This window comes from Scomber japonicus, chromosome 13, assembly GCF_027409825.1.
Source record: "Scomber japonicus isolate fScoJap1 chromosome 13, fScoJap1.pri, whole genome shotgun sequence".
In the NCBI taxonomy this organism is placed as follows: Eukaryota; Metazoa; Chordata; class Actinopteri; order Scombriformes; family Scombridae; genus Scomber; species Scomber japonicus.
This window is the reverse complement of record NC_070590.1, coordinates 11,469,050-11,541,138: the sequence shown is the minus strand read 5'-3', so window position 1 is coordinate 11,541,138 and position 72,089 is coordinate 11,469,050. Positions and strand designations below refer to the sequence as shown.

General features: G+C 38.7%; 4 protein-coding genes across 5 annotated transcripts; 1 reads left to right on the top strand and 3 right to left on the bottom strand.

Annotated features, from left to right (window-relative positions):
• Positions 1 to 14,065: 14,065 nt before the first annotated feature.
• On the top strand, positions 14,066 to 24,958 carry pitx1 (paired-like homeodomain 1). Of its 2 annotated transcripts, XM_053332391.1 has the most exons (4): positions 14,066 to 14,111; positions 19,318 to 19,467; positions 20,607 to 20,809; positions 24,410 to 24,958. In XM_053332391.1, the coding sequence occupies exons 1-4, from the start codon at positions 14,066 to 14,068 to the stop codon at positions 24,956 to 24,958; spliced, it is 948 nt and encodes a 315-aa protein (XP_053188366.1). The 2 variants fall into 2 exon arrangements, with proteins under 2 accessions (XP_053188366.1, XP_053188367.1); XM_053332392.1 differs by lacking the exon at positions 19,318 to 19,467.
• A 17,156-nt stretch (positions 24,959 to 42,114) lies between these two features.
• LOC128371965 (pterin-4-alpha-carbinolamine dehydratase 2-like) lies at positions 42,115 to 56,545 on the bottom strand. Its single transcript, XM_053332403.1, has 4 exons — positions 56,383 to 56,545; positions 55,486 to 55,617; positions 44,023 to 44,103; positions 42,115 to 42,396 (listed from the first exon to the last, which is right to left on the bottom strand). The coding sequence occupies exons 1-4, from the start codon at positions 56,497 to 56,499 to the stop codon at positions 42,301 to 42,303; spliced, it is 426 nt and encodes a 141-aa protein (XP_053188378.1). The 5' UTR covers positions 56,500 to 56,545; the 3' UTR covers positions 42,115 to 42,300.
• Positions 56,546 to 56,957: 412 nt separating this feature from the next.
• txndc15 (thioredoxin domain containing 15) lies at positions 56,958 to 61,261 on the bottom strand. Its single transcript, XM_053332388.1, has 6 exons — positions 61,073 to 61,261; positions 58,916 to 59,235; positions 58,426 to 58,572; positions 58,102 to 58,265; positions 57,390 to 57,520; positions 56,958 to 57,281 (listed from the first exon to the last, which is right to left on the bottom strand). The coding sequence occupies exons 1-6, from the start codon at positions 61,164 to 61,166 to the stop codon at positions 57,085 to 57,087; spliced, it is 1,053 nt and encodes a 350-aa protein (XP_053188363.1). The 5' UTR covers positions 61,167 to 61,261; the 3' UTR covers positions 56,958 to 57,084.
• An 8,235-nt stretch (positions 61,262 to 69,496) lies between these two features.
• On the bottom strand, positions 69,497 to 70,120 carry c13h5orf24 (chromosome 13 C5orf24 homolog). The gene has a single exon (XM_053332397.1). It carries the CDS (start codon positions 70,118 to 70,120, stop codon positions 69,497 to 69,499), a length of 624 nt encoding a protein of 207 aa, XP_053188372.1.
• Between the last annotated feature and the right edge of the window lie 1,969 nt (positions 70,121 to 72,089).

The window sequence follows — 72,089 nt, the reverse complement described above, 5'->3', positions numbered from 1 at the left end:
AGTTGGATATTTATATAACTCTCCCTCACACACAGCTATCTAAGTGCACAGAGACTCAGTAAATCTCTGCCAAGTTGAGACTTTCCAAACAATTCAAAACATTTGGGAATAAAGTCTTGCAACGTAAGACAAGAGTCTAACAAAAGCGACCCACACCTGCTTTATCACTGCAGTGTATTTCTAGTGTTTTCCCTCCAACTAAACACTGGGAATCAGTTTGTTCATTCTCCACAGCAGATGTCAGATGGTGGAAGATCACGGCCAGAGGGACAGAGAAGGAGGAGAAGAGAAAAACAGCCAGAAAGCAGGCAGCAAAAAATTAATGAGGAGTGCAAAGAAAAAAGACGCTTGGATAGAGACTGGTGAAAAGATGACAGATCAGGGATTTAGAGTGGAGAGTAAACATAGGCTACCTTAATTTTATTTAATCGTGTTTTATTGACAATATTGTTATATGATTTTTTTGTATAGTGACAGAGCTTCTTCCTATTTGTGCAAGACAATTTAATTCATAACACATTTTACAATGTACTTTACATTAAAAATACATGCAACAAAGCACATTTTAAAGCATATAAATCAATTAACTAATTGTACTATAGGTGTGAAAAAGTAGAAAAGTGGACACAGTTGTGACAGATCTCTGCTGATCAAGTAGCTAATGGTACCTTCATCAGCAAATCAATAATATATTAAGAAATGTAAGTGCTGTAAGCAGGATTTTGAAGTTGAGTATATAAGGGTTGAAAGGGAGACACACAAGAAGTCCTCCACTTTAAACAATGGATGTCTTTTGTGATTTGGAGCCCCTATCAGCAGGATGACACTGGTTTTCAGTGCCTTCCTAATTATTACAAATCACTGTTTTGTGAGGAAAGAAATAACAACATGATGGTGGTAGCATCAGGAAAAAATATGGATTGGGTAAAAATAAGTACCAGGTAAAGATTAGAAAAACAACTCTGTCAGAGTTTAAATCACTTATTTGTGTGCTAAACTGCTAGATTAAAAAGATAAAGAATGATCGTGATCATGTTGAAAGAGTTGCCAGAGTTTGTAGACCGAGCCATCACCCCCAGCAGTTTGTGGCTCTGTAATAAAATTACCTGCCTTCTTTATGCCTTTGCTCCCAACAGTCGTAATTCCTACAGCCTCAACAGGACTTAATCACTTGAATGTAAATATGAATATTTTTAGGCATTTGTTGAAATAACTCAGTGCTCATCATTTTATTGAAAACTACATGATCAGATAAGAGAGGAAAAGCAGTAAAGACAGAAGACTTTGAGGCTGTGTTACACGTGAAGCCATGTGAAGCTGTTGGTTGCGTGTGCTGCTGTGGGAAAACACTCTTTCCTGACTGAGGATAACCAGAGTCCCAGCAGTTCATCCTCCTCCTCTTTCTCCTCCCAAACTCCTCTTTAACCTGGCTTGCTGGGTCAGGCTACTGTGTGTATGCATTTGCATTAGTGTGTGTGTGTGTGTGTGTGTGTGTGTATACCTGTGTTAATCCATACCTGTGTCTGCGTGTCTGCCTCAATACACAGCATGGGAAAGAATGAAGTCTAGTAAGAGAAAAAGAGGAAACAAGTTGCTCCTTCCAGTATTAAGCAGCTCAAATTTGTAGAAGCTCTTCATGAAAAACATTTGTGCTTATGAGCAAATCTTAAATATTATCTTAATGTTAAAAGCACCATGTTTCTAATATTTCAATCAGTGTCCAATGTGTGAAAACAATTGCTGAAAAATAATCATGAGGAAAAACTGTCATAGATTAAACCTTTTTATGACCTCATAGTTTTTATCATTATCCAAAATCTTTATGAATCAACAGTATAATCCTCACTTTTACCTATGGATGCAGTGCAGAAATTCAAATACTTTATCTTGCTTTTTCCCCTTTTACAGAATAGAGCCTCTACATTTAAAATATTTTGATTGATGAACTTGAAAAGTTTTTATTTCTCGTCAAGTATGTTGCTGTTTTAAAGAGAAGTCCTCAGATGAAGCTCCAGGCCTCTGCACACTTTTATTGGCCTTGCTAATGACAGTGTTTGTGCGATTTTTATCAGAAACCAGAACGTGAGAAGGAGCTAAAGTGCTTCTTGCTAAAGACTCTAATGTACAGCTTTGGAACAGCAGATACTGTTTTATCTGACAATCTAGATAAAACTGCCAGGGTGAGTTCACTGCTCTGGCTTTTCCCACTCTCCATTCCCATACCTGGATCATGTGGAATTCCCAGAGAAGGGCAGTAAATTGTCCAGCGGGGTGACGTTGTCCTCTCCCTCCTGAATACCTTTCACTCTGAGAAAAAGAGACAAGAGAGGAGGCATGTTGAGTTTCACCTACAGTATGTGTCCTTTCTGAAAAACACATACATCACTGTTTTAGGGGAGGACATGAGCTTGAGGTGGAGCATGTGTGTATGCATGTAAATATGTGCTTGAATGCACTCAGTCCATGACTTTGTCAAGTCCAACAGCTTCCTAGATCAAGTGAAAAGGGAGCTCAGTGCTTTGTGAGAAATGAAATATGTGGTTGACCTTTTATTGATGGACAAACATGGCTGAGGTTCGAGAACAAATACATAGAGGAGTCTCCCTCAACCTCAGTGGTTTCTGTTGATCATTATAAGATGGTTCCTTGCTGCAGAGAAATTGAAGCCTTGCCAAGAGCATGTCACCTCCATGTAGGACGATGTTTTGATGTATCAACCTCTCAGAAAGACATGAAATCCACAGGTGATTTCATAAAGCGACACTGTGGTCAATTCTGGGTGTGTTGTCAGCTCTCTGAAAGACGAGGTGTAAGTCAGTGCACCATATGCATCTATTATTGGATCTTAGAACCACATTCAATATTTTTCATGTGTTACAGACTAATTTTATCAGTGCAAGGCTGGTCATTTGCGATTTAAAGTCTTTACTGACATAAACTGTCAAAATCAAAGTCAATTGATTTAACTTGACAGTTTTGCAGCAGTTTTCCCCCATCATAACCAAGAAATAATGGAGAAAACCTGCAAAAAGTGGGATATGTAACAAGGGGCAGATTTGCCTTTAAGTACAAATATTCTTTCTATCAATCAAAACTGTATGGAATGACACCAGGAATATCCCCCCCCCCCCCAAGTGAAGAAATAGTTTGATATTTGAGTGTATTCGAAAAAGAAATACGTGTATTCACTGTGACAGAAAGTCACTGCACCTCTCACAAGAAATACTTCTAGCACATAACCCCTCATAAAGCTATAAACTTGGGTTTTTACACTTTAATTTTTTACAGGGGAAACAAAATAAATAAATGTTTATTAGTGAGTTTAACTTTGGGCAGAGCCAGGCTAGATGTTTTACCCAATTTCTAGTGTTTGCGCAAAGCTATGCTAACCAATCCCCTTCAGGTAATGATCTCAATGGAAAAATTAGAAACAACTCTAATGGACCGTCTTGAACTAACTTCAGTGATATATTGATCTATCCCATCAACCTGTCTCTTAGACCTCATCCCATCTAGGCTGCTTAAAAAATTACCCTTAGTTAGTTCTATTTTACTAGATATGATTGATTTGTCTATGTACTACTGTACCTGTAATTAAACCTCTTCTTAAAAAGCCTCTTCTTGATCCAGGTGTTTTAGTCAACTATAGACCTACAGTATATCTAACTTTCCCGTTGTCTTTAAGATCCTTGAGAAAGTGTTTGGACTAAGATTATATGCTTCCTTTAGGTAATTGTATTAATAAACAATCCATAAACTTTCATGTTATGCAGACGATACCTTATTATATTTATCAATAACTCTAGATGACACTAATCAGTTAACTGAACTCCATGCATGCCTAAAGGACATAAAGACCTCAATGGCCTGCAATGTTCTGCTATTAGACTCAGACAAAATTGAAGTCATTGTGCTTGGCCCTAAACACCTTAGAAACACATTATCTAATGATATAGCTACTCTAGACGTCATTGCCCTGGCCTCCAGCACCACCCTAATGAACACATTTGTTACTTATAGGCTGGATTATTGCAATTCCTTAACAAGTCTTAAGACTCTCCAGCTGGTCCAGAATGCTGCTACATGTATGTTTTCATACTACATACATACTTTCCCATATTAGCTTCTCTCTTCTGGCCCCCTGGTCCACAACCTTTCAATAATGCATAAGCTTGATTTTCAACTATTAATATAGCTGGTGAGCTTCAAGTACTATCTATTTTGCAATGATAGCTGTAGGAATTTACTCCTCACTTTATGGTGTGAGGTGTGACCAATGGAGAAAGCATGGGGTACACAGGTAACCACAGACACCTGTGGAATAGCTACTTAGTAGTCATGACAAAACTTAGTCACTGAATGACTTAAAACTTAAGCTTTACATACGTGTGTGAGTGCATGTGCTCTGAGGACAAACAGCTGTATGAGTGTGTGTGTGTGTGTGTGTGTACATGTACATGGGAGTGTGTTTATAACTGTTTACACTTCCTGGGCTCCTTTACTCGGCCTGGTCCCACTGAGCAGGCAGGTACACCAATAGGCAGGGAGGCCGTGGCAGCTTCTTAATCATTTCTCCCTCCTTTTTGTTTCTCTTTTGACAGTCCTTTGCTCTTGTGTGACGGCTCGCATCGCTGCCCTGGCCTGCTTACCTTTTCAGGGCTCCTGAAGCGAGACTACTAATGCACTTGCTGCTCTCCTCGAAGCCTCGTGGGCCCTCCCTGAGCTCCAAACTCCCGTGACAGTGTAGGACGCTCACTTTGTCTCTTGTGTTTGTCCAAAAATTGTTTCAATATGTATTTTTGGGAATGGTAATGTTTGCATAATAAATCTTTGTGTCAGGGGAATACAAAGAAAGCTATAGGTCGAAACCTGGGCGGGTCAGATTGGACTCTTTCTCTCTCTCTCTCAATTCCTTGTTTACTTTCCACTCTACTTTCCATTCTCTCTCTTTCTGCCAGGTTGTTTTTCCAGCCTGCTGTCAGTAGGTTTATATAGACACGTATCAGGCCCAGTGCAGAGGCAGGAGCTGCCTTCCTCGACATAACCTTTAGTAGTTCTCATGCCCCAACTTTTGTTACCTTCACGTGAACAGTTACAGCATAGCGCCAATAAACTGCAGAGATATACAACATCCTACGGACCATCTATACACCATGAACATTTTGTTGCCATACAGATTTCTAACATAATCCAAGGACTTGAATCCAACATTAGGGGTGGTGGGCCAGGCGCCAAAAAATCCAATTATCAAGCTATGTGCTGAGTAAGCTTCAAACTGTTGGCCCTTATGCCAAAAACAACTTATCTAGGAATCACTCCTCAAGACAATTTCATTATGTTTAAACAGTTCTCTTATTATGGGAACCCTTTGAAAGGGCCAAAAGGATTTTTACAGATACTCTGGGCAGCCCTGGTGAAGTTGAGTTGAGAGAGATACAATAGAGGAGAAGTAATGCACCTCATATGATGGAAAATTGGATGTGCTCCACTTCTTAGCCCAAAAATGAGGAAGTGGAGCAGCAACAATTGTCACAGGCCAGAGAAAGAAAGATTTCAGCCAGAGAGCAAATAAAAGATCTGCACTGGTAGTGATGTTAAAGTCACTATGACCTTCAGTACCAATATAAACATAACTCAATTTTACTGAAATAAGCTTAAATAAATATATATATAATAACTTGAAAAAAATATTAAATTATGAAACTCAAACTCAATTGTAATGGAATATGAACACAAGGGGAAAGTCTGTCCAATATGGAAAACTCTGCATTCAGTGGAGTCTTTTCAAAATTAATTATAATCAAGTCCTCCAACCTAAATCATAAATAGGTTGTCATTGCCTTCCAAGATTCTCCCCTTCCCTTCTGATTAAATGTTTTCTGATCTGGTTCCCTATTTGGCAGGAAGACAAGATTTTTCTGATTCTTCCTCTCATATGGTTAAGGTTTGGTTAAGGTGGGAGACTGATTGTGATCAGGACGAATGACTTGACTATGGTTAAGAAAATATTGGGATCATGATTAGTGGAAACCCAACACTGATTGTTGGTAGGAAACAGGATCAGAACTGCAGCCTGTAGTGTCAAGTCACACAAATCACTGATGCAAAGACCCAACCTCCTCCCAAAGCGTAAATTCAAATCAAAACCAGCCCCGTTTAAAAATAATATTCAAGCTGCTGCATTGGTGTGTTGTTTCAGGTACCAGTGAGATATGAAATACAATCCAAAACGTGCAGTTGGAATAACAGATACATTTCTGGGCTTATTAGATGCCTAAATGCTGCATTGTGGTTTGAAACCAGATTTTAAAACTTGGTGACAATTACTTTGTTTTGTGGGTATACAATACAGGTATGATGATAACATTACAAAGTGATCTACCAGAAATATATACATACTTGCACATTTGCACATATTCAGTTGAAAGCTGCTGTGTTAGCCAATGTACGGTCACATTACATTTCCATTATATTAAATTAAAGTTCCCCTCATTTTGCCCGCAAAAAGGATAAGATGTCATATTTCTGATGCTGGAAATGACCAAGTATTGATCAGCATGATCTCAAACTGTGAACAGTGTATGAGAGAAATGCCACACTTTGTAGTTTAGTATTGTGATAATGTAATTGTGACGAAGCACATTTGAATAATGATTTTTCCATTTCCAAAAACTGCAGCAGTGTTGCTAGTGGCTGACCAAGGACATCTGCCCAGTCAAAGTTGAACAAATTTATTTTATGTAAATATGCGAGTGGACAATGTGAACAGCGCTTGGAATGACCCTAGCAACAACTTTAGCAACATAAGCTACACAATGGACAGCCCATTTTTGGGCATGTGATATTATCACAAAGAGGAAGAGTAGGTACCATTACGAACCAAGCCTTCAGAAGGATGAAGGCCTGACTTTTGACTTGCAGGGAGTATTCTTACACACATTTACCTCAAGTCTTGGAACTTTTACCTTGTTTAACATGGAAATATAACGTGTTTTAACAAAAGACCAAAGTCTGTCCTTTCTGCGAGAACAGTCTCAGAATAACAATAAGGTTCAAACAATAAAAACATGAAAATTATGGTTTCTATAATTATGGAATGACTTTGGAACTATTTTTGTAGGATGTATCAGGATTAGTCAAAAACATCAGCAGGTTTGGTGAAGAATCTATTTTACTATTATTGCATAAAGATCATGTGAAGAACCACGCAGCTGAGTAGAGCCCATGAAACTGAACAGTCAAAATCCTCCTGTAATCAGAGCAGCCACATGACCTTGTGGTTTTTATTGTCCCTCGCTGGTGACAGAAGCAGACAGAGAGGGGAAGAAGGGGGCAGACAGTTTCTTGATGAGCCAGAGGCTGCATTGAGAATGGTGAAGGAGGGGTGGAGGGGCGGGGTATAGTGATTTTAGTGGGACAGCACAGGGCAACGCTATCCCAAACACAGCCGAGTGCTATAAGCCTCCACCATAAATCTCCGATCTTGCCGAGCCACAGCCAAGCTTGTTCAGTGCTGTGTGCCGCTCGAGAGGCCAGAATCCAGATGTTGGAGAGAGACAATAAATAAAACAACCTATCAAAACTGTAGAACAAAAAAAAAATTTTTTCCCCTCTTTTTTAAAAACTTATTTTCATGCAACTGATATTGGAAAGAAAAAACGACTTGTTTTTATTGATTATCAATAAGGTTAGGGGGCTTTACAGCACCAACCAGACTCACATCATGTACAATACAAACTCCCTCACTGAGTGAAATCAGTACTTTAATCCCATTTGGGACAACACAGATATTATAGCACCATGCGCTCTATGTAGCTCAAGGTGTTTCTGAATACAAAACAGACCTGTTCCTCTGGATTAGTTTTTATCATTTATAGATGCAGGTGGATTGAAGGGATAAACAGATATGGAAACCTCATTGTGGAATAAATATCCATGGCTTAAAATCTTAGCATGCAGAGCATAGTGATGGTTTATTTTTTAAGACCTCTGCCTCTGGACATGAACGCCTGCTGGTCTGGGACTGACTCCGGAAGGGCCCATTTGTATTCTGCGTCCTCACTGCTGCTGTTGTGTCTTTCTCAGCTTTCAGGTTGGCGCGATAAACATACCATGACAAAAGGGGGCGGACAACTCAGATTGCCTGCAAAACATTTTGATACTTAAGGTTTCCATGCTGTACCACAAAGGAGGCAGGATATTTGAGGATTTGCAGCTACTGTAGAAAAGATTTTAATACAGAAACACACACTTGTTGTAGTCTGTCAAAAATGTTAACCCACTCCTAACAGATTCAATTAATCTGCCCAAATGAAATTATGGTGTCAGGTTTGATCACTTGAAGGCACTCCAGTGACAGGAAGTGGAAAAATGACTCTTGAAAGGGCTCATCTCTACAATGTCAGATCTAATCCCTTTGATCTGAACGGATCCCTGACTCATCGGATTGATGAACATTAGCGTGCTGTGTATGCAGTTAAAAAATGTCACTTTAATGGATTTGAGGATTTCTAGGTGTTGAGATCCACAGTGCTTTCCAACAGTTGCCTGTTGCTGCCATTTGGAGCCGCCAGTGTACAGAGTAGCCTGGTGCAGCTTTAGTTGTTCACCCACATATTTGGTGTCTTTGGGAATTTTGGGTCCTCTGCTAGAATTCCAAATACGGAGCCACAAATGGGTCTAAAGTGTTGAAGAAATGAATGGTGATGGAAACAACAAGGGTTTATCTTCATATCTACATCTTAGGGTAATTTTAACACTGTAAAAGGTTTAGAAGTGTCCATCCTTCATCAATAGGAGTAGAGATCAGATCATCATTCAGGATTTATCCAAATCTAGAATGGAAGAAGATGCCCTTATAATTATTATTTCCTGTTTTTACTTATTAAACCAAAGAAAGGGATGCTGTTTTAGACAAGCTCTGTCAAAGCGTGGTACTGACTTAAGTTTACTAGAGCATCCAGTGTTAGTGGTGGCCATTTAAATATTCTACCAAAAGGAAATATCACTTTAGCCAGTATTAAGGTTATGCTCAGATGAAAAACTGGAAGCTGGACGTCCGATTCTCATCAGCACTAAGTCAAAGAGGCCCGCTGAGTTTGGATAAAGTGGAAAAAAGGGATGATGCCTCCCTCTTGAAATGATGATCTATGCATCAGACCTGTTTACGTTGGTAATCTCTGAACCCTGCGTAATCAAAACATCACTAATTTCACTGCCGATTGGAAACTGTGACATCTGTGTTTTCAACACACTTCAAGGGGGACTTCTTTAAAGAAGAAAAAAAGTCGACTGGGAAGCATCCATTCTTCATAATAGCCCCAGTGATGAGAAAGTGACTTCATTTTCATCCGCTCACATGTTTCAAAGTAGATAGTAGATCCATAGTAGTGGAAACTTTATGCAGTAAATATCCCTGCATGACTTGCTGGCTGTCTGTCTAACAGACTGTTGTGTATCTGTCTGAGCGTCTCGGCAGGCTGGCTGGTTGGGTGTTTGGCTTGTTGACATGCAGGCGGACTCTCCAGCTCTGCTGCGAGTTAGAAAAACGGCTGCAACGTTACAAAAGGCTTTCCATCCTGTCGAGCTGCCCAGCGTCAAGCTCACAAAACCCTCCTGATTGATTCTACAGAGTCTGGATGACACACGGTTCAAAAGCACTTCTCTGCTCCTCGCTCAGCGGAAACAGGCCTTACATACTAATGCCACCGGCTCTGCTTTATTATGATTGTCCTGGATGGGGAGCACGCTGAAGGGCCACAGTGAAGAGAAAGAACAGTAAAAGAAGAGTGGCAGGTTTGTCCAAATAACAAAACACTCAATACTGCTGTGAAGCTGATTCAGAAAAAAACACACATGACTCTGCATATGTCTGTAATGCTTCTATGTGCTGTTATATGTATCATGAACACACACTTACACATCCAACCTCCTTCAAACTCAAACCCACTGATAACAACGGGGTGTGAGCTTGTTTTGCACCTTTCCAGTGTGCATCAGCCCTTATGTTATTTAGGAATAACTATTTACGCTGCGGAGGTGACCATCAGACAGGCCCTGGCCACAGACACACCTCCTCCCCCTTCACACACACACTCCAAACGGGCTAAATAATCCCTCCACCTATTTACACAGGAGAGATGAGGCCACAGCCTCACCTCCAGGGTACTACTTAACTCCTCGAGTCACTCGTTGAGTAATCACAGCATTCTCCTACCTGCCTGCCTACTGCCTAATTACAGTGTGTGTGTGTGTGTGTGTGTGTGTGTGTGTGTGTGTGTGTGTGTGTGTGTGAGTGAATAAAAGACTCATTATTTAGCAATGCAGGCCTCACAGGTAGACAATTACACAGGCTGATACTGCCTATTATTAAAAAATTCTGGATACAGCTGCATGCTAAGGAGCAAGGGTCAGTGTTGTCATATTGGGGCAGAATATGAGACTTTATGTTTGAGGCATGACATGCAAACTTTTAGTTGCAGGGGTGGACTTTACATAATTTGGTGAAATTCAACGATTAATATTAAATTCCAGATGGGCAAATGGTTTTAAATTCATTATCATGGTCCCGTAAAACAATTAATCTCTATTTTGACGGTGAGGATTTTCCTGCACGGATTCAGGCCAGAGCATTACATCACTGCATCTCACCTGTATCTGCAGGACAAATATTGACACGTCCATTTTGACGCAGAAGTAACCTGTTGGGCTTCTGAAAAAAAGAAAAAAAAAACAAGAAAAGAAAAAACAGCTGACGTGAGGAGAGGTGAGAGAGCCTTTGGTAACTCTGAGAGGCACCACTGGGAAGGAGGCCTGTCCGTGTCCTGGAGGGAGGCCCGCAGCTCCCCTTTAATCCCTCCAGGATCCCTCTCTCAGAGCCGGGCTTTGCTTCGTGCGCAGCTCTTGGCCGAGTTAAAAAGGAAAGTGTAAGGGTGGGACAAATTTCACACTTTCTCCCATGTCTCAGGCCAAAAGAAGGAGCTTGTAAACCAAGTATGTGGAGCTGGAAATACTCTTTGCCACACAGACGCAGCGGTGGTTCAAGTGATTGGACTGGCTGTGCGTGAGCAGCAGATCTTGACTCTAGACGTTTAAGCCCAACCTGAAACGTGTGTTTTTGTCTCAGCTATGAGATCATCAAGGATGCTGATAAGGACACGAATAAAAAATGTAAATTACATTAAATCCAGTCTCTCAGATACTGTAAATTTAATTTATGTTTGTATATTGTATTGTATTTATTTCATTATCACTTTCATGAATTTATTAAAAGTATTCATCAGTGATCCAGTCGCTCCACGGCTTACAGTCTAAATCTACTTTAATCTCGGTCTCGGCTACTTGTGGCCTACTACTTTACTTTGCCTTTTTAGGTCTTTTGTCCATTAATACGTTGCGTTGCCAGCTTAATACCTGAAACAAATCAGCAGTTTATTTGCTTTAGCTAAAGGCTTTATAACTGTTTTCGTCGTTTTCTTTGTGTTGTGTCCTTTTAGTCTCCGCCGCTGCGCAGCTCACAGACACACGAATGTTTCCATCTGATCCTTCCTTTATCACAGTTATTTTATGTCAACAAGGGGATGCAAAAACTATTTTAAAAGCTTTTGTAATAAATAAATAGGAGAGAAAAAAATCCAGCATTCAAGGGACAGAATAGATATGAATATAAACAATTTAAATGTTTTGATTAATTTAAAACCAACAACTGAACAAAAACGGAAGTTAAACGTGTGTAAATATTAGGATATCAGCGACTAATTGCTTAATTAACCGTCATTTAACAAAGGGCTTCAGGCCATAATTATCAGATGGTTTATTGTTTGCCGAAACCATTAATTACCGAGAAGATAAACGTTATTTAACTCCGGCACCCACACACAATGTAAAAAAGGCCTGCTGTAATTATAGATTAATATTATAGAATTGCTGCCAACTGAGTAATAGGCCTATATTGGGATATTTCGTGTAAAATAACAATAACAAATATGAGATTGAATGGTAGCTCGTGTGATCTGTTCAGTTTAAATCATAGTATGTTTTGATCTTTGTAAAACTAATAAAATCATATTTTAAACACAATTTTAAAAATAATAATAAAACATGTGCCGGGTGTCTTGGACTTTCAGCAGTCTTATAGTTTAATTCAACCTGTACCTACAGTGTGTGACTTTATAGAAACGCTCATTCAAAGGTGGATTGAGCGTGATGCTCAGTTAATGCGCATCATAAAAATACTCTTAAGCATAATCTTTTCCCGCCGAAAATGTTTTTCTTCACAGCTACTGTTACAGCTTTCACGCACACACACACACACAAATAATACAGAGGAAATTATAAGAGTATACACACGCGTATTTTTAATACCATGAAATATTTAAATTAAATCAGCATGTCACACAACAATATTAACAATTATAATAATAGCTAGAATTCTGATATTGATAATATATAATAATACATTTGAAAATAAATATGATGATCAAATTTGAGATGGACAAGTAAGGACAGGGATGAAGATGATGATGTTAAGTATAAAGGCTTGAATCAGAAGATGATGAGGATGAATTGATACAGATGAAGAAGCTGGGACAAGGAGGAGAAGGAGAAGAGTGGGGGCACAGGAGGAGGAAGATGAGTACGACGGGGGAGTTGGGGGGCGGCGCGGCGGCTAGCGACTGGGGGGGGGTACTTGCGGTCTCATGACGTCACCGCAAGGCGTGCTGCAGACCGCTGGTGAAGAAAACCAAGACAGCGCCGCGGACACTCAACCAAAGCGCTGATTACCGGGGACGCAGCGTTTACGCGCAGCCGACGCTAAAGTGGATTTATTGAACACCTGCATGGGGAAACTCTGAGGCTTTATTCCTTTTTTTTCTGTCGTCTGACTCTGCTGGGAACCAAATGGTGAGTACAGAACGCACCTTGTCTGTCAACTCATTGAATTTTGGCTTTGGGGGTCGGTCAGAAAGGTTGGCAGGCATCTCGCTCTGGGTCGTTTTACGCTTCATATGTTGCAACTGTAAATTAGACACGAGTCTGGGTTGAAGAAAATTAGATGTTTACAATTGCTGGCTGCACTGTGAGGTGCTTGTTGTCAGGTAGTTGGGGTCAGAGAGGCAATTGACCGTAGAGAGGCCGGAGAGTAAGTGGAGCTTTACGCACAGCAACGGCAACTATTTCTGGAGTAAAACAGCAGCAGCGCCTGTAAAGAGAATCATTCAGTCAGCTAAAAGAGAGTCAGCGATATTCAACGTGTCTGAGCATCGCTGTCAGCATTTAGCTTGCTATGAGCCAGTGTACTCCAGCAAAAAATCTGCAATAATCCCTGACTGACGCCTTAAATGAACCAAATGAAAATACGTGCAGGCGGGTACGCACACTGGAGCGTGTGACCTCTGAGGGACAGAAAAGAGGAGATGAGTGAAGATTTACCGTGGACATAAAAGCAGCAGAGGGATTCCTGTAGATAAGAGGGGTTGTGTGTGTGTGTGTGTGTGTGTGTGTGTGTGTGTGTGTGTGTGTGTGTGTGTGTGTGTGTGTGTGTGTGTGTGTGTGTGTGTCTCTAGTATCATGGCATGAATAAACCTTCTCCTTTTTTACCATGTTGTGTTAGAGAGGTCACTAGAGGCCAACAATAAAAAATATATATAAATATATTAAAGTAGAATAAATAGTTTTATGTGTGTGAGTGAATTTTTGCTATGTGATTTAATATTACTGCTTAGGAATGTTTTGGTTTTTATTATTATTATTATTTATAGTGGTTTCATTACCTTAGAATTTTCCTTATTAACATATTTATTTGTTTTTGTCATTTTGTAAAAAGTAGGTGTTTGAGAATTCATAAAATAGTCCAACATGAATATGACGTTTTGTTATTTTCCTGTAGTTTATTATTGCACGGTTTAATAAAAAGTTTTGAACTAACTTGCAGCATTAAAAATAATTGATTATAACACAAGTATTATTAAATTAAAGAGAGGAAAATAAATGTATTTGATTGTTTTATATGCTTGACATTTTCTCCTGATGCAGCCCTCTTGTTTTGTGTTTACAGGCAACTGGAATGGAACTGAATCTGTCGAAGAATGTGATTTCTTGCGCTGATCCAGGTATGACTATGACTACTTATCGGGTTAATAATTACATTTCCTCAGAGAAGTTGAGTTTTCCATTTAATTGACTGTGTATACTGTCCGTTGCAAAAATATTATGTATAAAGCAAAAATATGCCGTAGTCTTGGTTTGCAGTAAAGTCAGGACGTGTGCTCACAAGCATCTGGCTTTTAGAAACAATAAGGGGGCTATGTAGTGAATTAATGCGCGCACCATTTAGGACACGCTGAGATGAATCTGGGAGCGCGCGGAAATCAATGAAAGCACACCGAGACAAGTCTACAACATTTTAAACAATGTATCCCACAGCTCAGTTTTTACACAGATAACATCTATATTATATTTTTGTGTGTCTGGTTTCTTATTAGATGATTTTCTGGCGAGTTATTTTGCCTTTGAAATAATAAGAGAGAGAGAGGGAGACATGAGGTAAAATGTCAAGCCAGATGGACTGCAAGCATCAAAAAGCTCTATTCAGGAGGAACATATTTTCCCAAAGCACAATATTTTTTTATACCATCCAATGAAGTTTTTGGTCAGAATTTTTTTTTTTTTTTTAAAAAGAAGGTTTTCTGTCAGACTGGGTTTAACCACAGAGCAAAAGAAAGAGCCGTGCGGAAGATGGAGACTGTGAAAACCTTTGGAAAATATCTGGAGGGTTTTTAGACATTTAATTGCTCGACACGTGAGGAGGAAACTGTTTGTGTACAATCTGTTTAAACCTCATTTTCTCGCAGGAAATAATTTATACTACTAAGAAAGTAGCTTCAAACTAAATGCTTTGGTGTTAAATTAAAACAGGAAAACACAAAGTGGACACACAATTATTCTAACTGAGAGAGATTGTTATTAATAGTAGTAGTTAATATTTCGCCATTTATTAAAGTTATAGTGTAGCCTAAGTTGCAAAAGATTAACTTTATTGTTTTTTTTAGGAGTCAACACTCAGTTTTTCGTGTTTTACAAATGTATATGTTCACACATTGAGAACTAATTCCACTTCAACTGAAGTTGTCAACCTTTTTAAAAATATAAAACCACAGTAAACAGCTGAGCTGAGTAAAATTTCGCCTCATGAGGAGAATAATTTAAAGGACATGAAAAAAACACTTTCTGGTATTTTAATATATTTCTTTCATTGGTGTTTTCACTATGATGATCATTTGAGGCGTTGTTTTATTTACACCTGTCAGGTTGTTTGTTGGTTGTCAGGCTCCAGGTCAAACTGGCCTTGAACCAAGTTGAGAAAACCATCACCAAGGCAATAATCAGCTCTGTCCTTCTCCAGTTACCCACCGTGTCCAGTTACATCCCTACTGCTGCCCTTCCCTTGAGTCTGCTCGCCAGCTTTAATTTTCTATATGCTTTGTTTTTTGGCCCCGTGGTTAGCTTTACTTTACTTTGCTTGGTTGCCTTTCAGTGAAGAGAGGGGAAAAATACACCAGGTTTATATTTTTGTGTGTTTGGTGTGTGATTAACGGCGTTCGCCGAGTTTATTTTCACTTCTTGGAGAAAAATATGAGTGTTTGCATTGCCACTGGCCTTTAACCTGTCGTGCCGGATGGAAAGGCTTTTTAACTCATCCATCACACGCAAGTGCCCTCCAGAGCAGAGGAGGAGCAGGACGCAGGCAGGGATGCAGGCTGATGAGGCTGAGTATTTAGATTACCTCCATCTATCAGCCTGTAATATCTGCTGGAGGACAGAGGAAAGTAGAATCACTGGAACTATCAACTCCTCCATGGAAAATCTCCATGTGTTGTAAATCCCATATTCCCGTGGGTACTTAAAGGGTCATTGAGTTTATCGCGATGTGATTGTATTTTAGTTTACTGTAATACTGAGGTGATATTCTTATAGTAGAGAAAACTTTTCAACTATATGTTTGAGCTGTAAGTTCCTTATAATAAACCTGCTGGATTTTTTTAAAACAGACCTTTAGTTGATCATTTTCGATATATAGATCTTTCTTAAATGTTTTATAGATCGGCTTCAGTTCTTTTTAATGAACAGGCTACAACTGCACTACTGCCCCTAAATGACCGTATATTGGGCCACCCATAGTCGTGTGCACTTACCCAATACCGCACGCAGTGCACCCATTAACCCCATGCAAACTAACACACACCTATTCCGACGTTCAGTCCATTCAGTGTTCAGACTGCATAGTAAATAACACCTGCTGTCACAATGGGCTGACCAGGTCCTCGAGGTCACTTATTAAAAAATGCATCATCACTTCTCCTATACAGTGCTGCACGTGCTCTAGTGGTTACTCCAGTGCTTTCTGTCCCAAATATCTCCTCAGAACCATTTTATGCAATTGGCTGCAGCACAGAAAGTCAGTAGACAGGTGGGGTCAGTTAGTTCCGAACAAGGGTACTTTGGTAGGTTATGTGTGACGGTCATAATTGTTACAGGGCTGACTTTACACAGCAGGCCACCATGACGCATCATGGTGGAGCTGGATATTCTTAATTAAGGATTAATTCACTCTACTTAAAAAAACAAAACAAAAAAACATGTGGAATGGGTAATAACAATTGTACATATAGCCTACAGATATTTTAATTAAAAGGAATGCATATCGCCCCTGTAATGTGAAGAGATATAATAGAGGCCCAAATATGAGCCCCTCTCTCTTCGAAACACGCTCTGTGCATACAGAGGGTGAACAAATATAGATGGAAAAAGGCAAGTGGTTGTTGAGAGCTTGCACAATTGTCTCCTGAAAGGGCCTTCAGGGGAGTTTTCCGGTTGGACGGGGATCTCATGTCAAAAGTCACCGTCACACAATGGCCGAAAACGCTCTAGACTGGCGCCGGGGACCGTCCGAGTCAGACTGTGAGGCCTGAGCCGGTGCACATTTACCTGACATATGTAGCTACAGGCCGGGAGATAACCAGTCAGTCATCATGCAGCCAGTACTCAAAAGGACATTTGTGAAATTACGTAATTTGTGTTTTCAGTCTACATATAGCTAACTTGCGCAGAGACACAAACAAATAAAGGAAGGTTTGGATTCAAGAAAAACTTCAGTAAATTGGAAAACTGGGCGAACTGGTAATGCTTTCTCGCTCCTGTGTTTGATTTGAATAAATTAAATAGATTTTAAGACTCCAAAGGCTCTAAAAGCGGACTTAGCTCAAACCTATTGATCTTGCACATACATTGTTACATGTGTAATGGGCATATTGCGTGAGAAAGAAACTAAAGCTAAATCACAATGACAGCTCAAACTAAAGTAAAGTAAAATAAAACTCCATGTCTGACTTCCTTGGATACCATAAAGAAATGACCTGTGATGAGGCCTCACCTGGCGCCATTCTGACGTCAAACTAATTGACATCGAGACATTCATGACCAGCTTTTTAACAGAGTAAGTTTTGTTAAAAATGTCCACTGCAGGCTTGGCATTGCTGCAGTGTATTGTATCTCCAGTGCAGCACACACGGATCAGCAAGTCCACATCTGGACGAAGCTCCTCAGTTCTGCGCACCGGCTCACTGATGTTCAGAAGGTTACAGCTCACTTTAACTGCGCTGTGAGGCAATGCACGCACTGTGCATGCGTGTCAGAGATGACAGATTATAATCCAACCAGAGGACTCCCTGGAATCAACACTTAATTTGCATTTTTGACATTCACACTTATTTCTTCTCAGATCTATCTAAAATATACCATAGGATTTAATTGGCTTTGGATTCCAGATGGCTTGAATACTGTCAGCCTCCACTGGGATATAACATACATCTTAACTTCAGTGCCAACAAAACAGAGTAAAGCCTCATTATACTATTGCGTCATCACATCAGTAGCTAATTAACTGCATTTTTAGGTTAGCTGTGATCTCATTATATTAGCGGACCGTCAGTCATAATGGGATTTGTGCTGAAAGTTTGAAATCCAGCAGTTAGAGAGGGATGTGAGGAAACTGAGGGTATGTTGTTGAATTTTCAACTAAGTTTCTATTTATATTTGATTACAAACCGGCGGCTGTGCTGCGCAGACAGATCTACTGCTGTCAACAGATTATTATTCACTGACTTATTTGGTAGAAAGCAGCCTGGTGCTGGCCCTGCTACAGAGAGCACAGAGTGCAGGTACAAAACACAGCGTGTGTTTAGTAATGAAAGAGAGCTCTGATCTGCCTGGCTTTTATTAGTCCTGATTGTTTATTTGTCCGAATCAAGGAAGGGAGAAGCAAGGAGCTGATACAGCGACACTTGTCAGTTTACAGTGTCTCATTTAAACACAAAATAATCTTCATGTCATCGTGCACTTCTCCTTCTGAGGACACAGTAACTGGGCAGGCCAGTGAGGATAGCAAATGTTTATTCAGCTCAGTACATATCCGAGATATAGCCGACATCGTGTAGGAGTGTGTGTATAAGCGCACCCGCCTGCGTTACACCGGACACATTTCAAAACATACCTGTACGAATAAAAAAGACCTATTTTAATCTGAGAGAGTAAAGAATTACCCTGCGCGCTCCCGATAGGTGACCCCGCTGGAGAAAAGTAAGAGCGAACGCTGCAAAACATAGACATCCACTTTAATGCTCTGCCTTAAAAAAAGTATGTTCAGGTAACAAAGCTGCCAGCAGGGTACATACATGCACTAGGTATGAATTGGCTGTTTTGCTCAGATGGGTTGCTTTTGATTTTTTCCTCCATTCAAACTTCATTAAATATATTTGCATGCGACTAAAAAACAAACAAACCACCAATTAATTAATCACACGTTTTTTCATTGGGTTTTTTTACCTTGACGTCAGACTAAATATCTTGTCTGGGTGGATGTGTTTTCTTGCAGCGGGCAGTGGGTGGGACTCGTTCGTTTTGGGGAGGTTGAACGCAGCAGATGGGTGGGTCTCATGTGTGGATTGGAGAGACGGAGCTTCCTCTCAGTCACAGCGGGCAGAAGCTTCTCTCTGCAGCGGATAGAAGGAGTGCGTGCATTGGGTCGTCACTGCTACATTGGAGGGAAAGGGGAGGCTGGCTGTGTGATTTTTTTTTCTTCTTTCTTTCTTGGAAGGACAAAAACTCTCGTGGAAATTCTCCCTGCATGCTTAATTCTCTCATGTCGCCGTGTGTGTCTGGGAGCGGGTGGATTTTTTGTAGAGTAGCTATTGAGGAAAGCTTTGTGCACAGCCCAGGATTCACCCCCGTTTCCTTTTTGTACGCATCCTTCTCTTCAAGGTGGGATGAATTTGGACAGAATCGCTGAGGCAGTGAGAGCACCGCCGCCCCGCGACGTGGCGCCCGCGTTTCATTTACCCAGAACTTCAAACAGCAGTCGGGAAACTTTAGAGAACTCAAGCAGCGAGTCTTCAGACACAGAGTTGGCAGGTACACAGTCAGAGTGCTTTTTAGCAACTCGATTTTTTTTCCTTCTAAGTGCAATAACAGTTTATTTAACGTCTCCATACGCACGTTTACGATGAGCTGTCACAGGTTAACTTGTAGTTCCAGTGTTGTTTATTCTTACTGCAATGACGGGTTATTTCCGTATGTTACGATGCAACATCCACATGGATAAATTATATGGACATATTTTCACTAAATCTTAACATGATCTATTTTTGTTCTCCACTTTAATGTGTACAAAAACAACAGAATAAGGAATAACTAAGATTTGTTACATCCCATTTTTCTGTTTATTGCGCTGGCTGAACCAAATACTTGGCAGGATCCTGAGGTCTGTCAGGGAAAAATGTGCAGAACAGCCTGGCCTGCTGTCAGTAAATGCATTAAAACAAACTATAAATATTGGGCCCGTCCACCAATCTAAATGGAAAGCCAGAAGGACTGAATTAACAATTTTTTTTCAAGAAGCTTCTCGTTCTTCAGCTTTGACTCATTTTAAGAAAAACAAGTTTTTCTGTCTCAGTCGTCCAAGTATACAAGGCAAAGAAATATGGGTGACTGTCAATAATTCCTCCTGACATTATTTATAGGGTTTAAATGATAAATTGCTTTTTTTGGCTTCAGGTTTTAATTAGTTTTTATTTTTATTTTTGGTGATTATTCAAGACGGTATTCTCGTTTTGTGATTTAACCTTTGCACGTGTTGACCCTTCAGATTAACGAGGCAATCTTGTAAGGACACGCACACAAGATAGCGTTGGGAGATAAGAGAGGGCAGACCTCATAAAGAAAAGTAATATTGATCTATTAATGTAAACCGAGGCAAACCTAAGTGTTAGTTTGAAAGAATCGACACAAAACTCAGATATACTTGTAAAATATTTGGCTTTAGTCAGTCACTTCTCTCTATTTTAAAGAACTTTGTAAAGTAGTCATAGGCTGACAGGCCTTTTCAGTTGACCCAGAGTTTTAGAAGCTACTTTTGCACATCCCTGCATTTCCATTCTGAAATGCATAAATCCAAATACTAACATCTTAAATGCAAAAATATAATCTATTAGCATGCCATGTAAGTACCATACAGCTGTATCATAAATTTCACCCCGATTTACGATCCACAGAAAAGGAGAGGAGTGCTGAACACAGGAGCGATGACGGCAACGTGGACGATCCCAAGAAGAAGAAGCAGCGGCGGCAGCGGACTCACTTCACCAGCCAGCAGCTGCAGGAGCTGGAAGCCACTTTCCAGAGGAACCGCTACCCGGATATGAGTACCAGGGAGGAGATCGCCGTGTGGACCAACCTGACCGAGGCCAGAGTTCGGGTAAGAAGCCAGCAGGCAGGCCACCGGCCGTGCGTAAAGTGTGCCTGATGCGTGCTTAAGGTAGATTAGACAAATACATTTAAACATTTGTGATTTTTTCGGGCAGGAGAGTTCTCAATTAATTAATTAGTTTATTTAGTTATTTCATAACTGAGACACATTGACTAAAGAAATTATGCAATGTTGAATCAAACTCCGAGGACATATTAAAAAAACGTTTACAAAAAACAAGAACTTACTAAAAACTAAAACTTTACGTTAATGGATTGAAATGAAAGCCATATGATAAGTGTCTTAAGTGTCCCCATTATTATTTGCTGCTAAATTGATCACTGATTTGCCTAAATTGAACTCATAAAATCTCATGCATTAATGTTTTACATCAGAACAAACCGATAACACCCATTGCTATGAGCTAAACTGAGGTGTGTATTGTAGATACTGTGACCTGTGCTCCAACTGAATGAAAAAATAAACATCCAATCTTTTTTTATCTCAATTACTGCAGTGGTTTTACATTTAATCTGTGATATAATTCAGACAGGCCTTGAAAGAAATCCGTTGACAAAAAACTGGGAGATTTTCAAAACTGCAGCGTTAACATTTATTAAGTTGCAATCATCACTGAGTGCATCCAAAGAGTAAGTCTTCCATAAAGCAACTCAGCAACGCGCGCATTTCTGACACAAACAGGATTAAAAGTTCACGCTTAAAACAAAACAAATATAATTCATGCTCAACATTTTGCGGGAAATGCAAAATATATTAAACTATTTAGATGTGTTGGAAATAACATCCTGTTTAAAGGTGGATTGGCGCTGCTAATGAAGCATTTGTCTTATGATGACATCATCACCAGTCTGGACCCTTATTTCTCCCCGCAGAGGAAACCTGGAGCTCTTGCAAGAACAGAACCAGCATGTGCTTATATTTATTCAGCACACAGGCGATACAGTTACCAACTTTGGGGGAAATAATGTTTAAACAATAAGTTATAAAACCAACATTAGGTGATTTGAATTGTTTAAACTCAATGACCCATTTAAAAGTAGAAAACTGATACACTGCGTTGCTTTTTACTTTGAGTGGCTTAAGTAATGTTGGACTCAATTACTCCGTATAGATCCATATGCAGGTTGCTACTTTCTGCTTTCTGCGTACAAAAAAACGTGCGTTAAACACGAACAATTGCAGTTGGGTTTCATTTCCAGCAACTGGCGCCTGGCGGCCTGTCCTTGCAGAATTCACGGTCTCAAATTGCATAAAAATGTTGAAATTAAAGTGCAGGGAAACTGTAAAAAAAAAAAAAAAAAAAAAAAAGTCTTAGAAGTAGTTCAGAGTGCTGGATCTTTCATTTCTGGAGCCAATGAGTGGTGAACTCTACAAACAGCGCAGCCTTTTATTTGGGCGGAATAAAAAGAAAACGTTGTAAAAAGCGCAGACTGACACAGAACAGTCTCAATATGTCACAATCTTTTAGTGAAATATATTTTGCCACTTAAGCATTTAGACCTGATTTATTAATGCCATTTAAGGAAGCAAACACATATTTAGTGGGACAAAGTATTTTGAGTGTTGCCAACTATTCGTTTAAATAGCTTTAGGTTTTTGCTCGTTAACATGACATTCAAACTCAAAGTATCTTTTTAATTTAATTATTATTTTTTTCTTTTTTTTAACTTTTAACTTTTTTTGGCTGAAGCCTCACACAAGATGAGACAGTGCTGTGAAGCGTAGCTGCGTGTTTCCTGCGCAGTTCTGCTGTCACATCGCTCATGTCTTTTGTGGACAATTTGTCCGCAGCACCCTGTTCCTCGCGGGTCTATAAATAGCTGCCGTGGGCCCGCTCTGATGATACCACTTGTAAACTGTTTCTACTATGAATTAAAAATGACTCACAGAGTGCCGACTAACGGATATTTTGTCAGGTTTCGATAAGGTGTGAAGATATCCAGAGGCCCATTTCTGATTCATTTACAGTCGTCCGTCTGAGCGCGCGTGATTCATGTTGTAAACATGTTGGTTTTATTTTTGGGAGTCTGACCTACATACTGACACATACACCGGGGCCTCAATTTTACCACCGTACAAAGCAGGTATCAGATACATTTCATTACTAGATATGGTGGTAATAGAAAATCACTGTAATAGAAAATCACTGTCATATCAGGAGTTAAATTGTATATTTTTTTCCTACGTGGTTAATAGTAAAAATATCAAACGTGCAAATATTTTATTTGTTTGTTTTTTCACAAATACTGCCAGGACTTTTGTTAATCATTCAAAAATTATTTTCTATCAAGAGGACATTTAACATCTTCTGCACAAATATCTAAACACAACTGAATATAAATATATTTTAATAATAGGCTTCAATACACAGACACAAACCAAAACCAGCAGTTTGGAACTGACATCTACTTTACTTACATTACTATAGTTACTGTTTCACTTTAAATAGATGAGTCTTGGTCTTCAAACACTATTATTTAAATTAATTGAAAGATTTTGACGATCGGACTAAAGGGCAGCATCTGCTGTCTGATTTAAAATAAGGTCCCCCCCCCCCCCCCCCCCCCCCCCCCACCCCGTTTACTGGTTGGGAGGATTGGAGTCAAGTGTTCAATGAGGGAAATAAAACATTTTTTTAGTTTTACATGCAAACACTGAAACGCCGTTTATCTCAATCATGTCTTCATCAGCATCTCATTAAACATCCTTCATACTAATCTGCAGTCAAGGCCTGAGAGAAACTGAGCACTGAGTTATTTTTTTCTTTGTTTTAAAAAAGGTCCAAATTGATTTATGTGACCATAAACAAACAACTGTTTTATTTGTAGAGCCGAACTTAAAAGATTTGACCACGAGGCAAATAAGCCTGTGTGTGTTTCTCAAATGATCACAACTGAAAATTACAGAAATACAGTCATTTTACTCTCTCTGTCTGTGTGTGTGTGTGTGTGTGTGTGTGTGTGTGTGTGTGTGTGTGTGTGTGTGTGTGTGTGTGTGTGTGTGTGTGTGTGTGTGTGTGTGTGTGTGTGTGTGTGTGTGAACTGTATATTAAAAAGATCTGTCAGTCAAATAGCAGGGCATGCAGCTTCAAATTGTGACTTTTGTAGCGAGGTTTTGAGTGTGCCTCTCATTTTGAAAGAAATTCAGCCCCCACACACAAGTTCAAATAAACAAGCAAACATTAATTTAGAGTTTTAGAGTTTTTAAAAAGTACATACTATTTTGTATTTGTTATACTGTATTTTTTTTTATAAAGGCAGCAGCACTTTTGAAGACCTAACAAGGGTTTGATCTTCTAAATGTTCCCAGAAATTATACTTAATTATTAACATTTACACAATTTATGATATTTAAGAAAAAAACAGTGTAGTGTCATTTCTAATAAAAAGAACACACACCTACTTTGGACTTTTTGTAGATTTTAGGGCTATAAGACATGGTGGAAGTGTATACATACTTAATATGGAGAAGGGAAAAAAAGGAATACATTAATAATATTTGACTGTTTCTTGAGCCTCTTGGTAAATCTACTCCGCTGCTGTGTGTCCATTAATATCCACATGTACTAACCCCGTGTGTCTCCTCCAGGTGTGGTTCAAAAACCGCCGGGCCAAGTGGAGGAAGCGGGAGCGGAACCAGCAGATGGACCTGTGCAAGAACAGCTACCTGCCACAGTTCAGCGGCCTGATGCAGCCCTACGACGACATGTACCCGGCTTACACCTACAACAACTGGACAAACAAGGGCCTGACTCCGGCACCGCTGACTACCAAGAACTTCACCTTCTTCAACTCCATGAGCCCCCTCACCTCGCAGTCCATGTTCTCGGCGCCAAACTCCATCTCCTCCATGACCATGGCATCCGGGATGGGTCACTCCGCCGTACCGGGCATGCCCACCCCTGGTCTCAATAATATAAGCAACCTGAACGGGATCGGTACGTCAGGCATCAACTCTGCCATGTCGTCATCCGCGTGTCCGTACGGGCCTCCCGGCTCTCCGTACAGCGTTTACCGGGACACATGCAACTCCAGCCTGGCCACCCTCAGACTCAAATCCAAACAACACCCAACCTTTGGATACAGCGGCCTGCAGAGCCCCGGATCCAGCCTGAACGCCTGTCAATACAACAGCTGACGGGCCTACAGCAGGGCCTATATTAAATAAATATATGTGATGAACGGACACGGTGTAACAGCTTAGGCTACCTGCGGATGAAAAAAAAAAATCAAAGACAACTAAAACTGGATTAGTTGCAATCATTTTTCAAAAAAAAAAAAAAATGGATTATGCGGGTTATGTGTTTACCATTGAACTTGCACAGCAATTGAAATGTCCAGGTTTTTCGGATTTTTTTTTTTATGATGAAGACGTGTTACATTGCTGCATTGTACATACATACATGTAAATATATACAGGCCTAACCTATGAAACAGACGATGGGATTTTTTTTTTTTTTTTTTTTTTTGTGCTTGCTTGCTTCTTAAAGACTGGCTGGAGGGGGAGGGGTGGGGGTGTCTCGACCAAAACAAGGATTTGCAAGAGAGAAAAAAAATTAAAACTGTGTGAGCATATCATGAATCAGACTCAATGAAAAAAAAAAGAAATATAGCCTATATTGTACATATTTTATACTGCTTCTGTGTGCTTTCTATTTACCGTCTGCAGGGTGCCACCGGCCCCTTAACTTTCAATTGTTCTTTTTTTCCATTTTGTTTGCTGAAATCTAGAAAACCACGCATGTTTAACTTGAGTGCAACGTGTTTTGTACAATAATGTAAGACTTTGCAGAAGTAAGTTCATTAGCCTAAACTGTATACAAAGAAAAAGGTGATTCAAAGTCCTCATGTGTTTATGGTAACATGTTTGTTTGAATAAACTCCAGGAAAAGAGAGGTTTATTTCAAGTGTTTCAGAGGAGCCGCAGTGGTCCAGTTTTTCCCTCCAAGGAGGAGCAAAAATAAATAACTTGGCTAAAAATCCTCCGCTTATTGATCCACGCAGTTTACAAGGATTATCTCCAGAAATATGAAGTTTTTAAGGATTAAATGGACTACTTATCTGGGGTTTTTACGCACGATATTTCATTTCTCTTTTGAAGCTTTTTTTTTTTTTTTGCATTATTGTTTATTTATTTATTTATTGCACATCAAACTACTCTCTTTGTGGATGGAAATAAATCCACCAGAGTTTAAACGCATCTTGCAAACTTTCAGAACTTAATATTGTCTGAATTAATCGGATTTAATAGGATCAATGTCTAAAACCCTTATTATGGATTATTGTACTTTTTTTTGGAGAGGTTTGATGCAGAACACAGTCCTAAATGAGCTCCTGATATGTTTTTATTTTATTTTATGATACACACTGTCGAAATAGATTTGTAATTATTTTTACTTGATCTTTGCTTTCATCACACTATAATAACACACCAGATTAAATTTGGATTCACTCAGGTTGAGGTTTGGCACCATTTTCGCAAGACCCGACTTCCATTTTAAAAGGAACATACTGTACGTGGTTTGGTGTGTCTCAACCTCAGATGATTATATCCAACCTGGGTATTTTACACTAGATGAAAAACATTCAACAAACATTATCTGAGTGCTAGAAAATGCAGAAGTAAAAACAGATTTCACCTCCTGGAAAATATGTTTATGTCTGAGTCCTGCTTTGACGGCAAAAGCAAGCAAAATGAATTCAATCAATACCATATCTTGTTTTCTGACACCTGCAGAAATCCCCATATCTATATTACTCACCATTATACTGATATTAGCACGCAGCACAAGTGATTGTGTGCTTTAACTGATAGTGCACTGTGAAGGACGGATGTTAGGATTAGAGGCAACTCTTTCATAAATCATCAAATATACAACAAGCCTTCAATGACTAATAAAACTCAGATACCTTCAGAATTATTACATAGTTTATACAGTACTGATTTAGACCCACAGTGTTGCAACTAAAACGTTCTGATGTAAACTAGGGTCTGAAGCAATAATTGCGAAGTTCCACCTTTTATCAGTATTATTAGGAACTTGTTGTACATATTACTCCATGTCTTATATTCCCTACTTTATGCCATTTTAATTTTCCATACTAACATTTGTGTATTCTACTTATAGGCTAATTGGTATATAGGATACTTTTAAAAAAACAATCAATACCTATACAGTCTTAAAATAATATTTGACACTCAACAGTGAGTTTACTTTGACTTCACAGTTGCTTTTTGGTAATTACCTTCCAATAGTACTTCTGTTATATATTCTATCTTTAGTCTGTAACACTCAGAAGCGAGTTTATGGTGGCTTTTTGGTAATGAGCCGAATCTCAACTATAGTACTTCTATTATATTCCCATTATATTTGATCTTGACCTGTGAGTGCAATACTCAATAGCGAGTTGATGGTGGCTTTCTGGTAATAATAGCCTACTCTCCTCTAGTACTTCTGTCATATTCCTACAATATTACAATAGCAAGTGTATGTTGACCTTAAAGGCTTTTCAGAAAATATATCTCATAGTGGCTCTATTTTATTTCTATAATATTTTACCTTAACATGTAGCGTGACTGTGATATAAGTTTATGACCTTAAGGTACCTTTTTGGCATTTATATCTCCTATGATAGATAACCTATAATATTCCATCTTAATACGTAGTGAGTCTGTCACACTTACAAGTGAGTTTGTGTACATCTCTTGTTATTTTATCTCCAATAATATCTCTATAATATTCTGCCGTAACATTAAGTGAATTATGTAGACCGGTCCTTTTAGTGATTCTATGTCCATCCTATAATACATTATTGAGTCACATTTCAATGGAGTTTATGTAGATCTCAATGTGGCTTTTCCGGTCATTTTATCACCTGTATTATTCCTATAATTAACTTTACCTTATGGAACAAGACGCTTACACTTAAGAGCTTATGCAACTCTTATGGTGCTTTTTTTTTTTTTTTTTTTTTTTTTTTTTTTACAGTTTTATCTCCTACACTAATATACTTTATCATATAGTGAATCTATGACATTTTCAGTTAAGTTAATGTAGCTGTAGACCTTGCTGTGAGTGCGTTTTGGTGATTTTATCTTCCATAATATTCCTATAAGATTGTTTTCCTTAAAATGTAGTGAGTCTGCACACTTTAAAAAGGGAATGTTGATCTTATGAGCGTTTTGAAGAGTTTATCTAGAATATAGACCAATGAGTCTGTCACACACAAAAGTGAGTTTATGCCTTGAGTATGTGCCTTCTTGGTCATTTTATTTCATATAATATTTCACTTTAATATGTTGTGAATCCGTGATACTTCCAGGTGAGTTTAGTTTATGTAGACCTTGGGCGTATTTTGGTGATTTTATCTCCCATCCTATATTCCTATTATATTCTATCAACATGTACTGAGTTATTAAACTTTTCGTTTTGGTGATTTTATCTTTATTTATAAGCATAAAGTGAGCGTAAGTGAGAGTCAGTCACATTTTAAAAAGGGAGTTTATAAATCTTAGGATCCTTTTGATGATTTTATCTACCACAGGGTACTACAGGCTACTATTTCTATTCTCATAGCTTCTAATATGCCTACCTTCCCTGCTTATATAGGCTAATAAGCCTGTAAAGGTAATTGTATCCCCTTATAATATTTCACTTTAACATAACAGAGTGAGTCTATGACACTTTCAGGTGAGTTTATGCAGGCTACTGTAGGTGCGTTTTTTATCTACATAAACAGAGGACTAGTCGCGTTTTATGTTAAATTAGACACACCGTTGTTTCCATTTATTTCACGAACTGTCACAGGTTTTCTGAGGTTCTTCTGTCGTTGAAGTTTACTATTTATAACAAGTCGCAACAGCAAAAGTAGCAGTACGCTCGGCTTTAAATTCTTTCCTTGGGCGCGCCCGCGTGCACAGGAGAGGCAGAGCATTCACTCAGGGCGGGCATGCGCACTGGCTGTAATTACAGCTATACGCTTTGATTGGGAAATGTTTGACTTGAGTACAAAGCGCACTCGAGGCTCATGGTGATCCGTAACAAAAACAAAGCGTGCACGCAGTCGTAAATGTAAACCATAATACTTGTTTCCGGTTATAAATGCGACCTCGCGGCAACGTGAACGCGCCTCAACCTGAAGGGCAAAGTTCAGCACGCTGCTTTAAAGCCAGTAAATATTTGAACTAGTCTAGTAATAGGAACTCTCCCACTTTCTCTGAATTTAGTCACAGTACTAATATAATTGAATGTGTCTGTACCTAACCAGGTGTGTGCTGTGTTGAGCCAGTGTGTGTTCAAGAGTATTAGGTCACATAAAAATGACTTAATTGTACACACAGTGATAAATGAAGATAATATCAGTGTGTTCTGTGAAATGCAGCTCTTACACACACACATTACACTTACACACTGTACTTTAGACTATATGTAGCCTACACATATTTAGGTTTTGGAGTGGTTGTAGGACAAAACAAGTGATTTAAAGACATTGCCTTTCTTATCATGGACAATTTGGTAATGCTTTTCTGACATTTAATTGGTAAAAATGATTAACTGATTAGTCTGAGAAACCATTAAAATAATAGTCTAGTTAGTTGTAGCCCAACAAGTGAAAGACATCAAAAGGGGAGGGCTGCAGCCAACCTGCACTCAACATATTCTCACTTCTAACAATCACTGCAAATTATTCACAATGTAGATATCATAACAGGATGAAAGAGAAAATATTGGAATTTAAAATATCTCCAGACTTTTTGTGGTTAGTCATATAGCTGCTTACTCAATAAAGAACCGCACCAGCAAATTTTGGTTTATAAATTTATAATCATTTCATTTTATAGCTTACTTTCATTTGAATATGTAAATAACAATACCAGCTTCCCCTAAGTCCCCTTACGGTTAACTGCTCTTAGGTTGACCACATTGAGATAGGCAAGTCCAAATTACCAGCTGGGCAAAACGGATGACTTCCACGGGGGCCTCCAGATGAGAAGGTAGATCCCTAAATGTTCATTGTAAGTCATTAGTTTTTGGTATTTGCACTGCTGAATATTAACTAAGGCGGGTTCTGTGCTATTACGTTGTGGCCCTTAACCCTTTTATTGTTATAGAGGTCATTAGGTTCACAAAGTCCATATTCCTTGATAAAGTTGTGTTTAATCAGATTATTGCTAAATGACTGATATACAAATCTGCAGCCAGGTACTGTTCAACAGAAATGTATCTCAGTGTCATGTATATATTGCTGTGTGCACTGTAATAACAGCCACCTGAATGTGACAGGGTACATGCACAATAAACATAAAATGGATGAGGTTAAACTGTAGTAGACTATAAAGGAAGGAGGAGTAAAGAAAGAGAAAAGCCTCAAATATAAATTGAAAATAAGCTGAATGGTTGTATAAAGGAGGCCGCAACCACTTTCCTTTTCATTTACATACTTCATCTAACTTTTTGTCATACCACAATGTAACAAGAGGCTGTATGAAGTATTTTTAGACACTATTTCAGTGTCACATTTTTCTCACATGACAACTGAATAGTCTCTAGTACCTCGCCCATCTGGTGTACCCTAATTAACAAAACAAGCACTGCTAAACTGAGGCCTCCCCTCAACTATGACTACAATGCTGCTGAGCTTCTGTTGGTTTCCTGCTGCCAGGTCCCTGCAGCAGCTCATCTGATCCTGAACCTACACTGCAGCTGCTGTATCCTATAAACACACCAAGTCCTTGTTTAGATCCAAACCTGTAGTATATTCAGGAGCCTTTCTGGACTGGGACATGGACCCTGTAATCAAATAATAGCTGCAGGGGTCTATTAGGACGACATTGTACCACTGTGCCTTCATCTTTCTTAATGAGTGTAATGTTTATCTCTCAGGTTGCAAGGCAGCTGCTGCAACCCAAACACAAGTTTGTTGATGTACTTCAGTTTGTTGCAGACTGTTTTGTAAAAAGCTTTATAAATGTTTTTTCCGATCTTCCAGGAAGCTATTGATTTACGTTCATTTTCATATGGAATGAAAATCAAATTGCAAAGACCTGAAAAACGCATGAGATGGAAAATCCATCACTATGAACATCTTGTCTGCTTTGATTAATGTCAAAGTTATATTGTGTTGTAATGCAGTGCTGAATATCCAATCAATCAATGAAAGTGGACACTCTTTGATAGTCGACTTATTTATAGGCACGTTTCAAATATGTCTGCAAGTTGATTTGATACGATACTAAAATTAATCTAAAGTAACGGTTGCTTGGAAAGTACGAAAAAAATGCACACGGGCAAAACATTTTTATAGTGATGTGAAAGATTCATGATTTGTAGTAAATGGGCTAAAACTTGCAAAACACACAGTATGGCCCTTTAGCTTCAAAATCTTCTTTTTCAATTATGTGAAGCTCTTTCAGATCTCAAACTCACAGAGAACAAAACAGGAGAGTGAACCAACAGGCTGAATCCTGAATTTCTGTTCACATTTGATTGCCTTTGGATTACTGTTGCCATGTAACGTGTATCACAAACAGTAACTCAAGATGTTTCGCTTTTGCTCGTTTTAAATGCACTTTGGGTTATCGTATCCCCCCTTATTTAGTGTACACTGAACAGAGTCGTCTCCAAAGCACACACCACAGTTAAGTCACTATTTGGCTTTCTGTCCCTTGTTTTGTATCGTCGTGGTGCAAACTAACCACAGCTCAGTCAAACTGCCAGGGCTAATAAACTTATGGCAACCGCCAAAGGTGAGCAACACAAGACTCGTTATGGCAGAGCTAGCTTAAATGTTAAATTATAAGCTGCATGTATAAAAGCCACATGCCCCCCGATCTATTTTTCTTAATACATATGCTGTTCAACCTGGAATTCAAGAAACACAGTATGAGTCATCAGGTGTTCATGTCATCAGTGTGTGTACATTTGGACTTTTACACTATAATTTGCACATACTAAAGAGATCATTTTGCATTGTTAAAATAATGTGAAATAAACTTCCAAGAACCGGACTTGATCACTGACTGGTCAAATGTGGACACGTCTGTCCATCACTGATGGTTTGCGTTAGGCCCCTTGGTTCCAATAAAAGGAAATCTTAATGCCACAGCTTGAAATGATATTTTAAACAACAGTGTGCTTCCAACCTTGTGACAACAGCTTGGAGAGGATATATTTCTGTTACTGATGACAATGCCCCGTGCAAATCAGTCTAGTGGCAGAATGGGAGCAAATCTCTGCAGCCAAGTTCCAAAATCTTGTACAAAGCCCCCACCGAAGAGTTATAGCTGTATATTAATGCTCATGGTTTTGGAATGAGATGGTTATCAGTAGAATATGATTGTAACATTCAGGTGTCCACAAACTTATATAATCATGGCAGTAGACAAAGGTTATAATAACATGATGCAGCTTAAAACTTACATGCACTTTAAAGTGATATCATTTTCCTTATCAGATTCTTCTAGCTGAGCAAACTTAACATTTGAAGCCAATATTTGTGAAGTCATTATATTGACATACTGTGTAAACCATTTCTTGAGTATAAATATCTACATTTGATGTTCTGAATAGCTGAATAGTTTGGATACATTGATTATTGATGATATCTTTTCCAGGAAAGAATGATTAATTTTACCTGTTCAGCTGAATCAACAGGACTTTTCCACATTCCCACATTCATGAGGCAGTGCCTTACGTCTTCCATCACTCGAGCAATGTGTGCATGATACATGTCTTCTGCACTTGCTGCCCTTGGACTCTCTGAATTTTGTCATCCATCCTGTGAAAAGAGATAATTTTACTTTGAAAGATGAAGTCTGTGATTTCTGTGCTTGTTGCAAGTCCCAGCTAGAATATTTAATCATACAATGAACTGATTTAACGGTTTAAAACTACTCATTGTGTGCAGACATTATGACACCAAGCTCCATTTCAAAATGTGGCAATTTAATATGGCTTACTTCCTCACTAGACAGACTAGGAGCACAAGGCTTCAAGCATGCATCAAATGAATAAATCAAACATTTTTCAGTTCAGCATTAATCCAATCCACAAAACAGTCTTCATTTCATCAGGATTTCTAGTTTGTGTGCAGTTTGTGTGTTATGATCCTCTCATGCAAAACACAACAAAAAGAAAAACAGTCTCATCCTCACAACCCTTATATTTGACAGAAATCCTCCACAACCATCTCATTCACAGTGTTTCAGCATCACTATCGCTTGATATGACATGGGAAGCAGAAGTTATGCAGGCGTCAACCTTGCTTAGGTCAGTTCTTGGAATACAGGCCAATGGTAGGTATGATAGGTTCATGTCCAGTGCTATGCTAACAGCTCATCAATATTAGTCAGTAAGTACTTTATACACTTTAAAGTAATACATAGGTTGCACTATTCAAAAGTCAAAGTAAACCAGATGAATCCTAGTGCATCAGTATTGTGTAACAAATGTAAGAATCAAGCTGGCACCCTTACACAGCAACTCTGAACATGCCACATCCTCCACCTATTAATGACTTTTGTATGTCATTGTTTTTTTTGTTGTTTTTTTAAAACTCAAAAGCATTTGACAAGCAATGAGAACCTGACTTCCTTGCGGCCATTATGGGGCCTACAAGTGACATTTCTCTGAAGTCTGGCAATGACAAATGGCTGCTGTATTTGTGTGTTTTAATGGCTTTAAAAAAAACAACCAAAACACATACTTATGTAATCATGCAAATATGGTGCCGTGTCTTCAGTTGAGGTGTAGCTGAGCGGAAGCTGGGAGAGATCCTCCATTTTAGATTCAAGATGGCAGGAAGGAGGAGTGTGTTTGATAAGGCATGGGGACAAGTATCGAAACACTGAAAGGGCCTGAGAGAAGTTGAACGTGTGGGATAAATAATTAACAATATTAATCCTGTAACAGTGGTAGCTGTATACACGTTTGTTTGTTTTATACAAATGTTTGTTTGTTTTGCTATGTTGGTTTGTTATCTTGTTTGTGTCTCTTTTTAGCTACATTGCCCCATGGATGTGTATAAACCAGGCAAATAATTATGATTTTACTTCTTTTTTAAACTGCTTCAATGTTTATATTACAAGAAAATGGAGAAATATGATTTCTTTTATGTACCAATGTGGACTGTATCCAAAAACAACCAAAAACACGCGCTCTCTCTCTCTCTCTCTGTGTCTGTGTGTGTGTGTGTGTGTGTGTGTGTGTGTGTGTGTGTGTGTGTGTGTGTGTGTGTGTGTGTGTGTTCATGCTTTTTGCTTGTACAACCTAGGAGGATTCATCAATCCAATCTGCAGTTCTTAGCAGCCATGGGAGTTAATGCTACACAAAGCAAGAAATGAATGAGTAGTTGTGCTAGTAACTTAACCAAGCATGTCTGTTATCTACTGAATGATCATTAGCTGAAACACAGCTAACACACTTACAATTTTCTTACCTTTGTTTCTCACCTGTTTTCTGGTTCTTTGGCAAAACTGTCTGCATGGATCTGCTAACTATTTATACTTCCTGGTCGTACCATGTTTGAAGAAAGAGGAGGGGGGTCAGGCTTTTGATGGAGCTGGTGGTTACATAAATGTTTGGCACTAATTTCTTCTGTCAACAAATCCAATTAAAAGGCCAAAACCAACAATGAACTGAGTCTAGTAACAGCTTGTTATTAAAACATATCAGTATCATTCAAAGCTTTTAAAAACACATCAATGTACCACACCATTGTTCTGGGTGACATGTACCAACTAAGTGTCTAAAAAGCTCACAGGAAGAATCCATATGACTCATTGTGTCCCCGCCAAAAAGTCCTTGAACAAGACACTGACACTGTACACTCTGTCTGAATAGAAGCATCAGCCAAATGTCCCAAATGGCTAAATGGTGGCTTATTTTACTTCCTTCCTTCAATATTTCAGTGCACTTCCAACATTAACAATGTAATACATCCATTTTCAGTGTGCACCAGAAGTTAATGTGTTATTTTTATGAATGTATCTTAATTAAATTACCCCAAGGCCAATCTAATGAATGCAATACTCCTTGATATGACAAGCCAAAATTTATGCTGTGCTGCTGAGAGTTACAATTTGATTAATAGAGCAAAGGTTTGATTACAAAATATTGGATCACATGCAGCCAAAAGAGCATTTGGCCAATAACTGCATGCTGTTGCAAGCCCAAGTACAACAGCATCAATTACTATAATTATATGTGTCCTAAGAAAATGATTCAATTACCGCCAAGTCTCCATCTCTGTACCGCAGTAATTCTGACAAAGCTGACACATGACAGTCATTTTGGGATTAGTGACCATGCTGAGTTGAGCTGCAGTGATTTCACAGCCCAGTCTTTTGTGTCATGTGCTTTAAACACACCAAAAAGAGCTGTGGGTGGCTGAGTAAAGAATGAGGTCTACTGTACGAGGGAAGACTCTGGGGTTTTTTTAAGAAGACTTCTTTGGTGTGCACAGATACCTCCAGGGGCAGACATAAAAAACTAAAATGAGTTGTTTTTTTAGTTTAACACTTTGTGCTTAGCTGTTATTGCTTTTGCTCTTTCTGAACCATAAACTGCTATTTCATACCTGCACCAGGAATTCTGGGAAATGTAGGAAATTGGGGCATGGCAGAAAAAAGTAACATGGACAAAACACCATATAATCAAATGTATGTGCAAACATCTCATTTTCAAAACCACAGGAATTAATGTGCTGCAATAACAGCCTCCTATATTCTGGGGGGAAAAATCCACGAGTTTGAAACCTGTTTGCAGATTTGTTCCCATTCAGCTACAAGAGCATAGCGAGGTCCCACAATCATGTTGGGTGATAAGGCCTGACTCACAGTTGACGTTCCAGTTTCTTTCAAAGGTTTTTTTATAGTCCCTACAGTATGTCATTTTTTTGTATGTTCACACAGAACAAGAGTTAAGCAACACCTGCACAGTATCAAATTTAATACGATTGGCAATGTCAGCCAGTCCACCACTTTGGTCCAGACTGAAATATCTCAGCAACAACTAAGATTTTGTACAGACATTCATGATCCCCAGAGGATGAAGCCTCCAACTTTTGTCATCCCCTGACATTTCCTGTAGTTGATCGTGAAGAAGGAAGAGTGTGCAACACTTTTTTCTTGATCTTGACAGTGATTCCCATGACATTTGGTAAGTTCATGTTCCCCACAGGATGATTTGAAATAAATCTGATTAAACTTTTCAACTAGACCAAATACTTGCAAAACTAAAGACATTCCCATCGTTTACATATTAAGATTAGCTCCTTGTTACTAAAACCAAACAAAATAACCCCAAATAGTCTCCATTTGATTAGACAGCAGTTGCTTTCCAGTGAAAACCATGTCACTTTTGGGATTTTAAATTTTTACTAAAGAATGAAACATTTCTTTATTGGCTGAGAAAATTCCTCCTACTTCTCATGTTACATATACCATTATTAAAAACACTAGACTCCCAAATACATTGTAATCAGCTTTAATTAGCTCATGAAAAGTTAGCAGTTTGAAGACACATGGTTTTCACAAGACAGCATCAATTGTAATGCATGTCTGTATTAGGGAGTTTCTCTGTTACTGATACTTTTCTTCACTCTGGTATAAATATGACATCCATTACAGATATCCTTCACGGGAAAATGTGTTTTTAACAGAAACAACTTGTCTTTTAAATGCAAAAGGACAGCATGAAATTGCCATTCATCAGAAAAAAAAAAAAAAAAAAAGAAAAAATCCGCAAAACAGACAATATGTTTCTGTTCAGATGAAAACAACCCATGATCGTCCAGTAGTTACTGCGGCACCACATGGGAAATGTACAAGAGGGGTGCATTTGATCAAACAACAAATGCTGTACAAATGTCTCTACAAATGTTAAGCTCCTGGTTGCTTTTTGGCATCAAGCACATACTGTGATTATTATCAGCGTTGTGTCTGCAGTGAATCCCACAACAAACGAGCCCACATGCTAAACGCTGGCCTGTGCACTCCCCTGGAGACTCCAAAAGTAAACTTAAGTCAAGATTGACTTTCTGTGACCTTGTTATCTTTATTTGGCAGTATCAGATTGCAGCTACCGGTCCCCCACGCCATCCACACATGGCCAGGGAGTGAAACTGGGATTCACACACTAGTGGAGAAATATGGACTGCTATCACGCACAGCAGGAAAAAACCCCCCCAGAGAGCCTCTCTCCTGCTCGCAGTTTCTTCTCTCACTCACTGATGAAACCTCCACTCCATCTCTCTCCTTCCTCTTCGCTTGCTCTCAGGGGCACTAGACATTAATGCTGGGGAGAATTATTATTTTTCCATCTCAAGCTCTACAAAAAAGAAAAAAAAAACATCCCCCACCTGGCTTCTCCCACTCATCTATTCTCAACTATTCCTTTCCACTCTTCTCTCTCCGTTTGTCATTTACTCCCTTCCATCCCCCCAACCTCTCTGCTCCTTTCTTCCTCATTCCTTCCCGTCTGTCTCCCGCTTGTTCTGGTGGGTGTACGTGTGTGTGTGTGTGTGTGTGTGTGTGTGTGTAGGCAGGACTGCTGGCGGTGCAGAATTAGTAGGTGAAACTGAAAACGGATTAAGGAGCCAGAATCCAGGGAGTTCACTAATGGGAGGGCTGGCTTGGCTGCCTGCTGCGTCTGGCCATCAGCTGAGGCCAATTATCTAAAGGGGCCACATCTGGCCTGGTCTGGCCTGGCATGGCCTTGTAGAAATGGCTTTCTGGTCACTCAGAGAGTCCCCCTCCTCAGAGAGTCACAAAGTGGACAGGCAGAGAGGCTTGCAGTGCTAAAATTAGTCAATTGATAATTTGATAATTGAACTATTCAACAAAACGTTTGATAGCCTAATTATTAAAGGAACACTGCCAAACATGCAGGTTCAAGCATCTAAAATATGAGGATTTGCTGTTTTCTCTGTAAATTAGAAATTATGATGGACATTTTTGACTCTTTTGTGGCAGTTTATTAAAAACAGATTTATCATTAATGAAAATAATCAGTTTGCATATGTAGAGGCTTAAAATAAAAGGTCATAAGTTGAAATGAGCAAGGCACTGGAGCATGTAGCTCTGACTCATTAGTTAAAGCTGCATTTAGTGACTTTATAAAAACAGTATAGTATTGACTGTATTTCATCCTTTCTTAGACCCTGAAGATTCCATTATTGGCTCAAATAAAAGTCTTGAGAAATGCGTCACAAAACATAATTTCTTATAATTATAAGTGGGAGGGGAGTGGAGTGGAGTTAAACATTTTGAATGTGTGTACATCTGAGACAAATTCCCTCATGAGCGATAAAGATTTGGATTTATTCATAACTGCACTAACCTGGCTTTACTTCAGAGCATGTTTTCACATTTTGCTGGGTTTCAGGTTTTGCTCAGCACAGCCATCCAGCTAACAGTCCTGCTTCCCGAGACAGGCCCATGGTTTTGAGAATGGACAGCCCTCCATCCACAGGAAGCAATGGATACAAACATGAGAGTGAAATCCAAACGCTCTGTTTAGCAGCGCTGACTGAGAGCTCTCTGACAGAAAACTGGACTCATGATGTTATATCTTTTGGCTGCATTATCCCTTTTGCTTCTTTTTAGCATAAATGATCACAAATGAGTTGAGTTGGACATGAATTTCCTTACTGACATGACCTTTCTAAATACTGAAATCATAACACAATTTAACAAAATTGGCAAGTTAACATTCCATGTAAGAAATTCTTGTCTGTCTACAAGCTGAGCCATTATCATTAATAATCTGTATTTTACAGTTAAAGCTTTTACTTTAGCTTTTAAGTTTCTACAGCCTGGAGCAACATAAGACAGCAGAAAATGTCAGCAAGGATCTCAGAGTAACAGGTATAAATACAGTGCCATGAAATGAAGCTCCTGGCACAAGTTCAAGCATGAAGACACTCACCTGCCTTTGCCAGCACACTTGACTCGTAAGTCTTCTGTGCTATAAATGTGTCCCTCTGTCATGGTGAGTTTTCCTGCTTAGCCTATCACAATCTTTCTCCAGCGTCTACAGTCCACAGAATCTCAAGAGCCCTGATGTGTGAATGTGTATCCAAATAAAGGGGCTAACACTAAACCTCCTGTGCTAAATGAATTCATAGTGCATGCCATTGTCTCTAGTCTTTACTAGTTCAAATATATTGCTTACATGTAGTGGTGAAAAGTAAGTAAGTAAGTAATTACATTTATTCAAGTACTGTACTGTACTACAAAACTTGTATTTTCATTTTATACTACTTTATACTTTTACTCCACTACATTTTAGAGGCAAATATTGTATCTTTATTCCACTGCTACATTGATTTGACAGCTATAGCTAGTAGTTACTTTTCAAAAATACTTCTGAGGATTAAAACATTTTTTTTAAATAAGAAATGTTGTTAAACATTCAAGAGTTATGACCCCTTACAATAAGCAGTATCTTTTTCAGGCTCCTAATCATGTTTATGAGTTGTTAGCACTTCCACCAAAGCGCAATTTCTGTTCTAATCCCTCAAATGGTTTCATTTAAATATTTTTTTGGAGACCAAATAGGTTAAATTATCCAACATTAAAGGACCAGTGTGTAGGATTTAGTAGTATCTAGCTGTAAGGGTTGCTGATTGTAATCAGCTGAATACGCCTCACCCTCCCCTTCCAAGTATGTAGGAAAACTACAGTGGTCACAAAACTCACAAAAACCATGAAAGGCCCTCTGTAGAGACAGTGTTTGGTGTGTCCACCCTGGGCTACTATAGAAACATGGTGGTGCAACATGGTGGGCATTTTTGCTTATAATATTTAAATTTAAGCAGGATTTTACTTGCTAGACTTGTGTTTTTTACATTATTATACTGGCTTTTACTCAACTTTGGATTTGACAGGATTTGACTTCCACTTCTTACATGATTACACACAACCAATAAATATTAAAGAAGAAGCTGCTTCAGATTTACTTTGCAAGGCAGCTGGATTTGCAAGATCCCATTAGATTCAACCACTGGTGATTCAAACCAATCCGGGTCACGAATCCAGCTGCATCACAAGGTAAGACGGTGATGGACGGAGATAGACAGATGGTTCATCCAATTGCCTGCCAAAGTAGTTTTTGAAAGTGCAGTTTCCAAGGATAACTTCTCAGATGGTTCTGTGTAACAAACCATCTGGTGTCAGGTTAACTTCAGATGCAGGTATTGTCATACTGGTGTCCACCTCAGACAGTACAAATGAGATACACAGTGCAGTACAAACAGAGGCAAGTTGGTTTCATTAAAAGACTTTTGGGAGAATTGTCTGGTATTGTTTCCAGGCTTGCAGTTGTCTTCCTGTACAAAAAGCAGCTTGAGGGGTGGCTGCATGGGTCAGTGTTGTGCGAGTAATACACAACAGATGCAATGGTTGTCTAATGTTGGTCAGAACCTGCCTATACAGATGAATGAATAGTGGGTTAAGTGTTCACAAATCATGTATGGAATATGATATATATCTAACTTTGGCCATGTGCTTTATCCTCACCAACGTGTGTGTGGGCCTGGATGGCCTTCACTGTGAAAAGACAAAACAAAGAGAAGATTTGACAAATTATCTAATCTAATGTAAATGCAGCCCCTGTGGAGCCCATGAGATTCAAGTTACCATGTTAGCCAAAGCCTGGAAGAGGATAAAATACAGGATTGGGAAAACTGAACTTAACATCCAACGGCAACATTACTACAGAGTTCATGGTTTTGAACAGAGCTGTGATTCAACACAGTCATCCAAAAGAACACACACATACAGTATTATGGCCCAGCTTTTCAACAGGACCAACCCAAATAAGAGGTCACTTAAGAAGCATGAATAACTTCAAATCAAGTGAAACATTGACAGTGAACAACACAGAACAAATCAATCCAGCCCAGTCAATCTGTGATGTTTTACACCAAATTTACATTTTTCTCACCAATATCCACATCTGACACCTGTTTTGATTTGTTTGGTTTGGACAAATAGTAGAAATCTGTTCCAACTCATGTGGAAAGAACGGGATGCTCTTTTCTCCTGCAACTACCCTTTGAGCCTGTGGTTGTTTGGTGTGGTATGTGATCCTAATAAACATTTTTGAAAATTACAAATGTATTTAATTTGGACATTTTCACAATTTATTGTTCAGTTCAGAATAGATTTTTTTTCCCTTTTTCTGGCCTCGACCAAACAATCACCAATTACAAGATGTCCCATTCTGTCCTCCAGGAGCTGGGCAATCTGCATCAATTTTGATGACCCTGATTGGGGTGGAGACACATCTCATCCTTCATGCCATCACCCCCAAATGAACTGCCATGCCATCTCACCACCATTTCATCACTGTGAATGAACTAGAAAAGTCACTTTTATGGCACCCTCAGCTATGCCACTCAGTCCTGTAAAAGATTAAGAGGCAGAGTGTCTATAACCCGGCCTATCTAATGTTTATAGGATATATTTAAAAGGGACAATGTGACGGTAACAGGACACTAATTCTTTGATGATGTGCCCCCACAAAGGCTCTATTGCCTGTGGAGTTCCTGGGAAGAAAAATCAGCCCTAACATCTAAAGGACTGCAACTTACTTTCTGTTTATTCCCAACACACACTGTTATAGACAAATGAAGATCCAGTAGTGCTCGAGGAAATGCAAGGAATATCTTTGGCCTTTTGTGAAAATGCGGTTATTCGTTTTCTTACTGAGAGATCAATACCAAAGTGCCGGGCAATTTCTCAGTTAAATCCAGGCTAAAAACTCAAGAGGACAGAGAAATGCTTTTTAGCATACACTGGAAGCATGAACACAGCCCTACTGATTTGGCTTTTATTACACTCTTTTCTCTTAGCTGATCTTCTCCTGATGGCGATCCAGTCAGGAAAACACAGCAGCACTATCTGACTCATCCCTTACCAAATCGTAAATCAAATAAATCCCCCTTCCTACTGACTTTGACCCCTTCCTCATTTTGCTCCTCTCTCCAGCGCCAAAAGGAGAACATGTGGTCTGGTGGAGGACTGACAGGGAAAAGTATTCTCCGGATCCTTGCTGGACAGAGTACAGCAGAGCAATTACACTCTATTCTAATTCCATGTGTGAAAACCACAGTGACACACACAATGAAATTAAATCTGCCAGAATCAGTTAGTAAAAGAATTCTGAATATAAACCACAGAGCAAGATTTTCTACAAAGCCTTTGAAAGTCCATCTAAAGTCAGTGCAGGGACAACATAATTGTAAATCAATTACAGACAATACATAACTTAACAAAATCAATCTTTTATTCTCATAGACAGCTTATACAAAATATGCTGTTAAATGACAAAAATAAAATATATTTTACAGATTTGACTTATATAGAGACTCAAATGCAAATTGCATTTTTTGTTGTGAGGAATCTGTGACTGAAAGTAAGGAAAGAAGGAAAAATGGAGAAGAGGAATCAAACTTTCTGATTGAAGATGAAAAACATTACATGGAAAGTGAAATTTTGTCGATAAACTTGGCCATTTTGATGTCCCGTTTTGACAGTCCTCCACAGTCATGAGTAGTCAATGTAATCTGGACCTGAGGGGACAAACACATCACAAAAATCACAAAATATAATTTCCAGTAAGGTATGTCCTTGATAAAATGTAAGAGGTGCAGGTTTGTTAGTAGCCATTCTTGCTGCCGTTCAAGCAACTACCGTGGCATTTAGAAAGACTGAAGTAGGAGGAGATCTATAGTTGTCTGGCATCATGAAACTACTGTTGGACAAAAAGGAGCAAGATACAAACTTTTTGAAGCTCCTTTTTAAAGATAGTGGGGTTGACACAAACGGTTTTTGTAGTGTTCCTTTAAGTGTTGTACCTTAACCTGTTACTGTACAACCAGCAGATGCTTTTATGCATATTTGAGCAATGAGAAGTTGGCATTGTTGTGTGATGATGAGGGAAATGCTGTGATCTTTGACAAGTCACATTTTTGTAGAAAGCTAACTTTTATATTGGCCTTTTAGTCATGGCCCCCCTGTTTCATTTGCTTTAGAGATGTTAGTAGGTGTATTTTTAAACTGAGAACCTAGCTAGGCCCTCTGTTTCCCCCTGTTTCCAGTCCTTCTGCTAAGCTAGGATAGCCACATCCTGACTCCAGCTCTGTACTTAATACACAGACTTGAGATTTAAATCGTTTTTCTGATCTAACTCTTGGAAAGACAGCAAATAATCATACTTCCCAAAATATCTAACTACTAATTTAAGCCTTTATCTAGAAAGAGTGACATTTATTGTCCAGTTATTTGGCTGTAATGGTGATAAAGTGGATGTCCAACTCCGCCTCCAACAGGCTGCACTTAGGATTTGAGTGGAAGTTTTGGGCTCCACCTTTGAGATTTGCCTAAACCAATGAGGTTACTCCCTGGAGAGCAGTTAAATGTTAATATACTCTGATTTTAATATTGACAGCCAAGAAAACAGAATAAAACATGATTGAATATTAATAGAATATTAGCAGGAGCTCAGTGTACAGCATCTATTTTGTTGAGGCTGAACCTCAGTCAGTGTGGGATTTATGTGTAAGTGTCTGGTGGAAAGTGCTGAGGGGGCCCAGAGACCTGTAGCACCATTCTACAGCCACTTTAATAAAGAGTGGATTAGGAGCAGCATTCCTCTCAGAACAGCCCAGTCCACCACACAGTAACTCAGTGGCTACAGCCTAATGCTGAGAGATTTTCAGGGACTGGGTTTGTCATATCAACCACTACTTTATTTCTGAGGCAGAGTGAGAGAGTGTGTGTGAGTGTTGGGGTTGTGGGTGCTACGTGGAGGGGAGGCAGAGATATTTGCAGAGCTTTTCAGAAGAAAAACGATGGGATTACAGTGTGAAGCTACTGCATTTTTTTGTCACTCTGGCTAACAGAGTGTGTTTCAGACCTTTGAGCAGAGAGCTCTCCAGAACCAGTGAGGATTGTTTGACATGAAAAAATCTGACTTTATCCATTGTTGATTGATCTCGGTGTGTCTGTAATTTGTTATAAACCAACCGTAGCATTGCAAACATGGCAGTAAGTCAAACACGTAGTCGTGATAACACAGTTTGATTATACAAGGCGTGAATTCTGAAATGGATACTAAGCAAATGCAGCACTGAAAGTGACTTTTCGATCACTATTACAAAGTGTGATTTGGGCCATGACGTAGAGAAAGCTATTACCTTATTATAAACATTGAACCATTCTGGGTGATGGTTCATCTTCTCTGCCTGCAGCGCCACCCGTGACATGAAGCCAAATGCCTGTTTGAAGGAGAAACAATCAACAATCAATCAATTCAGGAAGTGGAATTATCTTCTAAAATACTGCAAAATTATTACCAAAAAAGGTTATTATGTGATTATGTTGTTTAGTCTAGTCTACTAATGTTTATATAAATGAGGTGGCCAAAATATGAGAAACATCTCTCAGTATAATGTAATACAGTTAAATGGCACCACTAACTACAGCCTCCAAAATAATAAAGCCATTAAAAAAATCATCACATTGAATTAACAGCTCTTTATTGTAACACTCATAAAAGGTAGCACTTACTGTAAGGCTGCTGTATTAGACTGCATTAGTTTAATGTACAGTGGATGGACCTCATTATCTTGCAACTGAGTGTATACACATATACAGACGTTACACACATCAGAGGTCTTAAACTACAGCTCCAGAGCGCCAGAGCAGACAAACAAGACTATTTCATAAGGCATCCCACATGATTATGATTTATTGTAATATTCAGCATACACATTTCTTTCCTTCTTTTGCATTTCTCTAGTTTTTGGCTGAAAAACTAAAGCAAAATTGACTATTTTAAAGCTGCAACAATTATTTAAACAATTGATTAGTTGCTTGAAGGAAAATTAATTGGAAACTATTTTGATTACCACATTTTAGTTTTTAAGCAAATACACCACAAAACTGCTGGTGTTACCTTCTCAAATGTGATTTAATTCTTTACTTTGTCATTCATGACAGAGAACTGAATATTTTGGAGGTTAGGCCTGTTATATCTTACAAAAGACATTACTTTTGACTCTTTCTTTACTTTCCACTGTTTTCTGACAGTTTACAGATAACAATTAATTAATTGGCAGTTTAATGAGTATTGAAATAAATGAGTATTGAAAATAATCTTTAGTTGCAACTCCACTAAAATCCATTTCTAAACCTAGACAGAAAGGTTGTACTGAAGCACAGACAGTCAACAGGCTATATAGTGTATTAATGCTCACATTTAAAATTTTAGTTGCAAAAGGAAAGCTGTTGTGCTCCAAGTATACAACAGTACTGATCAGACAGTATGCTGGACAGGAGAGGAGAGGGACAGATGAGTTGCTCAGTTGTTTAGTGTATATAGGATTTGAAATTTAATATTTAAGAAACATCAAAACACTGGAGGTTTTTCTTATTAGCGAAGTGTCCCAGCAGCCCCTGCAACCTGGCAAGTGGCTCTGAGGTAACAGATGGTAAAAATACACTTCATAAAAAAGTATCTTACAATAAACACATTGTTCTTTAGTGAAACTATTAAATTAAAAGATTTAATTTGATATGACAAAAAAATCGTTCAAAAAATTCTTGATCTTACAAAACTAAAATATTCATTCATAATAAATTCCACAAGACCCAAAAATGTGCTACTTGTTGTGGTACTTTTGCTAATAAGGACTGAATCAATAAATTCAAAAAACAAGGATGATGAAAAGTAAAATATGTAGCGGCAGACACACACAGCACAAGGAGCAATGCTGCCATCTGAGGCACAGAGAAGTACACGTCAGCATCTCTGTGTATGTAGAAAACCCTCATGAAGGCATATGTGCATACCTCCACATTCAATAGGAACCAAATGCATGGACACACTCAAAAACATACACACTCTTCATATTTCGGGTTTGGCATGTGGCTCTTCCAATCACAGGCCATCCAGGGAGTGATTATGGTTATTCTAATTATCTACAAAGAGGAGAGTGAAATCCCTCGTCATGTCCACTGTGAAAAGAGAGAGGGGGGGAGGGGGGAATCAGGTAGACTTATTTCAGAGCAATTTCCCACTGCAATCTCAATTAAGCCCCTAAATACTTCCTCCCTGCCTAATTAAATCAACTGAAACGCCATTGTTTACAGGCCATGGCGGCGGCCCTGTCCACCACCTGACATGACGAAACAGAATTACTCTCGCAGAGGAAATTGCGTTTAGCCTTTTTCGTGCATTGTAACCAATTTCTGAGACGTCCTGTTCGGTACCCGTGCAGCATGGAGCATGTAACACGATCGGCAGCTTGATCAAATTGGTTATCAAGAAAAACCGTCTCCTGATCAATTTAAGTAATTGGCATATTCCTGCAACTTGACCCCACTGGCACCAATTTGGAGTCTGAGGCGGTCTGCGTTTTCTCACTTCTTATTGGCTCTAATGGTGATGGTTAAGCAGCCTGTCATGTCAGGTGTTGTTAAAACATCCTCTCTCTCTCTCTCTCTCTGCTCTCTCTCTTTGCTGCTGGGGAACATTGATTGACAGGTAAAAGGATTCTGTGTGTGTTCCTGCACATTGTTCCATTTCAAAACACCATATTCTTTTAAAAACCCACTTTCCAGTTTGGACTCTGTTATGGAACAAAAACTCACCCCTTGGCATTCTTAAGGCACTCTTGATCTTGTCCACGACTTTTCTGTCCACATTCGGGCTATACACCTTTACATTTTCTTTTTTTTTTTGTAATTTAAACTTCTTGCTCAAAACGTTACTGTTGGATCTCTGGTGCAAACAGCTATATTATTTGTGTCTATGTGAAAACCAATATTATTAACCGATTTTAGCTTATCACATACACACAGTGCATATCTTAGTCCCAATTCTATGCCTTTAAAAATTAATGAGTCCGACTCTACTTAATGCCCATTCCTATATTTATAGCTTGATTTGAGGACTTTGTCAGGGGTCCAAATGTTGAAAAAGGCAGTGCTACGCGACTACAAGAAAATAGGGCTGCACATGTGAATCACTTAATTCCCACTAGAGACTAAACGTTTTTAGCATCCGGGCCTTGATCAGCAAGTGTGACTCATGGGTATATTTCCTTTATTAATACAGGGAGGATCCCTTTACAAATTACCTGGTTGCCAACTGGGTCACACCATTCCAAAATAACATTACCCCAGTTACATAGTTGTGAATTCACCAACATTACGATGGCCCTGCAACTGCAAACATCTGCAGTTTGCATCTGTGTGATAAGCTTCCACTGATATCCAAACTTGGCAGAAAACTTCCGAATCTAGACCAACAATTAGTCACTTCAATTCAGTTTTAATTCAAGAAGTACATTTTTCTTCCAAAGCCAACCATGGTGATTCTCGCCAGAGATTAAGAACAAATGCTGCATTAGTATCCAAATAAGTGTGTTTTTTATTTGCTTTTTGAATCAGTTGAATAGACAAGTGAACCAACTCCCACCAGAGCTTATATTCATTACCCAAACTTCAAAGTGTTGAGCAACAATGTGCGCCGCGCTGCTTTTATCAAGCGAAGTGTCACACTCCCCGAAAAATTACATGTCCCAATTCAGACCTCATTGATGTGCAAACGAACCACAGAGCTAAATGCAATTTGGAGGAGAGCGGAATGTGAAACAGAAGATGACGTTCAGCTTGTGTGCAACATGAACCCTGAGAAAAGGATTCATGTCTCAGGAAGACAAAATGAGGAGAGCAAAAAAGCAAGAAAAGCAGTAATCTCCCACTACAAATAAATTGGAGTTGAATGTCCAAAAAACCTGAAGTCCTGAAAAGGCCTGAAAATTCATGCCCTACATCGGCCTTCTCTCACAGGTGGTGGTCCCTCGGGGGCAGTAAGGAGAGTAGCAGGACACAATACTGGCGAAGTGCTGGTGCAACGCCTGTCTGTCATCTGTAGGTCATCTCGACGCCCTCCACTTGGGCCAAACAAGAAAATAAAACCAACCCTCAACTCCCAGCTGAGGTCTTATGTCAACAGAGGTCAAGGACTCTCCCTCTCAAAGTGCTTTGTTTACCCCATTTGTATTGTACGGGCCACACTCCTCGAGCCAACAGGTCAGCAAGCTAGTCGGCTATCCATCCATTCCAGCCAGCCAGCCGCTCTCTCCAACTGGCCCAACAAGCTGTAGCTGTCAGAGTCAGATAATTTGACATGACATTATGCAGGCCCCCATCTCAAATAATCAGAAACACCCGACAGCAGACCCCCGCTATGCCCCTTTCCTCTCGCACCCGCTTTTGAGGAGCCATTTTGGTGCTATTACAACATGATTGTCATACAACACTGGATGAGACAATTTGACGTCGGGGCAGAGTGGTGTTCTCTCTCTCATTGCGGCCGAGGGCTGGAATACAGGACTCAGTTTCAAACACATGTGTCTGTTATTTACAGATCGGTTTTCCACCGCCGCACAGTCCAGGGGCTTAGAAACGCCTGCTTTGCCTTGCCAGGACTAAGTGCATGCAGATTGCGCCTACTCTTGCTAGCCTCTGACAGAAAAACACATGCACACTGATGCATGTACGAATGCACACATGCGAACCCTTTCAGCATACACACAAGTATGTGCCGACACACATGAAGACAAGCATTCTTGTTCTGCAGCCGCTCTCCTCCATTACACACCACCATGACTACCCGATGATTACCCTGCGAGCCCCATCATCACCCACATCAGCGTCAGCCTCCTGGAAAACCGTCGCTCCTCAGCAGTGAAAGGCAAGAACGCTGTGAATTGAACAGTGGTGGTGGCGGTGATGATGATGATGATGACGACCACACCTCTTATGTCTCATTTCTCTTCTTTCCCAAAAAGCTCCTCAGAAGCTTCCAGCTGGCTGGACAAGGCTGCCCGCTAAGTTGACATGTAACTTAAAGCAAAATATATAATAATTATGAAGTGAGCTGCCAAGCGCTGAAGTCCTTTCATGTAGAAGAGAGAACTCTGCTGTGCATGTGTAACTTCAGCGGTATTAATCTTCTCAAATGAACGTTCTTTAAGTTGTGAAACACATAGAGGAGCTTCAATTTGATACTCTGACAAAGGCAATGCACGCTGCCATGCTGTGAATACTCATTAAGTGAGTAATATCCTGTGTAACAAATGTTCATGCATGTCAGTTCCTATTTATGTAAAGAGTGTCATGTAATGCTCAAGCATTGCGTTAAGGCCAACTTATGCAAACCCCTAATTAACTGCAGTGTTACCAGCAAGGGCTTAAAAAGACATTGGGCTCGTCAAAAGACAGCAGACGTCAGGGCCATCTTAGCTTACCCAAGGACTGATAGCCAGATTATCTAACCACCTCTGCTTGGGCGCCACACCTCGCTGCTCGCCTCCAGCCATTTTCACAGGATGGGATGAATGCAGCATGCCTCGAGTTCCCAGGGAAAGTTCCATTTTAGAGACGGAGGCGGGAACTGAACACCACTGAGCCGATTACTGGCCTCTCGCGCTGAATAAGGGATATGGCATGAGCGCTTACAGTATGTAGGGTGAGTATGTATACATGTTTGCATACATATGGGGTTTAAATAATGACTTTTTAAGGCTGATCAATAGAAATGTATGTATTTTTTACTGATATTGCCATAGCAGGCTCTTGAGCATTTAGAACAATTTGAACATTGTCATGCCATGAAGTTACAAGGCTGATTACAAGGTTTCAGAAAAGTGTTTGACACTGTTTATTTATGACACCAAACTATCCATTGACTGAATTTTTTGATGGTTCCCAGCCCTTTGAAATCAAGATAAATGACTACCACACCCATTCCAAACTTGACTATACTAACTATACATACAACATACAAAAAATGTCAACTGAATAATTATGATCATTTCCACTCTACTGTACGCTGCAGCTGCACCACCTGAGGGATTTCTGACCTGCACTTTCTGTCTTTGACCAGACAAAAAACATCTCAATCATTAATTTAAGGGTGAAGACTTGATTTAAAGTTTAAATAAATGATGGTCATGTTAGGGTTTGGGTTAGGGTTAGGCATGTGGTGGATATGGTAGTCAATGTAATGTCCTCTGAAGTGATGAAGACACAACTGTCTGTGTGTGTGTGTGTGTGTGTGTGTGTGTGTGTGTGTGTGTGTGTGTGTGCGCGTGTGTGTGTGTGGGTGTCAGGAGGGGGATGGCTCAGAGTTTGGTTTACCCAGGGGCTCAGTTTTAGTTGTAGGACAACTTATTCAACACAAGCAGAGCAAGGCCCATAACGAGAGGCAGAGGCTTGAGGGAGATTTGGTGGAGAGGGAGCCCCTGACGGAATATAAAAAGGGGGATCAAGCCTCCTAGAACGTAGCGGAGGGAGCAGAGGGAGCTGTCTGAATACAACGCTTCTCTCCTCAGAAATCACAGCAGCTTCCCCGTCTCAAAATTGGAGCCTAAGTCCAGAGGGTGTGTGGACATGCCAACTTTTTCCGGTGATTCTTGTCTGCGGTGAACCGCAACTTTGACGTGTTGTTTGTCTAATAAACGTAATATTCTTTTTTGTTTTTGTCACATTATTTTGAGCAAATGATACATAAATGTTGTGAGTGGGTTTTTTTCAGCAAACATTTGGACATTGAATAGCTTTTTATTATGAAGCTTTATGGAGTTTTTACTACCTCTTGGCATCAGTCTGTGACATGCTTGCTCATTTTGAGATTTAATGTGGCCACCTTACACACCTCACTGTCTATTAACTGAATTTCCAAACTGAATTTCAACAATTCAACAGCCCAGTGAGCAGACACCATGAGCAGAGTGAATAAATTTAAAGAGTATAAGAATATTGTGTGTAATATGGGAACATATAAAACCATGAATGCTAATTTGCAAGGAAATTCTGTTTAATATCTTATTTTTGGTGCATGAAGCCAACATTTCAGAATTACGTTAGCAGAAACAGTCAAAAATTTCAACTTTTCAACTAATTGAAACATTTAAACTCACCTTCACTACATACTGCTAAATTAACTTAAGTATCTTAATAATCAGTTGATTCAATTGATTCCTCATTGAGTGTATAAAATGTCCAAAAATAATGAAACACCTTCTTAATTTCCTATAGTCCAAGGTGATAATCTAAAAATATTCACTTTACTATAATATAAAAATTGTTGTTGACTTAATGTTTTGTTGAACTACTACATGATTGCGGACAAATTATTTCAGCACTAAAAATAATCTTTGAATGGCTGGAAAATTGATGGTTGGCTGATAAAGCTATAAATCGATCTTGCACTTTTCACATGGAGATTTACCTGGTTAAACATTTGCCTTCCTTCATTAAAAGGAAACACTCAAGACAATAAACAGCTATTTTTCCATCTTGGATGCAGCCTTTGAGTGATTTTTCTCCCATTGCTGTATGAGGACTGAATATTTGCGGTGAGTTATGGAATGCTGTCGTTGTCAACCTCATGTAACACAACGCAACAGTTGAGCATGCACAGCTCACCTCCTATACGATCTGCATCTTAAGGCTACCCATTTCAGTTGTGTCACATGAATGTTTCCACTTCATCCACTGAAATGTAAAGCAGATGGTCATCTGTAAACATGCATAACATAAAGCTAGATGCGTAAACAATATCAGAGACAGTAACTTAAAAACATGCACAATTCCAACCAAAATGTACAGTATTAAACACACACACAGACACACACACAGACAGATGTTTCCACATATGATTGCAAGGATTCTCACTGACCAAAGCAACTCCAGAAAGAGGATTTCACCTCTCAAACCCAATTAGATACTACCAGACTTGATGAGGAAAATAACTCAGTTAGTTCTCAGACTACTGCCACTAACAGTGCTCTGTATACCCACATGCCACAGATAAATTACTGAGGCTGTTACAACAGCATCATAACACTTTCCACTTGCTGTAATCAAAGAAAAATAAACTAAAAAAAAAAAGAAGAAAGAAAAAAAATAGTCCAGCTGTCTTTTTTAGTTCATTTGCAGCTCTGGTCTTCATATATTCAGCTCTATTTCAACAGACTGCCACTGTGGTCTTGAATGCAGCTCTGCCGCCCCCTAGAGAACACAATGGGAAGGGTTTCAACTCACAGAGAAGGGATTTGTTATTCTCATTATAAACTCTAGGGGATCTGCTTTCCTCAAGCCCATCACTCGGAGATAAGTGGCGAATGGAAATCAGCCAGCATGTCGCTCCTCATCTCCATTCCCCGCTGGTAAAAGCCCTTTAAGAACAGCCATGAAAAATGAGCTAGAGAAATTTGTGAAAATGCATCAGAGCATTGGGGGGTGGCTGAAGAGAGAATAAAAAGAGAAAAAGAAAGACAGAGAGACATATAGAAAGAGTTGCCAACATGTAAAATTGGAACAACATGAGCTCATTCTCCAGTACGGGGCACAAACTGGGAATGAGTGACAAACAAAGACAGACAGACAGAGATGGGAAAGGGGAAGGGAGGGTGGCAACAACTGAGAAAAAAAAAACCGAAGGCACAAAGCCCATCTACCAGAAGGAATGATGGGGTTGTTAGTGGTTTGTGAACCAGATGAAACATTTTAACCAATTTGATTGTTTGTGAAAGAAATCATTCTGATCGAAACCCCAATTGCTGCCAACTGGCGGCCTGGCTTGCCTCAGGGTAATGCAGCCTGACATGTTGGGGTAAGAGGAGAGGCTTTAGAGCTGGGGGGAGCAGATGGGGGAGGTCAGCACTCACCCCCCGACTTCAAAAGTGGGGAAGTGTAAAAACAGACTATTTTAGGGGCTAAAGCAACTAACGACAGGATTAGAGGAAGTCCGCTAAGTGGCCTTGAGATGTTGCAGTTTACCTCGTGCAATACAGGGCTAAAGCGAAGTAGCTTTGGCAAAAAAAACATCTAAATCAAACTTGTTTTTCTGTGTTTCTTTTACCACCAGAAGAGCTAGAACCGCTATGAACCGCCAGAAGCTCCATGAAGCTGCAAATCACTGTCTTCTGATACCATCCGACTTTATCCTGAAGTGATAAACTCCACCCGTCTGGCACAACAAGGGCGTCGAATTAAAACTTTGTGGAATTTGTGGTACTACTTGAGGCAGGCCTATGTAGTCAGGAAAATCCTTTTAACAACAAAAACATACTACATATATCTGTGGGAACACGTCTGCAATAAAACATTCTCAAGGTTCACTTACTAGCTTTTCCCAGAGCTTTCAATTATGTCCCATGGCTAGAAAGTGGTCATATACTGAGGGGAGATCACAACCCCTGTTTCTGACCAAGTGTACATGACACCTTGTTATCTCATGTTACGTTCGTGGGTCATGATGACACCTGAGCATGTTCCATTTGCTGATGAAAGCTATGGTATAAAGTGAAAAGCTCCAGATAAAGCTAGTAAGTGAACCTTAGGTTTAGATATTTTATTGTGTTTTCTCATTACTGTATTCATTTATTTCACATTATGATGCATTTTAGAGCCAGTGCAAAATGCCTTGTCAAGAATTGTTTCCAAAGATTTGTCCAAAAAAAAAAAAAAATTAAGTATCAAAAACTATGAAGTACTGAAATTGGGCTTCGGTGCTTTGTCACATTTATAATAATGTTTGCTTATTGTTTGATTAAATATTTCCAGATATAAATCATACTTTTTCTTTTTTTTATGTTCTATATGTTTGTTCTATATGTTTGGCATATACTTATTTGATGTCCTCCTAATCAGTTTCTTTATGTCATCAATCCATCTATAATTTTGTCATGTTTTTCATTCTGCATTTGTCTAATTTTCCTTATCCAAACTGAGGCTCTAAGAATAGAGGAAGTTGTGTTGCTTTACAGATTGTAAACTTGACCTGACTTTATTTCAGTTCAGATGATATTTTATTAGAGTAAAGTTGTTGTTCAGCTGCTGGTGAAAAAACTGAGTCAAGTCAGGTACGTTTTGTAAAATGGAAAAAAGTAATGATTTATAATGAGAAATGAGTTATTCAGCTGAATGAAAAAACACTGAGAATATTTTTTTGTTGAAATAATCAAAAGCATAATGTGTAAAATAGATAATCTGATTAATATATGGACACAAACAATAGATGTGTTGTATAAGCAGCTTTCATAGTGTAATGTCCCTATACCGATTCTGTGTAAATCATGTTTTTTTATTCTTTTGTGGTTTTTATGAACACAATTGTATAATATGTTATATGCCTTAAATACCTGTTATAAACCTACCATTTGTTTTTCTTATTTATATGTGGAATTAATCTACTTCATGTAATCCTATATAGGATAGGCAACTTCAGTTGTTGAAACAGTAATTCATTCATCGTAAAAATATTTATATTCACCAGAAAAAGGGATTATAATAGCCACACTCATTTGATTATTCACATGCTTTAAATAAGCATCAAAAAATTACATTTATGTTTCATAATAACATAAAGCTTCACAAGCAGTAACATAATTTACTGCTTTCAGTATCTTTATTGTCCACAATTTTTTCCCGTGCGGTGCATAGTAATGCTCTGTCTGATCACACAGACAACGTATGACTGATGCCAACTCTCAAAAACAACCTCTTACTCATCATCAGTGCTTTCCTTTGCAGGTAGAAACAAAAAAACAAACCAGGAGCCAAATGAAACCAAAGAAAGCAGGGGAGGAACCTGCCCTCTGCTACACCTGCAACCAATCAGCGCATGAACACAGATGAATTTATGTGTTTCCGACGGTTAGAGAGCCGGCTGTGTGTTTGGCGGTCTGCGTCCTGATCCCCATCAAACCTCCAGCCAACGTACAAAAGCCCCCTGAAGACCACAGCAGAATGCAGAGGCAGACAGATTTACATCGTTACAAAAAATCTGATTGCAAAATCTACTGGCCGTCTGAAATAAAAAAAATCACACAGACTAAAACTGCCTTGAAAATATAATGTAAAAACAACCAACTCACTCTCACCAGCTGGACAGTGATGGCTTACAGGACTAATACAATTATTTTGTCCCATACTGTCATTTCAGTCGTTAGTTACGAGAAATTTAAGATTCAAGAGGTTTTATTGTCACATGTGAAGCAACACAGCAGATGGAAAAATTGAAGGCAGTAAACTAGTTCCAATTAGAGTATATAATAAAATGAGAGAAATAAAATGATATATTGTGTAGATGGGAAGAGAGTGTGTGTGTTTGGTGGAGGTGAATGGGTGTGTAGGAGAGGAAGGGAGACAGCAAGAGAGAGAGACTGTGTGTGTGTGTGTGTGTGTCTGTGTGTGTATTCACAAAGTCTGGTGGCTTGTGGACAGAGGCTGTCTTTGAGTCATAATAATTTGAGGAGCCAAATTCTTTTATTTACTATGTGAACTATGTACTGTTTTGAGATTTCAGTTAAACTATCTGTTCTTTTATTTTTAAAAAGCAGATTTCTTGGTGTGTTTTTTTAATCTTATTACAGGAGAAATTAAAGAGAGAACTAGGCATGAAAATGCTTTTCCCAACAGGGTCAGGCTAGTTTGAAAGATTAAGTTTCCATGGTTACTTAAACATAAGTCTGAACCCAAAAATAACCTAAATAAATACAAAAAATGGCTTTGCAAAAAGATCTTTAACTCAAAAGTCTAACGTGATCAGGACTCCATTAATAGAAATATACACAAACCTGATTAAAGGTTTTAAAGTGAAGCTCTTTGAAGATGGCATCTCGGTCCTCCACCTCCACCCATCCTGCGGCCCTCAGCTCCGTCACCTGCTGGTCTCGGTCTGCAGGGGAGAGCCAGTGGGAGTCCGACGACTGGACACACACGCACGCACGCAAACACAAACACACACACACATACGTATTTCCACTGTGAGTTTTCCTAGTCAAATATATAACTTTAATCCAAACTTGGTGATCCAGCCTTCTCAGTTACAGCATTTACTCAAGGTACCTTCAGTATAGCAGTTACCTGAGTGCTAAGACAGATGGGGCCACCAGGTGGCAGCATAATACCAATATTGAGAACTGACGCTGCTCTAATTAGAAATCAACCAGGCAATGTCCACACAGAAATTAAAATATTAATGTTGCTGTAATATTCATATTTGATGTGTATACAATCTATAAATAAAAGCTTGAAGTCGAAATCAATAGCTTTTAAAAACATTGCAGACTGGCGGGTCAAGTCATTCATAAAGTTAATATTTGTGTATGAATGCAGTCCGGTGAGTTATTATCCACGCCGATTTGAAGAGTGGCTCCGGAGCAAGTCAGAGAAAGCAACATATTCTGCTCATTAAGTGTGTAAGTTAATAATTTTACATGCAAACATTGAATTCATAGTTTTTCTGCTGGAATTTGGCGCGCGTTTTCTTCCATATGGCAAAACCATAGACGGGCACAACAGCGCAGGTAGCACACAACTGATACCTGCAACTCCAGAGACAGTACCACAGTGCTCGGCTTGTCTCATGAGATTACACTCACACCAACATGACAATAGCCTGGTGTTCAATTTATAAATAAGCTGCTTTTAGATGCTAATGCTAAAACACCGACTGTCAATGCGGCACTCACCATTTTAGACGCGCTGCTCCTGGAGAGAGGAGACAGGAACAGACTACCCAGCCCGAGCAGGCGGCTGCAGGGCCATGAGCTGCTCGGCCTCAGGCGGCTAAACATTAACCCAGACATCGGCTGTCCTCCTCCTTTTCCTCTTCCACTGCCAGACTACCACCTCTACTGGGTGTCCTGCTCTCACGCTTGTCCTGTCACAGTTTACCGAGGCTGTTCAATTTACTGCCTGATTAAAATATCTGGTTTTACCAAAGTAACATAGTGATATAGTAAATAAAAACCTGCAAACTAGAACATGAATGTTTGAATTATATGTGTCAGTATAAAATGTGTATAAACGATTAAGTTGACTTTACTCTTTGCAGCATCCTTTGCTTGATGTGATCCGCCTCATGCCTTCCAGAGCTAGTTTTTTTGTACTCAATACTTAAAAATGATGGCTAAAAGTGAATATCTAATGAGCACATCTAATAGGCACAGACGAAAATTCACCCCCTCCCCCACAAAAAAAACACAAGCCTTTTCATTAGACTTTTACATAACCAACTCCAACAAATCATTATCTTTAATATAAATCATGTCATTCATTTTATTCATCAAACAATTGAAACACAAGCAAATTAGCAACTCTGAAGTTTTAATAACAAACACAGTCGGTTATCAAATAATAGTTTACATCCAGTGATTTGCAGTCTGTACGTTTCAGTCCTGATGCTCATGCTCCTGTCCAGGTATGAGCCAGCGGATGCTGTCAGTCCGCAAGATGGCGTACGTGGTGAAGCCCATGATGAAGAGGACAGAGAAGACCAGCAACCAGTCGATGCTCCTCACCGGGACACTGGGGAGGGGGCCCAAGAGGTCTGCGTCTGTCACGTTTCTGTCGGCGTCAGCTTCAAACCCTGGGGCACAAAAACAGTTAATCAGAATTTTTTTTTTCTTTACTGACAAAATTATTATCTCATCAAGTAAGTCTTCAACATAAAAACAAACTTCTAGTCTGACTGTACCTGTCTGGTTGGTAATGAAGGAAGTGAGCGTGTCCAGCGTTCTGTCTGTGTGGTTGAAGCGAGCCATGGGTTTGGCCCCCTGGAACAGCAGAATGTTGGGCACTGCCACCGTACCGAACCTCGTGGAGAGGCTGGTGGACAACAGAACATGATATGAGAACAACTAATGACAAATTCAGTTTTAGATATTGAGTTGAGTCATTGATCTGATCCAATATAGAGAATAATCATATATCTGCTTCAAAAGATGTTTGAACCCTTTAATGTTCAGTTTTGACTCCTTTAAAAGGTCGTTGAGTCAACTCTATGGTGTTTCTTGAGGCTGTAGTTATGATGTATTCATCTGTATTATATTGAAAGGTGTTTCTATTGTTTTGTCCGCCACCATTTGCAGTACATGCTTTAGGGACAGAATATTACAAACGCCTCGCAATATAATTCAATTCGATACAACATCACCACTAATTATGACCTTAAATGTTATTATAAAATGGTCTCAACAACAGCAGAGTTTGGATTTTCCTGCAGCTTCAGTGTACAATTAGCTTTACTTTCATGTTTTTTTCAAGTTGATTTTCTGACTTTTTATAGATAAATGAATTAAGTGATGAATATTTTTAACAGCTACTAGTCGACGTTACCCAAGCCACAAAGGAAGAGCTCAGGGAGGAAGAGACAACACATGCAAATCCCTGAAAATGTGAGTATTCACCTGCTGTGCTGCGAGGCATCCAGTGCCAGGAAATGCATGCTGGGAAAGGCTCGAGGCAGGGCGTTGAAGTGAGGTGCGAGACTGGCTGAGAACTGGCACCAGGTGGTGAAGAAAAGCACCACAGAGCACTCTGTACTGTTAGCATTCAGGTACTCCATCAGGTCCTGAGAGAAATGAGGAACACAGATTTAGCTTTTGGGTGTAACACCCAGATCTGACACACATCACTGTTCCTTGCGGAGTATTTTTAAGTCTTAATTCATGTCTGGAGGGCATCCTTCATGGCATCCCTCAACCAGTGAGCCTCAGAGGGCAGCAACATACCTGTGAAATGTTGAGGACCTGCACAGTGAAGTTGTCCATTCCTGTGATGTTCCTCTTGTCACAGTTGACCTTGTACGTCTTGGCGGTCTCTGTGGAGTTCTGCTCCTCTGTTGTCACGACGTCTGCATGCACCATTTCAAGAGTGACCTGCAAGTAAAGATTGAAGAGGTCACTGCTGGGTACTGCACTCATCACTGTATTTACTGTCTTAATTTGATGCTCAGATAACATCCAAATATAAAATCTAAACCCAAACAACACTTAAAGGGAGATTTCACCAGTTTTACTTGTGAAGTGCAGTTTACTCCTGAAGGCGCTTTCTAAAGTGTGAGAAAATCTCTTTTGTGATTTTGAACAAATCCTATTTTACAAACTGAGGGCAGTTTGGAAGTGTCTGGTAAAGTCCCAAAACCAAAGCCACACTGTACCAGAAATTCATAGGAGGCAGCTACTCATAAATATTTTTGTCATAGTGGTCCTAGTCATTAACCTGCTGTGACGTTTCAGAGGTCCTCTCGTTCATTAACACTCCTTTGGCAGTCAGAGCAGGTGAACCACACAGGCCACTGTTCTCATCACAAGGTGGGGAGAAGCCTGACTGGAAATCTTTCACATTTTTAGGGAAGAGAGACTCAATGTCAGATGGATCAATGGGGACTTCAGTTCCCATCACAGCATCTGCAATCTCAGCTGTCTTGAACTGCCTCTTGGGCAGAGCGTCCAGGTCCTCTGACTCCACAAACTTGGGGCTGTTCTCCAAGTCGGACACTGCATCCTCTGACGGTGTGAGCTCCAGTGACTTGTCATTCTCTGAAAAGTAAATAATAGATCCGTATGTACGACATTTCTTTAATAGCTGTCCTTCCTGTTTGTCTTTTACAATGCTAAAAATGAGCTTTTGGCAGTTTTTCTCTGAAGACAATCTGTTACTTCTAATGACAGCTCTCCTTTTCTCTGTCATAAGTTCACATTTACCTCCCATCAGAATTACTGAGTGACCTAAAAGTCCCAGATCTTTGTACATTTGGGAAATGTTCCATTAAAGGAAGCTGAAAAACATCTGGCCTGATTCCACATCTCTGAATCACAACCCATTATTTGTTTAACTATTAATACAGAATTAATGATTGACCTACAATTCAGTTTGAATATCAAGCTAGATAAGATCAATCAAATAATATGAACACTAGAGCTGCAACAATCAGTCGATTAATTAATTAGTTGATAGACATAAAATTAATTGACAACTATTTTGATAACTGACAGATCATTTAACTCATTTTCAAGCAGAAATGCAATAAAAAATGTTGATGGTTCCAGGTCCTCAGATTTTGTCAAATGCAAGGAAAGCTGCATTTCTGTGTTTCTTCCATTACAGCTAATTAAAAGTTTAGGACTGTTAGTTGGATAAAACATGACATTTCAAGATGTTACTTTGGACTTTTTGAAATATGACAGCAAATGTTTCCTCTTTTTTGATCTTTAATGTACCAAAAGATTAATAACTAATCAAGAAAATAATCAGCAGATTAATCAACAATGAAAAAAATCATCAGTTGCAGTCCTAATCAACACTATGCTGCCCATTTATCTTTCTTAAAACTACAGTCAGGACATTGAAAATAGGTTTTACTTGCTGTAATCATTGTTGCTGTTCATACTGACCATTAGCAGATCTCTTCATAACGCACTTACAATATAAGTGATAGAGGACAAAATCCACAAGCCTGCTTATGTGCAAAAATGTATTTAAATGTTTATCTGAAGCTAATATGATGCTATGTAAAAGTCCTAAAAGTCAATTCTCGTAGATATCTTTCAATGTCTTTTTTAGTTCCTCTTTTTGTTACTATACTTCCACTGCAGCTCAACAGGAAAACACAAAGAGGGTATTTGATGCTAAAAAATACAGTAAATGTGGCAGATATCAACTTGATATGAATGAAGCCTCATGTAAGCTTCACATAAACATTTAAATACATTTTTGTACAAAATTACTGTGTATACTGTGTATTTTGACACCCATCATTTACACTGAAAGCAGATTTAAATGGGATCTTTTAACAGCCAGTATGAACATGAAGAATGATGACCATGTTGTTTTAAGACAGACTTGAATCATTTACTAAACATACATAAACATATAAATAACCTTTATGTCCTTTCAGATATTTAGGATTCATTTCAAGGCTGTTGTGTTAATAAGCTGCCAACTAAAGATCTAATACAAACACATTTTCACAGAGCTAAATTATATATTCTGGTGCTCAGCTGACATGATCTAAAAAAATGTCAAATTAGCTCCAGCTAGATGAAGCCCAATAAAATAAAAAGCCATTTAAGCTCCTAATTTTGCTTTTAACAAATACTGTACACTTCAACATTATTAAGTGTGAGAACACAAAGTTTGCTTCTCAAATGAAATTACTGATCAAATCATTGGTTCACAAATGTTTAAATTTACAACCATATATAATGTCAATTAGTCTGGGTTTGCAGCATTGGACAGGGTCGGTTTAGTTGAGTCGATATCTATCTAAAACCTGAACCAGTAGAACCAGTTTGATTTTAAAAAGTGACATTAATCCTCTATCTATTCTGTGTTTGGCTAGCTCTGTTAGCTAAGGAGCGGCTGTGTGTCTCTTACCTTGTGCTGTCACAGCCGAAAACGCGTTAAAGTTACAGTCATACAACGTAAGTAATAAAACATAGATGTGAAGTTTGTTCAAAAACCCCGTCATAATTTTCCAAATGTAGCTGGATGTAAATATGAACAGTTATCACGACATTTTGATACGTGATGTGATGCTGTTGTTGGTCGGCTCGTAGGAACCAATGTCTGCATTAGGTGCGACGGACGACTGAAAGTGTGGCACCTCCGAGTTCAACTTCCGGAACAGTCAGCTTAGTGATAAAAGGCTAAAGTCCAAATGATACAGTTATACAGTGTTGGAATAACTAAGAGCATTTACTCAACTACTGCGCTAAGTACAATTTAGAGGTACTTTACTGGAATATATTCACATGATGCTACTTTATACTTCCTTTCCACTACATTTCAGAGGGAAATATTGTACTTTGTACTCCACTACAGTTATTTTTCAGATGAAGATTTGACACAATGGATTATATAACAAGCTTTTAAAATACAACACATTGATAAAGATTAAACCAGTGGCTTCCAACCTTTTTGGCTTTTGGTGTCTTAATTTAAAAAAGCAGTGTGTGGGTCACATTTTAGATGTCTATGAGTTATTAACACATAACAGTGATTTTTCCCCTCTAAACTTCTCACATGGTTTCATCTCAATAAATGTTCAAATGATCCAATATTTCAGCAAAAAAAACAAACACTAGAGGAAAGAGTCCAAATGTAGTGCAGTAAAAAGTATAATATTTACCTCTGAAGTGTGATGAAGTAGAAGTACAGAGTAGCATCAAATAGAAACACTGAAGTAAAGTACAAGAACCTCGAAATTGTACTAAAGGAACTTTAGTACAATAGTTTCTTTCCAACACTGATGATTTGTGTCATTGTACTGATCACTGTGTTGAATTATCTATAGGAATCTGTACCTACATGATGAAATATAAGCGAGCTAGGGTATTCTTTGCATTGTTTTAAATGTTGATTTTATGTAAATATTTACTACTTTATGTGGTCTTGATCCCATCAAGTGGATATTTTCCAATTATTTACCTGCTGCAGAAAGGGTTTAACATGCAGTTTGTTGTTTTCTTGATTTGCATTCATTATCATTTCTTGAACCACACTGTTCATCAATTAAGATGAACATTACACTTGTTTTTCACATAAAGTTAACATTACATGTTTTCACTTGATAAAAATCACAAACTTGTTAATAAAAGTTTCTAAATGTTTCACAGTCTCATTTCAGCTGTAAATTGTAGTCTAAATGAGTGTGATTCTTACACTTTATTTCTGCACTGAGAGAAAACTGAAAGCTGTCAAGTCCTTTCTGGTGTGTATGGCCTCTTACTGTGAGGAACACCTCCAGCCTCACTACACTGTAGCACCACTAAAGAAACACAAGCTGGTTGAAGGCACTTCAAAGCTTCAGGAGAACATCTGCTCTCACCATGGCGAGGTGATGAAGATTTTTTGCCGCGCTGATCAACAGTGTATCTGTTATCTTTGCTCCATGGATGAACACAAAGGTCACAACACAGTCTCAGCTGCAGCAGAAAGAGCTGAAAGGCAGACACAGCTGGGAGCGAGTCAGCAAAAAATCTAACAGAGAATCCAGGACAGAGAGAAAGATGTGAAAGTGTTCCAACAAGAGATGGTGGCTATCAATCTCTCTGCTGATAAAGCTGTGAGTGACAGTGACAACATATTCAAGAAGCTCATTCATCTCATTGAGAAAAGAAGCTCGGAAGTAAAGCAGCAGATCAGATCTCAGCAGAAAACTGAAGTCAAGTTAAAGAGTTTGAGGAGAGGATCCAGCAGGAGATAAGAGAGCTGAGGAGGAAACATGCTGAGATGGACCAGCTCTCACACACTGAAGGTCACCTCCATGTTCTGAACAACTACCCCTCACTCTCTCATTTGAGTGAATCTACAGATTTACCCAGCATCAATAGCCGCCCTCTCCGGTACTTTGAAGATGTGATTACAGCTGTATCAGATGCCAGAGATAAACTGCAGACTGTTGTTGAGTGAAGAATGGCCACTGAAGTAGATGTTTTTACTGTCTTTCTACAGTGTTTCTGAAACCATCACTCTTCTCCACAGAATCCAGACCAGGTTCACTCAGCCTCTCTATCCTGGATTTTGGCTTCCAAATATTAGTGGAGACACTGCTGAGTTATGTGAGCTGAAGTATAAATGAATAATCACACTGAGATTTTGAGCTGTTTATCTGTGGTGTGTTTGTTAGGGCGTGTCTACACTGCACCTCTTAGAGATTGAATATTGTGGATTAATTTTCTACTTATTGATTATGCTTGCTTGTTGCTTGATATGCTTATTGCATTATATTTACATTTTCAAATTACTGCATAATGGGCATGTCAAATATTGAGGCAAATGTCTAATGACAATTCAGTTTTTGTTCTACTCAGAATTGAATTTGAATCAATAAGCTTCATTAAAACTAAATTGTGTAAAAATATTTATATATGTGTATTTGGATTTTTGAACAAATACATGAAAAAGCATTAGTAAAAGTCACTACTCTGTGGTAGCTTATGTCATCTTTATTTTTATTTTTTAAATCATCTTTTTAAGTGTAAATTAGTGGGGTTTTTTGTTGTTGTTGTTTTTAAATGTTTTTTAGGAAGATTCTGCATCCAAAGATCCTAGTAATATATGAATAGTCACCTCTTGAACAACAAACCTCTAATCTTAAAAACAAATGCATGTTTTAGATCATGCTTTGTGATGCTACTTGTACTGTAATATATCACAAAATCTTGTCCGAAGAAGGTCTGAGGACTGAAACATTGTTAATAAAGTGATTACAAGTGATTGACAGTGTGTTTGTTTGTCTTTTCACACTTTTAGTTTATGATACAACAAACCAGCTCGTAAAAAATTTCTGGAATAAATAACTTTGTAGTATTTGTTATGTATTACATTCCTTTCCAATCAATCACTTTTTCAATATATTTTGCTACCAGAAAAACACTAAAATAGTGAAGATGACTAGTAATTTCACCAGAAATAGCATTATCATGATATTGATTTTATGTTTCTGAAATGTTTGCAAAGGGAGCAACAGACGGTCTTACTTTCAGATTTATTACACAACTTTTGAACATTCCACAACAATCATGCAGGAATAAAACAGGAATTATACAAAGCTTTACAGGCTTCCCCAATCATACTTCGGTAATAACTGGGCATCACGTCTCCTGAAAAACACTCAAAATGTGAAGTAATATTCTTATAAATCATCATTTACAGACAACAGACCATGTGTTGATTTAATGCTGAAGATGGTGAGAGAAAAAAACCCTCAAAATCAATAATGAAAATAGCAAATGTAACACAAACTATTAATATATTTGTCTTTTGTCAGCACTGATTCGACTTGTATTACAGCTAAAAATGGCAGGACTGTCAATAAATTAACCATTAATTCATGATTTAGTGTTTTTAATGTCATCCACGTTCCATAATCATCCACTTAGTTGCTTTTTATCATCAGCATCTTTGGGACAATAAATTGTTTCCAATAACATACTATAACTTCTTACACTGGGTTCTCTGATTTAACAGTGTTTTACATAAAAACTCAAACCTACATAGTGAAAGAAATTAACACAGCCCTTCAGTGTGTTAAAATGATGGCAAATTAACATTACATGATCTAACTTTTAACCTATTAGTCTGTTAGCAGTGCAGTAAAGGCAAACATCTGGGATACCATGACAGACTATAAACACAAAATGATTGTGTTGTTCAGGTGTTCTTATGGAGAAGGAAGTTTTATACCTAAACCCACACCTGGATTATCAACTGAGCAAAGCAGGTAAATGCCTCAGGTTTCTGTGTACCAGTAAAACAAAATAAACGCTGAAATGTTAGAACACTAAGGCAGCTCTCATATCCATCAAATCTTGATCAATGGCTTTGTTGTGTAAGGATTCCCTGTGTAATAATCTAGTTTTAATTCCTGTATTTCAGTAAATGGTGCCCTTCCCCCCTGGGGAAACTTTCTATATATCAAGGTTGAGGTTGAGGCTGCAGGATAAAATTACATTTTAACCAGCTGCTCAAACCAAACCTAAGCCTCCCTTGTTTTTCTAAGAAGCTGAAACATCTACCTGGGGTATTATATTCATTTTCTGAGCAAAGTAGGTATCTACTGCTACTGTACTAGAAAGTAAACTTTCTACAATTCGTAATATTACCCAAAATAATACATTAATTGTGTTAGTATTAAATAAATTACAATATATCAATGAGTTATAGGGGGCTGAAGATGTGAGAAAACCTCAAATAATGCCATTTGTAATAATATAAATGATCAAATCCATCCATACAACATAATCTTGCAGAATCAACACCAAATATAAAAGGTGATACATTAAAAAAAACCAAAAAAACATTATAAACATTTCTGATTTTAGCTACATTTATCAAACATCATTTCCAACGAACCCAAAACCCTTGTGGATCTTTGAGGAGCTTGTAAACCCCAGGAACACATGTCACTTTTATTTTAGGAAGACCGAACAAAGAAACCCTCAATCTGAGATTAAGATGACTCACAGAAGCCACTGCCCCATTAATGCACTGTCAAAGCCTTGTGTAAACTCTAAATGTTCAAGATTAACAAAAAAAAAAAAAAAAAATCTTTGCCTTGATAATTGACACAAAAATACCCAAGAACATGTTTAAGCTTTCCATAAAGAAAAACCAGGGGACATGACACTTTTCACAGCAGACATTTTGAGTTGGAGGAAAGTCTCAGGTGTTACTGATATACTGATAACATGAATGATGGCTCTGGTCTGTTCAAGTTCCCAGTAAGCCCAACAGTGTATCAGTGAGCATGATAGCAGGACCGTGAAGCTGACTCAACTAAACGAGCTTCAGCCTTCATTCATTTGATTATTTACACCTGTGTGATTTCCCTGCTGTCACATGTAAAAATGTCGTCTGTGAAAAGTGATTTCTAGCTACTTCTGTATCCTGCTGGCATGTTAGGTTCCTCCTCCTTGTGTGCATCTAAAGCTTAAAACAAGATAAGTAAAAAAAAAGAGAATAAATACAACTTAATAATAATACTGTGCACAAAAACACAAACTTCAGAATGGGAGACAGCCACATACCCAGTCAGCCATAACCTCAACAAAAAAAATATCAGTTAAATGTCAAACATGACTACATAAGAATTATATATATAAAAAGAGAATTACTTCCAAAGTAGAATAACTGATGAGAATAAAAACAATGAAACGTACAGCAATTTACAACGCATTCAAGAAACTGTCATTTTAATCGTCTGAGCCATGAAAACATGTACACCTGCATCGTTTGAGCTTCAGATGCAATCATATTATCTTTTATGGGATAATGGTCTCCAAGTGTTTTTTCAATTACATTTTACACAAAAACTTTCATGCTATGGATATTTTGAGATGTTGGAATCATTTTTTTTTAAATCAAAATCAAAAATTGAAATGCCTACAGTTAGATAACATAATATTCTTTGGTAAAGGAGGGTGATGTTTTCATGTGACGTTTCAGTAACTTCTGATAACACTACACACATCAACAAAACGAGTGATAGAAGGCCTTGTACACAAGTATCAAAATACAACAATAATAAAAATCGATAGTATCAAAGTTACCACAGTACAATACATACGACAGATTATTGCACCAAATGTAACCATTTCAAATTTTGTCGTGTTATTGTGATTTGAGTTGAACTCAGTGAAGCACTGGTGTTTCCTTTCTCTCAGGATTTGAATGAGACATTGACATGAAACTGAGCATTTGTGAGTGAAAGGTTTAAAATTGAGTCTTTTTCTAAACAATAAAAACTTGAATACAAACAGCCAAATCAGTTATTCTGGATCAAAATCATACTTGATCTATTTATGTTGCATGAAGCATGTTGTGAAATATTAAACCAATAATCCTGTCAGGTCATTTTACATCAGCATTTCATACAAAAAAAAAAAAAAAACTTCCCCAAAAGTCAGATTCAAGTTTCCTACAGGGAAAAAATGGAAATGTACCTTTAAAAAAAAACATTAATAAATATCAACATTAAAAAAACACATGACTTCACCTTGCCATTGTTCTAATAAAAACAGATTTGATAAGATTTACAATGTGATTTTTTTTCCTGTGCAATTTCAGAAGCAATTGAAATGTTAACACATAATTGTCATAATTGTGACCATTGTAAACAAATGAGACCATGAATGAGATTATTGGTAGTCTGTCTCATAGCAGTGCTAGTGGTTATAAATGCTCCATAAGCTTTTTTTCTTAAAGAGGATGAACATGCTAGAAAGTGAAAATCTAACAAGGCGGTTCACAGTATAACATCTCAGAGTAGAGGCCTTCTCAGTGATAGTCTCATTTGTTCATTACTCAATTGACTAAAATGAGCTTTAATATCTCGGAAGTACTTTTTCATCTGTGAGGAAGAATGCCAATTTTTGAGGTTTTACTTAAGTAAATGTCCGTCACACAAATATCAAATACAGTTTTTGTCAATACATTTTATAACTACAATGGGAATGCCGTATCAATCAATGCATTCAGTGACACATTCATGTTACAGATAAGCTGATATTTAGAATATCCATCCACTCATTTTCTTGGGATACATGTAACATTAAAGCGACATATAATAAATGATCTGTGCTTGAATTTCACTTATTAGCCATATTTGTATCCATGTTTTCTTCAGATAATGCAGCCAGTGACACAAAAGACACAGTCATTATTTGGGTGACAGATTTTCCCTTCAATGTGACATAACATTACATTATAAAGTGTCCCTTTTAAAGTAAAGCAAGCTATAGATGCTGTAGATGTATCATAAACCGTCACAATGGTACAAAACTGAGTTGGCAATGCCAGATTTTGTTATAGGAGTTGTGAATAAAAATAAATAAAAAAAACATAGAAAAAAACTCCCACAACTTTTGGTCAGATTTGATAATAACTACATAAGAGCTTTGATGATTGTTGTGAAATGACTGAAATGTGTCTGTAGCAACATGAATAAAAACCTGTCAGGTATTGAAAGTTGGAATTGAATGCTAGATTTTTAGTCTTAGAAAGTATTCTCTAATTTAAATTGAAGAATGTTTTATTGAAGAAAAGTTATAACTGAGTCACTTTGTGTAGAGAGAAAATTAAAGTTAAAGTTAGAGAAAATTTGTTATGCAGCCAAACTATTGGAAGAGTGGTGCAGTAACAGGCAACTTTTACATGGCAACCAGGCAACCAGGCAACCATTATCCATATAAGCAAATGTCTTAGCAGTTCAAAAGGGGGGGAAATTATTATATATTTATGCATATTTTAGTTTTCTATTTTGGTTTAAAAATTGGTTTATGTTATTTCTCGCAACGAATGCACATATGTGAAGGTGAATGGGAAGGTGAGCAAGAGTCACTACTCTCCTTTTACATGTCTTTGAAGTGCCTTTTTACCAAGGCACTTAACTCCCAACCACTTCACTGAATCTGCTCCAATTAAAAGCAGTTAATCAAAATAAGGAGTGTGATGCCTCAGTTTACAGATGTGACACATAAAGGAGCTACATATGCTTTTTTTTAAATCCCCAACAAAACCTACTTCCTTTCTGCTGCAAAGACAATGTAACCACTCTGGCATCTTATCCTTCATGTGTCCAATGACAGTAGCTAATATGACATTGAAACTGCAGTGTGATTAACATGCAGAAAAATGTGAGCAAAACAGATTGTACATCATATAGAAGGCAAATAACCCCATAAACTAAAACCAATTTCCTTTTTCTTTATTATTCAGTTTTTCATTTTGCCTGAACCAAGATATATTTTTTCTGTTGATGTCATTTAGGTTGATACAGTTTTTATATATCTATAAATCATCTTACAACAACCTGTTTTTCAGTCTCTTCTGGCTTGAATGGCAAAGTTGTTGCTATCAATCTTCCCAACAATGGTCTCCTTTGTTTATGGTCATTATACTGGTGTTTAAAACAAATGTTAGAATAATTTAATGGTGTTAAATGCTACATATAGCACACTAAAAATGGTACTTATCATGAACTAGCATTACAGTTATTAGTCAACCCCTTGCGCAATCAACATCTGGTATTATTTTTTTTCTTCCAGGAAAACAGATACGGTCATGTGTGGTGAAATCTTTCATATGCTATAGACCTCCAGCAGTAGCACTGTAAAACTAACAGTATTATATCAGGTGGCAGGCACACAGATGACACCAACACCAATATAGAAAATCTCCTCCTCTCAGACTCGCAGCAGACTAGAAAGGTTACAATCACCCATATCTGGCAGGAAACCTGTACACGTGTGTCTCTCATTCCAGCAATGGAGGGTGAGTAGAAACAGAGCAGAAACTTTACTCATTAGCGGTCTTCTCTTTGCAGGAGGGTTCACAGAGGATCTCTTTGTGTGGTAGCGGATAGGGAAAAGCCGCTCCACTGCAGGTGCTCCCGTAAGCCAGTTTGTTGAGGCGAGAGAGGCCCTTGATGCTACCGGGAGGTCGTCCGGGGCTAACCTTGTACCCCGCCGCTCTGGTTGTACCTAGCGGCCTTCCCGGGCTCGTCTTGAACCCGGCGGCTCTGGTTGTGCCGAGGGGTCGTCCCGTGCTGGTTCTGTATCCGGCTAGCTTGGTAGTTCCCAAGGGCCGTCCACGTCTGCCTGTCTTCCCGGCGCCTTTGTTCTTCTTCTTGGCATCATCTGCTGCTTGGTCAGTGCTTTTAATGCCTGGTATATCTCCAGGTGAGCGGGGATCACCAACGAGTACTTCCTGTCTTTGGCACACCATGGATTTGTGGCTTTGGGCGGGTAAAGCCATGGGAGCCAGCGTCATCTGGAGGGACGATGGAGGAAGAGGAGGGTAGAACTTGTTGGACTGTGAGGTGCACAGGTCAAAGTGGGAGGCGGGGTGGTGTCCGTCCTCTGCGAGGCACGACGGCCTGCTGTTCATGCAGAAGTCACTGCTGGTCACCTGGCGCATCATCTTCTGCTAGGAGTCGGAAATAAGTCGCAAGTGTATTATTATCACACACAGATACGGTAACAGAACAAATATCTCTTAGTAAAGTCTGAATACTGATAACATCAAATGAATATAATGGATATTGTTTCTTCCTTTTTAAAAGACCTGAAAACTAAATTACAGTACTGAAAAAAGAATAAGCAGAGAATCACTTCTTTGGCTCGGGGCTAGCCTAAATCCTGATCTAAAGAGAGCCTAGGGGATCCGTCAAGACCCCCACCAGACATGTTTTAGAACATACAAAAATAATATGTGTCTGATGTGTAGGTTAAAATAAGCTCCCACCACTGACAGATGTGTTTTGCCTATGGTTACTTTTCTTGGATGATTAACTGTGCAAAGTTTAACACTAGAAGGAATGTTTCCACACTGATCTGCTGAAGGAGGAAAGTTTATCTGTGCTCACTTTAAATCTGAGTTTCAGATGTGTACCTACAAACATGATTTGTGACATTACAACTAGTCCGGAGCCAATCTTTGTACACTATGCAACTTAAATGTTGAGACTTGAGGCCTCCAGTGCACACACACTAGAGACATCTTGTGTCCACTAGATGAACTTTTGAAATGAATAGTATTTGCATATTCAATATTTTTTCCAAATAGGGAGAAGTGATGGATGGAGGTAAATTTCTAAATAGGTAAGTTCTTTTGCAGAAAAGACATATTATACAAATTATGATTCACAGTAGAGTCTATGTCTTAAAATATGTCTGGAAAGTGCCTTAATGTTCTGAGCAGGACAAGAACAGACTCAACAGACTGATTAAAAGAGCCAGCTCAGTCTATGGCTGCCCCCTGGATCCCATAGAGGTGGTGGGAGAGAGGAGGGTTTTGGCCAAACTGTCCTCCATCATGGACAACACCTCTCACTCTCTGCATCAGACCGTGAGGAGGGCCTTCAGCCGCTCCTTCAGCGACAGACTCTTACACCACAAGTGTAAGAAGGAGCGCTTCTGCAGGTCCTTCATTCCAACTGCAGTCAGACTGTACAATGCTGCACTATAGTTGCACTTTAGGGATCTTTTTAATTTTATTGTTGTATATATATGTTATAATTGCACTTTATGGTCCTTTTTCTTAGTTTATAATTGTATTGTTGTATATATATATATATATTATAATTGCATTTTAGGGTCCTTTTATTTAGTTTTTAATTTTATTATATACACTTGTTTGCTTTTTCTATATAACTATGTTTTGAGCTGCTGTAGCAATGAATTTTCCCCACTGTGGGATCAATAAATGTTATCTTATCTTTAGCATCAAATTTCCTCTTTGTGTTTCTCTGGACAATGTTTGTCTATTGAGCTGCTGTGACAGAATAACAAAAAGTGGTAATTTGTTGCTAAAAGTACCGTAACCTTAAAAGACATCTGAATGGTTGAAGCTTCATGTGAGCATCAGAAAATCTTCTGAATACATTTTTGCACAGATGGAGGCTTGTGGATTTCATCCCTCCATCCCATCAGTTGAAATTGCATTATGAAGGGATCTCCTGATGGTCAATAGGACCAAGTGGAATGATTACAGCAAGAAAAACATGCCCCACCAGTCAAAAATATGTTTTTTCTTCCTGTACCTATAGAGTTGGATGTTTGAGCTTCACTCTGCAGAATGATTTATAAAGGTGAAGGCTGTTATCATATTAATCTTCTGAAAGTGGAAATATTATCTGCGCTAACTGCAAATCTGAGTCTCAGTGGTGGGCCTATGAGCATGTTTTGAGACACTGGGAAACAGTTCAGAAGCCAAACCTGGTCCAATATCCAACTAACACAAGAGTAGGTTGGAAACTTGAAGCCTCCGGTGCACATAAAGTTTTATGTCCCACTGGTAAACTTCTTTAATTAAATATATTTACATATTTATAGATTCAGGATTTTTTTAATAAGAGAGAGGGAGTTGATGCCATTTTGAGAATTTTAAT

Excerpts from the sequence above, each read along its gene's own strand:
- c13h5orf24 (XM_053332397.1), bottom strand. The coding sequence starts at position 70,120 with ATGATGCGCCAGGTGACCAGCAGTGACTTCTGCATGAACAGCAGGCCG.
- LOC128371965 (XM_053332403.1), bottom strand. The coding sequence starts at position 56,499 with ATGTCTGGGTTAATGTTTAGCCGCCTGAGGCCGAGCAGCTCATGGCCC. Across the intron at positions 55,618-56,382 it reads GGAGCAGCGCGTCTAAAATG|TCGTCGGACTCCCACTGGCT; the intron begins GTGAGTGCCGCA and ends GTGTGTGTCCAG. Across the intron at positions 44,104-55,485 it reads ACTTTAAAACCTTTAATCAG|GCATTTGGCTTCATGTCACG; the intron begins GTTTGTGTATAT and ends TCCTTCAAACAG.
- pitx1 (XM_053332391.1), top strand. The coding sequence starts at position 14,066 with ATGGAACTGAATCTGTCGAAGAATGTGATTTCTTGCGCTGATCCAG. Across the intron at positions 14,112-19,317 it reads GATTTCTTGCGCTGATCCAG|GTGGGATGAATTTGGACAGA; the intron begins GTATGACTATGA and ends CTTCTCTTCAAG. Across the intron at positions 19,468-20,606 it reads TTCAGACACAGAGTTGGCAG|AAAAGGAGAGGAGTGCTGAA; the intron begins GTACACAGTCAG and ends TACGATCCACAG.
- txndc15 (XM_053332388.1), bottom strand. The coding sequence starts at position 61,166 with ATGACGGGGTTTTTGAACAAACTTCACATCTATGTTTTATTACTTACG. Across the intron at positions 59,236-61,072 it reads TTCGGCTGTGACAGCACAAG|AGAATGACAAGTCACTGGAG; the intron begins GTAAGAGACACA and ends TTTACTTTTCAG. Across the intron at positions 58,266-58,425 it reads AGGTCCTCAACATTTCACAG|GACCTGATGGAGTACCTGAA; the intron begins GTATGTTGCTGC and ends CATTTCTCTCAG.